General features: G+C 44.5%; 4 protein-coding genes and 1 pseudogene across 5 annotated transcripts in view; 4 read left to right on the top strand and 1 right to left on the bottom strand.

Annotated features, from left to right (window-relative positions):
* LOC146209207 (sulfotransferase ssu-1-like) overlaps positions 1-1,297 on the top strand; it is a 6,050-nt gene extending 4,753 nt beyond the window's left edge. The window contains exon 3 of the mRNA XM_084597023.1: positions 635-1,297. Coding sequence (XP_084453149.1) covers positions 635-1,079 — 445 coding nt within the window. The 3' untranslated portion in view covers positions 1,080-1,297. The remainder of the gene's footprint in view (positions 1-634) is intronic.
* Positions 1,298-9,124: 7,827 nt separating this feature from the next.
* LOC146209206 (amine sulfotransferase-like) lies at positions 9,125-10,751 on the top strand (annotated as a pseudogene).
* Positions 10,752-18,126: 7,375 nt separating this feature from the next.
* On the top strand, positions 18,127-22,102 carry LOC146209205 (sulfotransferase ssu-1-like). Its single transcript, XM_084597012.1, has 2 exons — positions 18,127-18,251; positions 20,884-22,102. The coding sequence occupies exon 2, from the start codon at positions 20,911-20,913 to the stop codon at positions 21,754-21,756; it is 846 nt and encodes a 281-aa protein (XP_084453138.1). The 5' UTR covers positions 18,127-18,251; positions 20,884-20,910; the 3' UTR covers positions 21,757-22,102.
* On the top strand, positions 18,139-31,653 carry LOC146209204 (sulfotransferase ssu-1-like). 2 transcript variants are annotated; one of them, XM_084596995.1, is made up of 4 exons: positions 18,139-18,251; positions 25,071-25,441; positions 28,371-28,676; positions 29,925-31,653. In XM_084596995.1, exons 2-4 carry the CDS (start codon positions 25,101-25,103, stop codon positions 30,226-30,228), a joined length of 951 nt encoding a protein of 316 aa, XP_084453121.1. In that variant the 5' UTR covers positions 18,139-18,251; positions 25,071-25,100; the 3' UTR covers positions 30,229-31,653. The 2 variants fall into 2 exon arrangements, with proteins under 2 accessions (XP_084453121.1, XP_084453127.1); XM_084597001.1 differs by lacking the exon at positions 18,139-18,251 and adding an exon at positions 18,256-18,345.
* Positions 31,654-32,016: 363 nt separating this feature from the next.
* On the bottom strand, positions 32,017-56,345 carry LOC146209203 (sulfotransferase ssu-1-like). The gene is made up of 3 exons (XM_084596974.1): positions 56,219-56,345; positions 35,904-36,577; positions 32,017-35,378 (listed from the first exon to the last, which is right to left on the bottom strand). The coding sequence occupies exons 2-3, from the start codon at positions 36,575-36,577 to the stop codon at positions 35,096-35,098; spliced, it is 957 nt and encodes a 318-aa protein (XP_084453100.1). The 5' UTR covers positions 56,219-56,345; the 3' UTR covers positions 32,017-35,095.
* Positions 56,346-71,769: the final 15,424 nt, after the last annotated feature.

The raw sequence follows: 71,769 nt of genomic DNA, 5'->3' as shown, positions 1-71,769 counted from the left end.
GAAGTAGAACAAACCATGGAAGTTTTTTCTATTACAGACGCTATACAGTACAAAAAGTAGGTAATAATTATGACGACTGTGATGCTAGCAGTGATCCGTGGCGATAGCGAATGACTGTGATTTATCTTTAAATTTCTCACCTGCACTTTGGTCGCATGCAGGTAATGATAGTCAATAAGCCACTTGGTAATAAGCTTCGACCTTCAGCTTGGTGAATTTCATTACGAGGGCAAGCAGCTTTTGAGTTTTTCTGCTTCATAGTCGGCCTCTACTTCTCAAATTCATTGCGCGCGCAATGCTTCTTCCCTTCCATTTCTTCGGGCTAGTGGCGCTTTTGTCTTTCGCTTGCTCGCGGCCTCCTCGTCCCCTTGGTTCTTGCAGTCTGTGCCTTCATTCTGCTTGTTCGTAGCGTTTCTGGCTTTCAACCTTCTCTCTTCGTCTTTTTTTTTCTTCCTGTTTGTGCTCGCTGCGTTCCCGCCCGCTTAATCATCTTCCACTTTTTCCCCTGTTTATTTTTCTCTCTTGAATATCCAGTGCTAACGGAAGGCATCCGCCGACTTAACGCTAGACGGAAATTCATAGACATTAATTTAATTCTGCATGATTCAAATGTTCAATTGTTACCTCACCGCAGGTTCCAGGACGGTACCTTCGACGAGTACTTCGAGATCTTCTTGGATGGCCGTACCGACTTCGGCAGTTACTACGAGAGCCTGCGGTCGTGGTACGCTAAGAGGAACGAGCCCAACGTGCTCTTCCTCACCTACGAAGGCATGCATGCCGACGTAAGGGGATCAGTGCTCAAGATAACGCGCTTTGTGGATGCTGACATCGCCGACACTCTTTCCAAAGATGAGGACAAGATGGAGACCGTCTTGGAGAACTCGAGCGTTGGCTCCATGAAGAAAGAGTTTGAAGTGCAGTTCGTTAGGAAAGGCGTTGTGGGTGACTGGAGGAATTACTTTTCGCCGGAGCAATCGAGCCGGTTGGAGGAGAGATTCTTTCGCGAAATGGAAGGCACGGATATACCGAAACTATGGGACGGAACCGACTGGCTCCATGATCCATCCAAGAGCTAACTTCTGTCACCGGTGTCCGAGGCTTATCGGCTACTTCACGCCACCTTGTGGCTACGTTTTGCAGAACTCGACATGGGAATTAGCTGCTTCATTAAATGCAGTTTAACATAAATGCCGACTTCCTTGTCGTTTACATCCCGCTTTTGCGGTGTTAAGTCTTTGTGCTCATTCAGGAAGAGAAAAATGGAGCCATTTATAAGCCCACAAAAAAATTCTAGGGGTGAAATTGAGTGTGCTTAGATGCAGTAACGCAAAACTATTTCACTGACTGCTGCTGATTTTGCTGCTGCATGTTCGTTCCTTTATGCCTTGGGCGCTTCTAACCCATGTTTCGCACTATACATCAATGCTAATTCGAGGGTCATTTGCTGCTCCCTGGCGAGACCCGCATGAGACTGCTCTGCTGGGGTGTTATTCATTAACCTCACTAAATATCATAACACATCAGACTAGTCGGAGATTCACTGTCCTTATTGAGAATTTTACATCCGTGTTTTTCGGAATAATTTTGTTGCCCTCCATGTCCTCTACCCACCAACTTTTCAACAGTCTGTTCATTTTTATCTTTTTTTTTTCTTACTGTTGTTCTGGTCATGCCCCTCAGCGCCCTGCGACGTTATTACGCAAGACAAGGATGATATTACCTGCTCGTTTCCTGGAAATTTACAGACTATTTCTTTCATTTCTACAAGGTCATGTATTATCTCTGTTCTCGTGAGCTGCAGCCTGAATCATTTTTCTGTTTGGCAATTTTTACCATATTCTGCAAATTATGTTCACATGTGTCGCTTAAACGTTCAAAGGATGCACCGCGTGCTTGCTTTCTTTATCTGGCATTCCAGTTGGGAGCTAATTAGTCGCACAAATTGAGTTTGCTGAGTTCGCGAGGGAGGGCTTGGGCTCTTACACAATTAATTGTAAGGTAGATTTCATCTTGCTCTTTCTTCCTGTCGGATGAAAGGAAATAATTTCTCCGTTCAGTCATTCATTCAAGAATGCCAAAAGCACTGGCGGAATGTGACGTATCTACATCCAATGTTACAAGTAGGAATTACTGGGCAGTCGAGAAGTTGTTGCGTCCTTCAGAATACTGTGACCATATTTTTCCCTCGAGTATTTGTTCTTTTTAAGAAAAAACAAAATACGCTTAGGCTTAGTCGAGAACATGCTGTCTATACCTCTGTATAGGATAGTGGGCTGTGAAGGCCTGGGTAAGGATGTAGCGCAACGAGCCAAAATGATGTCTGTAAGATTTACGGCTAAAACATTTATTTCAGCTGCATTCTAACGCCCTTCTTCTTAGGACATGGCTGGGAAGAAAGGAGACTTCGTACCGTGGACGACTGACTGCTTGTTCTGTAATAACCCGAAGTCTTCGTTGATCGTTGGTAGGCCATCTTTGATCGAGATATTCTACAGTTAACTAAAAAAATTTTCCCATAACCCGGTATTGACAGGTCTTCATTCGATGATTACCGCGTATACGTTGTTGCACATGTTGTTAATGTCAGTCAAGCCGCTTGTGGAGTACTTTGCGCTTCTCAGTGCTGCCATCTCTTCGTAGTTCTAGATCACAGGACGCCTAAAGCTCGGTCATTTTCTCTGTATAAAGAATGCTAGTAAATGCTCTCAGGTTCTTTAATTTTCAACGATTGCTCTCAGCTATTGGTTCAGCTTGCGTGTTTTTATGTGAGAAATTTCTTCTTAAACATCTTGCTTTCCGTAATGACTTTTGCAATTTGGTGGAGTTTCAGCTCTTTACACAGCTATTTTCTGCCCTGTGCTGTGTAGATTGGCTTCGCTTGCACACCTGTCTCCTTAAGTTTCCTGCGCAGAAAACTATCTGGAAAAGCGAAGAGCTAAGACTGAAGCTCTTTCTTAATCAAAACGTATATCGCGACCAACTTTCAGAAAACGCTTCATATCCAAGCATACCACGCTCCGTTCGCGAAAAGCACCGATTGATTCGCGCCTCTGTTATCTATCTTTAGGATTACACATACGCCAAAATACGTGTGCGCGGCGTCACTGCGAAAGGGCCTCAACCGTGGTGATTGATGGTTGCCATCATCTGCTAAGAACAAACGATGGAGAAAGCTTGCAAGGTCATGTGACAATCACGCTACTTCCTGTCATAGAGGAAGCCGATACCTATCAGCAAGCAGTCCGGGACTGGAAAATCGAATGTGCCCACTGTCGTCTGCGCCGCCGTCTTTTGCAGTGGACCATTCTCTTCCGTTTCCTTGTCATGCCGTTTGAGAAGTGCTTTTCGAATGCAGTTTTCTCTAGGTAGTGCACCATGAACGACCTTTATCAGTAAGCAAATTCAGTACATATGGCAGCTTATCAGAAAACAAGAGAAGCTTTGGGGATTAGGAGAAACACTAAGCGGATAACGAGCCTGTCGGCGGTATGTACGGCTTCACAACACATAGTTTTAGTGGCGCTTTATTTAAATATAGAGTGCCTCCGGAAGACATAGCATACTTTGTCACACATTTCTTCAAAACTCTCGCCAACGCTTAACGACCGATCATCTGTTCTGGTGCTCTGCGAAACCAGAAAAATGTTGCGGTAAGTTGTGTTTACAATTATTCCTACGAGTCGCCCTCCCAACTGCACCCTCATACATTTCACGGTGATTTAAATATACTGCACTTCTGAAATGACATTTAATGCTTCCTTGATCGGTTCTAGAATGGTCATGGTTGCTCTGTGCCAAACAACATCGCAGGTGCCCCGTGAAATCAGAAAACTGCTTTGAAAATTTTCACCTCCATGTATTAGTATGGGCGTTAAGGCTACTTTTCACCCCCAAGTCTGCTGCGGCGTCGCGAGCGCCCTCTTTGTTTGTAAACACGGAGTTCGTCTATATAGAAGTGAAGGATGACGCATTTTTTAAGCACAAATGACGAGCGGTACTTGAAAACGCTAAAACACGAAGGCATGGATTATCAGAAATATGGAGATAATGTTTTACTATCTGTAGTGGTCTGGTTTGACTTACATGTCTTTGTATTTCTGAAGGGACTAATGCTATGAAAGACGCTGTAATGGAGGGCTCTGGAAATTTCGATCACCTGGTTATTTCTAATGTGCTGTGACATCGCCCAGGACGCAGGCGCCTAGATTTTCACCTTCATCAAAAAGCGACCCCCTTTCGGGAATTCATATCACTAAATTTGGTTCAGTAGCCCAGCGCCCTAACCAATGAGCTACCATGGCGGGGATCAAGTTACTGGCATTACTATCTGTAATAATATTAATCATTTTAGTGAAATAAGACAACCCGTAGTAAACATTAAACTCCAGTAGTATGGAATGCTACGAGATATTATGCTTGTAGCTCATAGACAACTTTTAGCAATATTACACTACAGGTCATAAGGTAGGGTTAGTGAGCAAATTTAGCTCGTCTTCACATAGTATGAGCCTTGAAGTTGCTTACGAAATGTCGTCACCTGCCACCTTGGGCATGTAGCAGGCGAAGTCGAGAGTTGAGAAGCTTTTGCACAATTCATGTCTTTCGACGAAACCTCGTTACCCCTCCCCGATAACAGAATCACATTTCTTGCATTATCGAACAAGCGCTGCTATTCGCTGTGAGGTCGACCTAAAGGTGGAGACACCGTCGCTCCGATAGTGGAGATCGGCAGCCGGCGGCACTCGCAGAAACGCACGCGGCGTATGCCTGCTTCCGAGTTTACGGCGGGTATGTTGGCGATGAAAACGTGTCTTAAGCAATGCATTAGCAATTTACTGTCTAGAGTGTTCCAATATTGCAGAAAGCATAAAAATATACCTGGATTTCGCCAGTGCGGCAAAAAAAAAAAAAAAAAAAACGCGGATTTTAGGAAAACAAGGCACGCAACCACTGGTCTTTTAGGTTTACCGGCATCGCTTTGCATGCTTTTTGCGTTTTACGGCACTCACAGGCCTGATACTTGGGCCTGAACATGAGATATCTTATCACCTCTTCAACAATTTGAGCGTGTCGTATGCGAGTGAGACAGGCAAATTTAGTGTCAAGCCCACGAAGATCAAGGTTCGTGCTCTGACCTGCAGTGCTTTAGATTGAATCGATGAAGCATGGTTCATTATATCGTACTTGAGTCCAGGATTAGGCAGATGAAATGCTGCACTGACAGCGTACTGCTCGTCGGGTTGCCGAAGACTGAGTGGACACCAACTCTGGCTAGACAACCAGGCACAAGTATTCCCCAAAAATGAGATTACGCCGACACTGTACAGGAAACCTCGCCGCACAGGAAAGCTGATTGTTCACGTGTAGAGCAGTGAGTGGACTGAGTTTGCCGAGCTCACAACAAGGCGGATGCTTCTTGCGGCAGATAATCTGGTGTTGCACTGTGAAATGACTCTAAATGATTTCCTGAAACTGAGGGAACTATGAGGAAGTATAAGGATGTTTATAAATGGTAAATTAGTAGTGCAACTTTTTTTCCAATGACAACGAATTTCACCATGCGACAGAGCTTTTACACGCTTGACAAAATTTAGGACTATCAGCGATTAATTTTCAGTTACGTTAAAGTGCAAGCTACGAATGAGTAGCTGCGAAGACATCGTAAAAACTGTTCTTGGTCGCCGTCATGTTCTGGCAAGAAATTTTGAAGGCTGAAGATTTCTTTATCATTGTAATTATTTTTGAGCAGTCACTTGGGAGGGGGGTGGGGGGGGGGGGGGGCGATTCGGTAGTTTACATCCAAAAAAGGTGCCGGATATAAAACTATCCTGAAAGAAATTGAGTTCATCTTATCATGAGACTATAAATATGTATTTATTCCCGACTAAACACCGATGGTTAAGCCCGTATGAAGCTATTTTAGTCCCCTTGTCAGAAGCAACCAGTTTGCTCGAAAGATAGCACAAATGAAAAGTGGTTTTAATATGATGCCAATGGGCTACGAGTGTGCATTGATCTATGAGTATTATGTAATATTTAGTGTAACAGGTGCTGCGAAGATTTGTTTCTCAAACGTTCGAACATTTCTCTAAAGCGAAATGTGCTCATTACCACTGTTACGGATGCGCAGAATCCTTCAACCGAAAAAAAAAAGAAGAAATGAAATGCATATATGGGTTTAAAGTGCGACATCAGGTATATGACGGATGATGTAGGGGCCAGCCTCGGTGTCGTTGACCACTTGGGATTGTTTAACGTGCTTGCAGTCAAATTCTAACCCGAGCGCGGCGGCTGCGTTTCGATGGAGGCGAAACGAAGAGGTGTCCGTGTGCTGTGCAGTGTCAGTGCACGTTAAAGAACCCCAGGTGGTCGAAATTTCCGGAGTCCTCCACTACGGCGTCTCTCATAGCCTGAGTCGCTTTGGGACGGTAAACCCCACAAACCAACCAACCAAATCAAATTCCACAGCTGAGGAGCGCTCTTCGAAACAGCCGAGATCGAACCCCCCGATCTCAAAATCAGTAGTCGAGCGCTTTACCACTGAGACAACGCGACAGAGGTTTAACAGAAAAAAAAAAGAGAGAAAGAAAAAGCACTCAGACAACTCTATCGAATACCGAAGGCACAGGGTGGCTTGTTCAAACTGGATTTTGCTATGCAGCAGTCTGCCGTCGCATGTTCAAGCAGTTGCGTTATTCCAAACAGAAACGGGAATATACGATTGTTGAGCGTTTGCATTAGGTTGTATTGACGGCAGCAACCTTTTTTGCTTTGACTGGGCGCCTAACAAAAGCAGCGCTTCGTTTTGAGACAACCGCTTGTTAAAGAACCGCTAGCGCTGAAGACCGTGACTGATGATATGTCCTTTCCAGCGTGACATACTCGATATGGACAAGTATTTTTTCTTTTAATGGAGTGGGGGTTAATAGCCTATTCATATTTCTTTTGCAAGAGCAAAAAGCACTCTTCTACACGCCGCACGCGCGCACGTAAATTCCTGCGGGCTGGCACGCTACGCGAACATGCATCCACACTGGGTAGGGTTCGCCACTATGACGCTAGGTGGCGACTCTGCTCGATCTCGTGAACTTCAGAACGGCTTTAGAAATGGTAGGCGCTTAGATGATAGCCTGTTCGTGCTTACCCAATGCATCGAAATATCTAGAGTGGAAATTAGACCTTTGTATTTGGCCTTCCTGGACATAAACGGGGCGTACGACAACGTAAGCAGGGAACTCCTGTGGAACATATTAAAAGAAGAAGGTATCGGTTATGAGATAATAGAGTTTCTACAGGAAATATACCGGGATAACAAAGTAGAAATTACGTGGGAAGGGATAAGAAGTACGGAGGATGTCAAAGTATGCAAAGGATTAAGACAAGGCTGTCCTCTATCACCGGTGCTGTTCATGCTTTAGATGATAAACCTGGAACGGAGGATACAAGACAGTAACTTAGGTTTTAACCTGTCATATAGATTAGGTGGAAAGGCGGTAGAGCAGCGCCTCCCCGGTTTGATGTATGCAGACGATATTGTGCTCCTAGCTGAGAGTCTGGAAGAATTGCAAACTCTAGTTAAGTATTGCGGAGACAAAGGGGACGCTCTAGGCTTCAGTTTCAGCGCAGTTAAGTCGGGTCTGATGATTTTCAATGGCTCAACTCATCAGGGTCTTCAAATACGAGACGATGAAATACCTAGAGTAGCTGAATATAAATATCTGGGGGTATGGGTAAAAGAAGGATTGGCATACATTGGAAAGCATGAACAATCACTTAAGGCCAAAGGGCGAAGGAATGCCGGGATAATGAAGCATAAGGCATTGTGGGGATACAATAGGTATGAGGTTTTGAGGGGTATTTGGAAAGGAATTATGGTGCCCGGACTTACTTTCACAAATGCGGTTTTGTGCCTAAAATCAGAGGTACAGTCGACATTAGAAATAAATCAGAGATCCGTTGGACGATTAGCACTAGGTGCCCACGGCAAAACTACAAATGAGGCGGTACGGGGAGATATGGGCTGAGCATCTTTCGAAGTACGGGAAGCTCAGAGCAAAATATTATATGAGGAACGCCTGGGGAAATTGGACAGTAACAGATGGGCAGCTAAAGTATTTAAATACCTGTACTTAAAAGCGTTGACTCACAATGGAGGAAAAGAACTAGAAAACTAACTAGTAAGTATGCTAGTCACAAGTACGGAGAAATAAAGAGCATTAAGCAACAGGTGAAGAACACAGAAGGTAAAAATTGGATAAATTCGATGGAAAAGAAACAGAGTGTGGAATTATACCGAAAGTGGAAAATGCAGATCAGGAAGCAAGATTTCTTTGATAACTCAAGAGGCAGTTCCCTACTTTTTGAAGCTAGATCAGGGTGCCTTAGAACACGCAGCTACAAAAAGAAATTTAACAATGAAGATGACGCATGTGCTGTATGTGGAAACTCCAGTGAAACAATTGACCATATTATACTCGAATGTAATGGTATCCATCCGGAAGTTGATGCAGGCGCAATCACTGTTCCTGAAGCTCTGGGGTTTAGAGATAACAGTGGCCGGGTGAATAAACCGGCGGTGGAAACTAGCAAAAAACGACTGGACGATTGGTGGCTTAAAAGCAGGGAAGTGACATAATGTTAGTAATGTAGGAACAAAAATTTAATAAATAGAATGATGGTTTAGTTAACCATTCTAAATCAATAATTAAGATATATGGAGAAAAATGAGCATGATAGCTACTGCTACCACCCCGTTTCAAAGGGGACGCTCCTATATTCCATCCATCCATCCATCGTGGCCAATAGCTGAGCATTGGATATAGTAATATGCACTTCCACAACCTTCTTTTGTGAGGCGTGAATCAGCATTAAAGGAAAGAAGACGTTGCCGAATATGTGCTCTGTGTGGTCATTTTGTACAGACGGTACTGAGATGGGACGGCTCGTGTGGTGCACTTACTACTTTCGCTGTCATTTAGACCCAAAGAAAGGCTGAAAATATAACAGTTCCTTTGACCGCAGCTTTTGAACATACCCCTGATCTCATTTGTTAGTAGGCGCCAGGGAAAAATGACTCGGTCCCCATATTCATTGCTTAATTTTTGTCATAAAGTGTTAATAATAGACCCCACTCCAATTATGCTGCTGGAAAAAACTTGTGTTTTTCTTCATGATATAAAGTTTTAACACTGATTTTCTTACCACAGAAATTTGAGCTGCATCAAAGAGACCTCTGATATGCTCTTTTTCCTCAAAAGGTCCTTTTGCTTTGTTCACCAACTAACGCCATGATAGAACGTGACCGTCCGTTCTCACAGAGTGTGGGCGGCCGCTGGATCTCGGGCTTCTTGTCCCAAGACGTCTACCGCAGTGGACTCCTGTACAGGCCCGAAGTTGGAGACGTTCCCAAAGTGGGGCAGGAACTGGTTTCTGAAGTTTGTGCAGGACGCCTACAAAGCCTGTCAGGATGTGGCTCCAGGAACTGCCTTCCTGGAAAAGATGGGCCTCGATGCGATAGAAAAGTGCACCAGGCCTCGCATCGTGTTCGCACATCTCCATTTCTCGCTGATGCCTTTTTCGTCGAAAGCAAAGAACATTTATGTGACCAGAAACCCCAAAGGCGTGTCCTTCTACCACCACATCAAAACCGTCGGAGCGTACAAGTAAGAGGCCGCATTGAGAGTTGTTTATAAATGTTACTTTTTAGCCTAAAAAAAAAATAAATAAAAGCGACAAATGTTATTTCTGGTGCCTTTATGAAGCATCCATATTAAATCGATGTTCTGCCTCGATGCACAGCTTATATCTCATTACGGGTACAGGAGAGGGTAGAAGTGTTCGACTAGGATTCCCCTTGTATCGCAGCTTGGAATCTGTGGTACAGCCGGAGACGGTCGCAATGAATTTAAACGGCATTTGGTTCGGGGATTCAAGTGCATCGAAGTTGAATCAGTTGCACGCCAACAAGAATACTCGGCACCATTTTCTGCACTCTTCTCCTTTCGCTTATCAGGAACTTGAATCAAACTCGCAAGAGCTCTTTGTGCCTCAATATTGCAGTATATGCGTTCTCATTTATTCTATCCCCACGAGCCGGTGCTGACGCATTCATCACTAAAGAAACTCAAATAGCTGGCGCAAGTGAAAACAGAACAAATGTAGAGTGAAAAAAGCAACGCACTCTTTATTAAAGCGCGCGAGTGCCGCAGTTGCTAGGTGTAGGCGGCGTTTTATAGGGAAACCGGATTCGTGTACTCTTTGAAGCTGTGTATTTAGCATGCTAAGATGTATTTTACAACAGCAAAAATTGGCAACTTTGTCGCTAAAAGACAAATTTGAATTCATTTCAACTTTCAGGGCGGTTCTTTCGATGACTTTTTTGAAATCGTTTTGGATGGCAGGATAGTTTCGGCAGCCATTGCGAGAGTGTGAGGTCATGGTATGCCGAGAAGAGTGATCGAAACGTGCTCTTTCTCGCCTACGAAGATATTCATGCAGACCTCAGAGCATCTGAGCTGAATATAACACGCTTCGTGAACAAGGCAGTTTCGGACGACCTGTCCAGCGGTGATCACAAGATGCAGGCCGTTCGACAAACGTCGAACTTTGCTGCAATGAAGAGGAAACTTGATGCGCAGTTTGTCAGGAAATGAACTGTGAAGGAATGAAAGAACTAGTTGTCTCCGGAGCAGCCGCGCAGACTGGAGCAGATGTTCCTCCATGAGGCAGAAGGGACACGCATGTGGTAAAGTGCTGATTGGCTACTGGATGACGCCAACCAAAGACAGTAGCTGTCGGCGCCATGAATATCCATGACAAGAAAAATCTATTCGATGTCACAATGTTGTCAGTGGTGTTTGCAGTGGGCTTTGTGATATTTTCGTGCCAGACTGTACATTTATGGTGATGTGGTATAGGGGCTCATTCAAAAGTCCTGAAAGCATTCTACAATAATAAGGAGCTGGGTGCTGGGATCCACTCCATAGCAAATACTGTGTGTTGACTTGTGTTGACCCTTTACAGCTTCGTTTCACGTGACATCCGTGACATCCATTTAGCGGTACCTTGTAATCTGGGGAGATAAACTGTCAGACGCGATGGAAAGTGTAAAGGAGATGAACTAAATATAGGCGCTCATCACGATAGCTTTTTCCTGCAGAATATACGCTTTCTTCTGCACGTGTGTATTGTACCGCTTAACACCTTGGTGTCTTCTCAATTGTTGAATTTACAACATTTGTGTATATACAATTGTGTATACAACAGTTGCATCTTAACGGTACTCACCTATGGGGCTGACACGTGGAGGCTAAAGAAAAAGGTTCTACTTGAGTTGAGGACAACGCAGTGGGCTCTGGAACAAAAAATGTTGCGTGTAACGTTAAGCGATAGGAAGCGTCCCCCCCAGAGTAGGTAAGATAAATAACTCAGTTTACTGACATTCTAGTGGAAATCAAGAAGAAATGGGCATGGGCAGGGCATTTAGTGAGAAGGAAGAAAAGCCGATGGTCGCTTAGGGTAACAAATTGGATTCCGAAGGAGGGAAAGCGTAGCAGGCGGTGGCAGAAAGTTAGGGGGGCGGGGCAGTTAAGAAGTTCACAGGGGTGAGCTGGATGCAGCTAGCAAAGTACTGGGAGAGTTAGAGGAATATGGAAGAGGCCTTCGCGCAGCACTGGGTATGTTCCGGCTGCTGCTGCTGCTGCTGTCGATGACGATGATGATGCCTTCTCAAAACCCGTGGTGCACAAAAAAATAGCATGATGACACTTCCCTGCGTGCAAGACACTGTACATACTTGCACAGCCCATTAATTTTCACTGCTTTGTACCTTATCTTAGTCTTTTTCCCCTGTTCGCCTAACAACCGTCATTTATGTCTTTGTGTAGTGGCTTGAATAAAACGTTCTGGATTAACTGGAAGCAATATAAACCATGGTAAAAGTATCGACTAGAGCCATATTTGATCAATAATTATATCGGTAGTTCGGTAAATTTACTGAAGAGCGCAATTTATTTGTTTTCGTTCGACTTTCCACTCTATACGCAGTGCTATTACTTTTTGTGGTTCGACCTAAATCTCTTGGGTGCCGGTAACGCGATGAGAAGAAGAAACCGCTTCTTCTTTCATCTGACATGGAGGTGTAATATAATCTTAGGCTAAGGGAGCTTGTTCATGTAATAAGCAGCTGGCAAACAGTGCATGAACAAGAAGAGATTTCCTAAAAACAGGCGCTAGTTTCGTATGAATTGAAGCACGAGGCGGAAGATCGAGGCTTACATAAAAGGTACCGTACGAGAAACTTCATCCGCTTGCGAAAGCAAATGTTCTCACGAAATGACCAAAGATACTGTTTGAAGACGCTGCAGCTTTTTTACAGCAAACGATTCATCGGCATCTTCCTTCGAAAGCAGCGAGCGTCATCAGCTTCAGGCAGGGTACCTCGAGCAATGTGGTACTTTCGTTAATTATAGGGCAGGAAGCACAGTCGATGCTCTCAAACGCTTACAGATACTTGTTAAGCGCTCTTGTGCAACTGTGTAGGAGCTAAAGAGTGGGGCGAGTGGTCATTAGTGACCGCTAAACGATTAAAAATGATCATGTTTCATGGGACGCCTCTGTACATACCAGGTTTCGCAGCCTAATGTGACCAAGGTTAAAAACAAAAAGATACTGAACGCCCTAGCCCAGTGAAACGAGCGGATGATTATTTATATGTATGGAGCCTAATCTTCATTTGTTTTTGTTTTTGTGCGAAAGGACATTTAGCCTAGCACGAAGGATTTCGCTGGTTGGCGTCCGCCGAACCAAATGTTGTTATGACGGAAGCCAAGCCTAGCTTTGCTATACATAATTTTTCTATAACTTACTATGAGTGACTATATTACTGCCTTTAGTGCCATGCCCACGACTATGAGCAAGGACAAGACAAAGGCTCATCTGACCTAATTAACGGTAATCAAACCTCTGAGAAACAGATGCTAGGAAATGAAGTCTTAAGGTATCTGAACGCAGACTGACGTAGTTACACCCCTCTAAGACTAATTAAGCTGGTTAGGCTTAGTTATTCTAGTAGACATAGCTCAGTCCAAATGTAGGTAAAACACATTAGAGCCGCACTCTGTTGTCTGAACACTCTCGCCGTAGTTACGCATTCAAAATGAAATTAAGGTTTATTAGGCTTACTTAGGCATAATGGCCAAACTAAGCCTCTACAAAGAGAAATCACTTTTTGCTTTCAAACATAAAATTTATAGGTTTGCTATGGCTGAAGTAGTGTCGTTTCTTATTTATTTCGTAAATTAAAATAATTAGTAACGTCTAATTAGACACTTTTTTATACATTCAGGAACGAAGTGCTAATTAAGATGTATATCGCTTTGAAAAAAAAGCTGGTTACCATGTTTGGACCAAGGTACGATTTACAAAGGTATATTTACCCAAAGAGTCTCTCACTATTACCTACACAGAGAGAAAGAGAGAGGTACTTCAGCCATCATTAGTGTTACCGAATATAGGAGCATCATACACTACGGGAGCATGCATATAGAGGAACACTAGCCATCATGGACGATCTAAGCATCATGGACCTGTGCACTGCCTGGTGGCTCGCGACAGTTGTCGTCTGTCGGGCGCACAGACACGTGGCATTCGAGATGCCTGTTTCCTAAAACACAGCTTATGTTTGAGGATTTCTGTACCCCAGATGCCGTTTATGCGAAATAGAAGGCATAGGAGCTGCTCATGGATATTCATGTACGAACTATTCTAGTTATAGTTAAGGGGGGAAGGAGATGGTAAGTGCGTTTGCGGTTGATTTTCTGAACATTTGTTGCTCATTTCAGTCTGGAGCAGAAAAGGTTGCATGCGTCAATTGCGTGCTTGCGCATGCAACACATGTGCAGGTGCATAGATAAATGACAGTTAGGTCAAAGGAGCAGGCTAAGGGCACGAGAACTACCCCGCGAGCTAGACACAAAATTTGTGACTTGATGTAGCATGTCTGTTATCAGTGTTATGAGACTGTACTAACTTCAACTATCCCTCTCTCACAACTTTTATATCCACTCATCCCCTTCCCCCAGTGCAGGGTAGCAAACTGGTTGCTTTTACTGGTTAACCTCCCTGCCTTTCCTCCTCATCTTCCTCCTCTCCTCCTTTGGTTCCATTTGTCTTCTTGTTAATGACATGGAAAACATTACATTAACTACCACGTGGTTTCCGCCTAGAAGCGTTAAATAATTGATAATTGAATTTTTTTTTATCAGCATCGGTTTTCCTTCATGGTCATGGCGTCAAAGTGGAGCCCAGGTAACGTGAGGGATATAAAAATGAGGTATAATAGCGGCTTCTTCGGTGATTTCTGTTCCAGAGGCAGACTGGTTGTAGCGTTGTGGTGAACTAAAACGGCGAAGGAGGGATTATACGGCAGGTTTTGCACCCCTGACGTCTTACGTCGACTCCATGCACTTTGACCTTACTGTCACCCTCCTTCCCCAACGTGAAGGGCTTGGTTCGCCTCTGACCCGCTGAAAGACCAGTTGGCCTTGGTGACCATGGCCCAAGAGATTATTGACGCTTAATACTGCGTAGCATACAAGATGTTTCCTCTTCCTCCTCCTCCTCCTGCATCACTCGCCTGTTGAAACAGAAACAGGTGAGAGCAGAACATCGATTATAAACTATTTAGTTGTCGTAGGCTAATAGCTGGTGAAGTCTGGTGTATTGTAACATCTTACGCATCACTACAAATAAACATTAAAAATTTAGGTGTCTATATTTTTTTAACCACAGATTTCGAAACTAGGCGGCGGCCGCTTATTGTTGTGAATGTAGTTCGCGTAAGAAGGTTTTCCTCGCTGGGGCTGCTTGGACCACCTTCCCACTTTTTCTGTCACTCGGTTTACTGGGCCTTGTTGTGACCGTGCATGGTCTGCGCTTGCGCGCACTATTGTGCGCCTGTGGGCATGGTATTGATATGTGCTGTTTGTGCAAGGGCTCTAAGTGAGCCTGTTCATATGAATCTTTTTGTGTGAGCATGCTTTTCATTGTCGTGACCCTACAACTGCCAAGTTGGCCTTGTCAAGGGAACGTCAAGAAAAATACAAAGAAACGTCGCCTTGTGAGAAATAGCCGGAAGTGCTTTTGTTCAACTGTTCACCCTTCTCGTCGAGAGGCGCTATGGTCAAGTGAGGAATGCCTATTGTTCAAAGGAGACGATCGGAGTGACACGTCCGCTGGCGTACAGGAGAAGAAAGGAGCATGAGGATCACGGCCATTAGAGGATTTCTCGTGAATGCAGGAAAGAGTTGCAATTGCCGGAAAGGGACAATGCTGGGAGCAGCATTCGTGGCGCGCACGTACACTTGGGTTTCTGAGAAGGAAATCCACTTGCCGGAACCAACGTAGCGAATCTTTGCAGAAGAATCAAAATTTACCTCCTCGCCGTTCCCACGCTCTACCCGCCAACAAGTGACCACGCCTGACAAAACAATACTGGACCAGTCAGTGCATCAGGCCATCAGTGCAGTGATGTGATCGATTGGTTGCCGATATCTGAGGGTGTGCCCTGGAACTGATTGGTCAGCATCTTCAGAGAGGGGCTGGACATAGGGGAATTTAAGGACCCTGCAGAGCACGAAATGACGCTCTGAGTCCTGGGTAAACAGCTCATCCAGACGCTTCTCGCTATGAACTCTTAACGCTTGCCATTTTGCTGATATACTTTCTTTTTATGTAAATAAGTTTTCTCAAAGTGCCATTAAACCTGCTTGTATATATTTTAACAACTTCGAAGATTCAATCCTTCATCAACCCGGAGTCTCTGCACGCTACCAAGTGAAGGCCGGGTCGACGTAGTCCCAGCGTCACGACAGCCTTCTGGGACTTTCTGGGCACTTCGAGGAGGACGCCGCTCGACCCACTGGGCCACGCCAGCCGCTCCAGGTTTCCTGGAAAACCCCGCCAAATGCCGGAGCCTCGAGTGGCGACGAGGGAGCGGTCTGCGGGCGTGGACGGAGGGAGCAAGGGGATAACAAAGAAGGTGACAGTCGGACTAAGTCACAAAACGAACCTTGCGCGAATCGAGTGTCTGTTTTAAGTGCCCTCTTTCTGAGCAGTAAATTCAGTTATTATTTGTTCTTTGTGTTACTTATACTTCCACGACGACAACGTATTCACGACACTTATTACACGCAGAAGCAGATTCATGAATTCATTCACGGGAAGTCTCTGCGTTAGCTCTTGTAAACATGAACACGAAGACCACTTTCTTGTGGTAGGGCAGGCTGCCGTCTCTTATTTTATGTTTTCTTTGCACAGTCCGCACGCACGGCACCAGGGCATCGTGAAAACCAGTGTATACCAGTGCCCGGCACTCGCAGGTCTCCCCTAGGGAGCGGACTTGGCGTGCAAAAACCTTAGTGACAAAGCGCAAAAGCAGTCAACACGTATCGAATATTCTTTTTTCTTAAAATTCCAATAACAAAACTATTTAAATATTTGAGCGATAATACATTTTGCGAAGAAATATTTACTCTCAAAACCAAGACCGAAAACCGAAAAGCACGTAAGGGCTTTTCGGTTCGTTCGTTGCAATTTATTGAGTGTTAGGAAAATCGTTAATTTTATACAACCCAGAGTTCGTACTTACTCTGGCTTGCCAACTGTTGGATTTTCTTTCATCAAACTCTAGAATTCATTACCAAATGACATCAAACGTGCGTCGTGTTTGTTGTGTTTTAAACGGCAATAAATATGCATATTTTAATTGTTTATACTTGACCCTTATGCAAAATGCTTTTCATCTTTGTTTTTCAAAATATGTTCTGATTTTGGCAAATTATATCTTTTTCCTTTAGCCTAGGTGCTGTCTAGCTTGTTGCGTTGTCGGTAAAAATTATTATCAATTTGTTCATGTTTTAAGAGGCCACCCTACACTCTTCGTAATCTGCGACCTCTTTCTGTAATATGAAATGCATTTGTTTTCTGTGTATTTTTCAAAAAAACGTCGAACTCTCATTTTGGCATTTTTCTTTCGTTCAAAAGTTGTGATTCTGCCCTCGGAGAGCGCACTCCATATGATGCTCAGAGCACCCATGTTGGCCGAAATGGTCTTTAAGGGACCCGCATTGACGGTGGCGCCAGCTTTTCCTCTAATTATTGGCAAGAGAATTTACGATTTACTGGCTTTAAAGGAAAACTACCGTGTGACTGGCTGCTGGCGCACATCTCTTAGCCAATGCCCGCGTAAAGGCCCATGTGGTGAAAAAGAAGATTTTGCTCTCTGAACTCGATAAAAAATTTGGATAAAAAAAAAAGGGTAAACAAGACGTTTGTAAACTGTGAAATGCCAGTGCACGTTAAGCAACCCCAAGTGATTGAAATTCCGGAACCCTCCATTACCGCTTCCCTTTTTGGAGTGGATTGAAGCAAGTTTATTACCGGGCGTTGCTCATACACTGAGTCGCTTTGGGACCTTGTTAAATCCCATAAAGACAAAATAAGAAGGTCCTCCGGTGCAACTTTTCTCGTTGCATTTTTGCGCCTATAATCAGCTCGTATCTAATTACAGCAACGAATGTCGCCGATGCAATGAAGCCAGCACGTCTCTTGTTTAAAACGCTTTCTATAGCTCGTAAGAAAGTACTTCCGGGTTCTTTTTCAGCCGGGAAGTGTGGATTCCTGGAATCCCTAATGAAGTTAATGGGTGTGTTAGAGTCTAGTGGTTGACTTCCAACTTGGCACTCGGCCCGTAGGAACCGTCACCGCCTCAGGCTCTGTGCGCAATACAGCCAGAACACTTTCTCTCTCGCATAGTATTGAAGACAAAACATGCCCGGCGACAGGCAATCCACGTGTGCGTACCACTACACGGCGGACTGCGGAAGTGCGTTAATGTTGGAATCGAGCGTTGCCAAGTGCAAAGACAGCGCGCGCCAGCGCGATTGCTGGCATCGGCCGAGCGTCGAACGATTATCTAAGCAGCAGTAAATGAGCAGATGCCGCTGCCGTTTTCTCCTCTCTCTGGGCGCGTATTTTGTGCCAAGAGATACACACGAGACAGTGAGGGAAAGGGAGAGCGGTTTCAAAGGCCTTCAAAACCGGAAAAGGAGGAAGTCGTCGAGGGTTGATTTGCAGGTAGAACTCGACGACCACTGCGGTCGTCTCTCGCTCTCTCTGGGTCACCGTCGCTGTACTGTCATTGCTGATACGGCGTCCCGATCAGGAGGACATCGCAGTGTTTGCTTGCGGTAAGTCGATACTGTTATCTCGGAAAGGTTCACGTGAAGAGGTCAGCAGAGGACATTTTTGACGTGGAATCTCTTGGTGAGCGAGACCGCCAAGGTATGAGAACATTTTTAGAATCACCGTGTAATTTGTTTGCTGTGTATGAAAATATATAGTTGTTGATTGACAACCTCGTCCGTACCGTCCTGTACAGGCGCTACCTGATTAATAAGAAATTCTGAATCTTCCAATTAGAGTGAAGTAGCAAAAGGAGCGCCAGGTTGCTATATATACGAAGCTTGTGCATCTGGCATTCAGAACAGCTCATTCACTGGTGCCCGGTCTTGAAATTTTGTGTGCACAGAGCAGCGCTCATGTGAGAAGGTGATCTAGCGGGTCAAATGGTGCGAAGTACTATTTGTAAGTGACTGCGGTATATATCCGCTAAAACGGACAGAACGCGAAGAGAAAACAAACACACGCTACACCAGTAGGGCTCCTTTCTCGAGTGTTTTTTATATCCTGTCTTGGTGGCTTCTATGTCCATTTGGGCAGCTTTATGGGGAATGAACAGGAAAATAGTGGCCATAAATAACTGGTTGTATCATAAAGTTTCTTATTCCATGTACCGGGTACTGTGTTTTGAACTCTCAGTTGGCCAAAGACTTAGGCCAAAAAGTGAAGAAATTCTTTGAATTACCCAAAAGTGTGTGCCGAGTAGACACTATGTGAGAAATGAAAGATAATTGCTTTTTTTGGAGCTTTTTAAGGTCTGTCTGCCCGTTACTGTAGGTGGAGAAAGGCTCGATTTCTGCTGCTCATTGTTATATCAGCACTGCTTGGAGCCGTTGTAGGGAAGGTGTGGTCAGGGGGGACAAGTAGCCGTTGAAGGCGTAGTTCATACCTCCCCCTCCCCTTGCCCCTGTTTTTCATTTTTTCGTCTGTACTGCTTCTAGTCTGTACGGAATATATAGGATAAGCAACAGCCCCTAAACTGCTCGTTACGAAGCCTTTCTTGCTATTTCTGTATCATATTCTCATTCGAATTTTAGGATACACGTACTTGAGCCTTTCTTTCCGCGCAAGAACATTTCTTTGCTTCCGACCTGGCATTTATACTTACCGTTAATTTAAGAGTACATTTTGAGTAAAATTCTAAATCGTTCCATTCCTTTCAAAGAGCGAGGGACAGCCGTAATAAATAAGCCCATAGTACTGTCGTACCAGAAGACACCCTTAGGTTCAGCCTTTTTTTTAATGAGAGCATAAGTTTTATCGGCTGCATCGATGATTTCATCAACCGCTGTTCTTTGTGCATAGACTAAGAAACAGATTTATCTGCCTCTAACTCGACTGCCATCGACTTCTCGCTGCATACACAGTGCAGTGGTCTTTTTATCAAGATACAAAGCTGTGACAATGGGGCGGCACCCCAATGACGACACGTGTCCATGAGCTGGCTGTTTTCTTATCAGCCAAACACTACAATTAGCCTCGTGCAGGCCATTTAGCTGTGCGATAGCCACCTAGTGGTAAATTTTGAGCATAGCACGCTTCTTATTTCCGTTCCTTTATTTTCACAGCGTCATAAAGAATCATTGGCTCTTGCTGGAGTCAGATAGAATTTGCAGTGAAGCGACATTCTACTCTAGGCAAACGTATCAGCAAGCATCTGGGCGTCTCACCGGAGTATGCTGAAAGCAGAGCAACAATGATATACTACTGGTTTTTCACAGCCGGTTGAAAAATAGGCTTCACTATGCATCGAGCGTACCTTCTTATGACATAACTGCAATCTCAGTGAGCTCATATCATTTTAATTAGAAAAAGCCTATGCAAGTTCGCGATTCGTGTTTTGCAAGAAGTATCCCGAGAACTTGAGTGGAAAGAATTAGCGATAAATGTTAACGAAGGATACCTCAATGATATGCGACTCACTGATTACGTTTCTTTGCTAATTAAGTTTGGAAACAACCGGCAGAATAATTCTAGGGTGGAGTGCATTTGACGTGCACTCTCAGCTGACGGATTGAAGTTTACTAGTATTGCTCTTGAGAAAAGATTATAATAGCTGTCCTTACTGGCACTCGCCTATAGTTCAAAAACATAAAGGCTAAAGAGATGAGTTAAACTTAAAATGACGACAAGGCAGAGAGGTATAGAACAGAAAACGGTCGGGGTAACGTTAGAAGATAGGAAGCGTGCAGAGTGGGTGAGACATAACTCGAGTTAATGATATTCTAGTCAAAATTAAAAATAAGAAATGGGCATGAACAGGTCATGTAGTGCGAAGAGAGGTGAACCGATGGTCCGTTATGGTAACGGAACACACTGACAGAAAAAGCGAGCATATCAATGAGCGGCAGACGGTCAGATGGGCTAGCGAGGTTACGAACATGGTAGGCATTAGTTGGACGCAGCTAGTAAAGGGCACTGTTAATTGAGGAGTAGGGCAGACGTCTTTTGCATGCAGAGTATGTAGCTAGCCTGATAATGATGATTATGCTCATGAAAATATCACTGCAAATAAATTTGTCAGCCAAATTGCGTTACCACAGCAGGACCCACGAATGGACACGTGCAGGATGAGCAACGACATAATTTATTGTGAGGAACTGGAGTCGCCAACTGACGAGCACTTCCTTTATCTCGCAGTGCCACAACCTGTGAATCGGTGCAGCCATGAAAGACAGACAAAGACCATTTTATAAAATAGCCAACGGTCACCGCATACCCGGAGCTTTTTCAGAAGAAACGCTTCTAGACATCCTAAATTACGAGCCGACAGATGACGACATATTTGTGGTGACCTTCCCCAAATGCGGCACTCACTGGGCGCACATGATCATCTCGACGACTCTGCAAGTGTGTCGGGGCCTTCCTCCGAGACCGTTCATCCTTGCCGAGAGGGAAGGCGTGGGCGCCATCTTGGCAGCTCCGCGGCCGCGCATCGTCTGCATCCATTTGCCCTTCAACCTCGCACCCCGCAACGAGCGGACAAAATACGTATACGTCGCGAGAAACCCCAAGGACTGCTGCGTCTCCTTCTTCAAGCACACGAAAGCGCTTCCCAGCTATGGCTTCACGGACGGAAGCTTCGCAGAGTACTTCGAAATATTTCTCGAGGGCTTGACGGATTTTGGAAACTACTACGACAATCTCAGATCATGGTACGCTCGCAAGGATGATCCCAACGTTTTGTTCATAACATACGAGTCTATTAAGTCCGACACTGAAGGTTCGGTTACTAAGATGGCCAAGTTTATTGACCCAGAGCTTGCCGTTGCCCTTGAACAAGACAGCAACAAGATGCGCGCCGTGCTGGAGGCGTCCAGCTTGGATCACATGAAGAAACACGTTCAGGGCCCGTTTGTAAGAAAGGGAATTGTAGGCGACTGGAAGAACTATTTTTCGCGAGAACAGTCTCGGAGGCTGGAAGAGAGGTTCCTACAGGAGATGGAAGGAACGGACATACCTGACCTCTGGAAGGATGTTGACTGGATGCAGACTGACTCGAATGGTGCCTAAGTTTCAGAAACTCTAGTTTAGGGAAAAGCGAATGAAACGGAGAAGAGACAAGATAGTGCCGTAAATTAAAAAAGTACGCTGCCCTTAGTGCAGGCGACTATACGTCTGGATATAAGCGCCGAGGTTACGACAAATGCGACGCAACGGCCTAAACAAGGTTTAGGGGGTAATACTTCAGACGTGCGTATGCGGCACGCAGAGTGCACAGTCATTTTGTTTTCGCCTTGCTGGGCAGGTGCACTTGTTTCCTTTATATTATTTTGCTCGCACACAAATGCCTACCTCCGTTTCTCTTGAAGCATAAAGGTCGCTTTCTTTTTGTATTTTATGAGACAATAAATAGGCTATTTTTGTTTCCATGTGAGAAGACGTGTCCACTTTTCTGTTCCTATTTAATCCAGAAAAATTGCCTACTTTCGTCTGAGTCTAATTATTCTGACAGTGTTGGAATTCCCAGCATGCTTAACGGGAATCGTTATTCGTCATTGTGATCTCTATGACAGAGTTTGTGGGTTTTACAATTTGAGCTTAGTGGATCGAAGCAGACACCATGAGAGCAGCTGTAGGATGGAAGAAAATTACTTAATTGATAACGTCTGTCAATCAGGTGTAAAAGCTGTGAGGGATTTACTTGATGGCGCCAGACGGCAAAGTGCCATATAATCAGCCGCGGCCCTAGAATTTTTGTATGAGGTCCTGATGAATACAGGGCTGTACCATCCTCATCCCCTTTCCAAAAACGCGTGCCCTAACGGCCTCCTTGCCAATGTTCTTCATTTCCAGAAAGGCTCCTCGCTCAGCTTTGCTCCTGATCGTCTAACTTCTGTTATCAGCGCTATGCAGAGTTTTATCCCATATATTTGATAGGATACATGTGATACATTTCCTTTCAATTATTTAAGCATTCCTCTTTTATACCTTCCCCGGGCTTGCCGGCGTGTAGCGGACTAGTTCTTTTATCGGCTGCAAATAGTGAAAACGCCTTAGTTAGTTTGCCTCAGAGGTGGTTTTATTATAGCCATTAATAGCAGACCATGCATATAACAGCTGGACGGAATATTACTGATGATACCTATGCGAAGTTTCGAGCTCGTATCAGACATTCATTTTTAGATGGTTAGTCCGGCTTTGGTTCAACGGACACGAGGATAATGCTAGGTGTACTGAGCGCTGTTATGTGACCTTGATGCATGTGCTGTCAAGTTGAAGTAAGACTGCAACATCGACTAGTGCATTACTTCTCGCTTTTTTTTATCTCGCTCATATAGGGTGAGCAGCTGGCGTCAATTACGCCTTCATCAGTGAAATGTATTAATCACCAAGCGAGAACACTTCGACTTAATGATGCATGTTCCAATAATAAACACATGATGCTATTCCAGTCTAAATCCAACACAGCATTTCTTGTTGTCATCCGCCGAAGCTGCCTGCTACCTTTTTTATTTAAGAGCTACGCCCCTTACTGCTTCATAAGTTAGAAATTTCATTTAGTTCCATTAAAGAACTGAAATGATCAAAAGAAAAATGCATGTGGGGCGTTCACGCTATGTTACTGTAGTTTAGAGTCAGGGTTCATATATTCCGAAGGACCTTATGTAAGACGTTCACTTCATGCCCCTTTCGATCACGTCATCTTTGTAGCAGAGGGTGTAGATAAACAGCTCACGGTGCAGAACTTTCAGTGGCTACAAAAATATAAGACAACCTAAGCTAATGCATCTCAAAACTGCACTATCGACAAAGGTGGTTTCAGTCGCGATAGAATTTGCCTTTCTTGTTAGTGTCTCTCTGAGACTCTTGCGTTGCTAATTTGCTCTTCAGTAGTGAATTAATGTCGTGAAAATGTTTAAAGAAAGTATACCACCGAGCTGAATTGTTTTTCAGTTTTAGAAAGGATAAAGGCCTGTCGCTACATGTGCATACGCAAACGAATGAGATGAGTAGACGGACAGGCGCCAACTCCCAACTTCTTATTGCGAAATAGAAGCAGGTGTATTTATAGCACTGAGCTACTCCCAATATCAATATTTTTGTGCCTGGCCCTATCGTCTATTCATAGAAAGTCGAACTTTGGAGCGTACAGATTGGTCGACGCCTCACTTGCACACAGGGCAGACTCCTTCTCTGTAATAACCTTGCAAAATAACCGTCGCCCACTTGTTCTTGCTCCTGCCTGGAATCCTCGTTTTTTCCAGTTAAGGTTTGCACATGCATGCTCTAGTATGCATGTGCTAAACTGACGTATTTAGATTAATTCTTACTTTTTGCAATGTTTCCCGAGAAGCTCGTTGATATATCTCTCCGTTTGCTCAAGAATAATCCGCAGGACAGGCCCTGGTATCTCGTATACCACTCCTTCCACGTAGCGAAAAAGACAGTATAACGTTTAGAATTTAGAATAAAAACAGCGCGGAACCAGCGCTCGTGTCTATGCTTCCTTTCTGTCGTCCCGTAGGGTTTCGCGCTGTTATTATTCTAAACCATAAACCAACTAGCCCACAATATTCTCTTTTGCAGTATAACGTTTATTTTTCAGTTGAGGGCTTCAATGCTACAGATCCGGGGCACAGGTTCGGACGAGTTTGAAGCTGTAACAATTAACAACCAGTGGTACTTGGTGCCGATTAGCGACTGCACATTAGGAGACAGTGCACACAGGGTATAAGGTCAGGCTTCACCGCGTGAGATTATCACATAAAGAAAAATGCAGCCTTGTGTGTAAGCACTTAGTCGACCAACTTGTCCGCGGTAGAGTTAGACTTTCTATGTAGATACGATAGTGCGATATGAGTGGCAGCAACGATAAGACACAGGAAATGTGAAAGGGGGCTTAGCCGACACCACGGAGATCTTGACAAGGCCTGCACACCCCAGCAGCCTACGTCACGGCAGGCGGATGGCGATAAAGTACCAGCAAATGAAGGTGCGAGCGCGAATCTGAGTCTAGTCACATGATGTCATCTCGCCCCTTTACCCAAGCCTGTACGCGCAGATTCAGTGGCTGACACCTTATCGCTCATCCGCTTGTCGTGACGTTCGCTGATGGGAGAGAAGGTGATGCAAAGGCCTTGTTAGAATCTCGGTAGTGACGGCTTAGCCCTATGTTTTAAATTTTCTCTCTTTCGTAATATACAGCTAGAAGGTGACACCTTTCTGTCGTCTCCTCCTATATTCCTTTTGTGATATTTGCATACGTGGCGCTAGGTTTTTTTCCTTTTTAAAAATTTCTATCTTTAAATGTGCCTATGAACTGCGCAGAGAAGTGCCGGCTTTCTGCCCTGAAATTTGTAAAACAATAGTGTTGTGTTGTGCAGGCGCTCCTGGAACCCGTACCAACCGGCACAATGACCACAGCCATCAAGCTCCAACCCATTTTTCAACTGGTTGACGGCATCAAGATACCGCTTGGATTCGATGGAGACAAGTTACGCTCGGCATTAAAATACCAGGCATCAAGTGGCGACATCTTCATCGACACATTTCCGAAGTGCGGAACTAACTGGACCAAGCGCATCGTGGAACTGCTCCTTGATAGCGACGACAGCGCTTCTAACAAAGACACATACGCCCTGGCGACATCATTCCTCGAGATGGTCGGCAAGGACACCATAGCAGCTCTGCCTGAACCTAGGATCATCACTACACATTTGGCCTACGAGCTGGTGCCAAAGCATCCGGATGCGAAGTAAGCAATCTGAGAAAGTATAAAAAAGGGCGTTAATGGCGGATCCAGGACTAGAACTAATTTTGTCGAAATATTTCCTTATTCGGAAATATTTATTTTATTATAGGCAGATGAAGAACCGTTTTTAATACCGGCGATAGAAAGTGGCATCCGCACTGCGCAGCATGATTCCGCCGCTCAGCAACACTCAGCGGAGAAATATTCCAGGGGAGCAATTAACTCTGCTTAGGTTCACTAATGCAAATGCATTGCTAGAGTGATTTTATGCACCCTAGGCATTGCGAGCTTGTCACGCCGCCTGGTGGATTCGCCCGACACTACGCTAGTGGACGTCGGGCGCACTCGGCCCGATGGCGTTTGTGTATGGCGTATTTACTTATATCGAATGAAGGAGCCGCACAGATGGAACTTGATGAATACGATGATGCTCACTGCTCAGCGGGAGATTGGGTTGCAGTTTTACACGAGGCGTGATTGGCTGTGGCGTTCGTATATAGTGCTATCGTTCGTGGGACAGGGAAGCTGATCTATTTGTTCTGGCGTGGGTTCGAAACACAGCCACGGCAATGCTTTTCTCCACTGAAATTTTGTGCAGACAGGCTTCGTCCACAATTCCTCTCCACGCTATTCGTGAGCCAAGAATGTTTTGCATCGAGACCTTAATGTGTCTGGCATAGAACGCTGTAGTCGGGTATAACTCAATAACAAAGTGATGCTACGCCCTTCCATGGAAGCCCTCCGGCCATTTGGCGTCCTAGTTGGTACCCTAAGACCTGCTAGCGTGGCAGTGCCACGTGCGGTAGATGAAAGGGGATTCATCACGGCTTAATCAGACTAAATGTGGTCATAGAAATTGGTTGGCGCCATTGGCTGAACAGCTCTTTTCGATGGCACCTATTTCTTGAGTTGTTTCTGACTCGTCATAAAACCTCTAAGAAACACGCTGCGACAGTGAGAAATGTCACCTCCCAATGCGCATGCCTATTGTGAACCAGGTTTAAGCAATGAACTTGATTCTAGGCACGAATCAAGCCCTTCATTATCTGAAAACTTAGCCGCTTCTGTCATGGATAATCAACAGCCATTCTATAAAACGAATTTAAAGCCGGAATGCTAACCAGGAAAAAAGCGCCCAAAAACGAAACACAGACTCCGGCGCACCGACCAAGCTCTGGCTGGTAACACAGCGGTTTGATCAGCCTGGGAAGCTTAATTGTAGTACTCAGAACGTGCCTTTATGTTGTGTGTTTTTTCTTGGTTACAATACAGACAATCACCAAACATTATGTTTTGAGTTGAACACCGACATGACAGTGTTTTGAGTCTCAATACAATTTGAGAGAAGAGCTTATGGTTATAATGAGGTTTTGATGAAACATGCGTTTCAGCTTAGTATGTTCCTTTTTTCAAATATACATCTCTAGTGACACCCACCGTGGCAGTATTGCTTCTCTATGTTACCCGAATTTGCTGAAAACTGCCCTAGTACCTAAGATGTCGCATGAACTTACACATCAATCTAAAAGTATTACTGTGACGCCTGTGCTCCGATACTGTCATGTATACGGAAATGCACGTATTTTATTTGTTATAGCAGATGGGCAGCGTTGTTCTTTTCCCCAGGACCAGGGTCTTGTTGCTCAAGGCGTGTCTTCCGTCTGATAGTAGTGACTACTGAGTCCCATTGGCACGTCTGCCAAATTATCGAACAAGGCTTGGCGTTGACCACTCCCATATACTACTGTTTACAACCACGCTGCCTCCTTTTTTTCGCGCAAATTCATTATAAAGAACAGAAACCGCAAGAAATATTCTCTGTGTTCATTACTAATGCCTTTAGGCAAAAGTTATTAGGTAACTTTCGAATGTAAGATGGGCACTAAAGAATATGGGTAAGATGTCATGAAGGGCACAGGGTGAGCTTCTATAAACTGAAGTTGTTGAAGGTACATAAGAATTGCGCTACATGCGCGCTCTACACCTTGCTTTTGTCACGTTGTGTGGCTGCTGCTCTGGGCGAGTTCGTAGTCTCACATTTGTGCACACCATTTGAAGGCCAATGGCTTGCCGTCGTTCGGTTAAAGCACGTTACGCCCTAAAGATGTACACAAACATCCCTGCATTTCAGTAAAGTTAGTTGTTGGGCTAGTTGGTATTCTAGATTTAAGGACATAGTTTACAGCGCAAATGCACGCGGCCAAAAGAAGAAGAAGAAAGCCTATAGGGACGAACACAGCGAAGGCACGCGGCCAAAAGAAAGAAGAAGAAGGAAGACTATAGGGACGAACACAGCGCTGTGTCCCCATAGTCTTTCTTCTTCTTCTTCTTTCTTTTGGCCGCGTGCCTTTGCGCTGTAAACTATGTCCTTAAATCTAGAATACCAACTAGCCCAGTTCGTCCCTATAGTCTTCCTTTTTCTTTTTTCCTTTGGCCGCGTGCCTTTGCGCTGAAAACTATGTCCTTTAATCCCTGCATTGTGGGTCTAAAACATTCTTACATTTAAGAAGTTTAGCAAACTCGCATTAACATTTCTTTAAATATAAGCGAACGCTGCTGGATTTGTCTAACTTATTGTTTTATGATTTCCTATAAAGAAACATTGAAAAGCAGCCAGAGGCGATTTCTATGGTTAACAACCGGTTCCTTCACGCCTGTAAAGAGATTACAGAAAGCACGGCCACTTGATATTGTCTGCACAAAATTGTTGCAGCAATTTGTTTTAGTCGAAGCGCCTTCATGGTGAACTAGGGCTTAACAGGAAGCTTCACTTTGTTATATTTTGTACGCATAACAACAGAGTGAAACTGCTTATAAAGTTCAAAACAGGTCGCAGTTCTCGTCGCGTTTTATCGCAACGCAAATAATAAGCGATCCGTAAGGCAATTCAACTGAGCTGCTTGTAAGTGCTCATAGAAACTGACATGTCCAGGTACATCTACGTTGTGAGGAACCCCAAGGACTGCTGTGTGTCCTTCTTCCATCACACGAAGAAAACTAAAGCGTACAATTTCGAGCACGGCACGTTCGAGGACTACCTGCAGCTGTTCATAAAAGGCGAGACCAGCTTCGGAGACTACTTCGAGCACCTGGTTTCGTGGTATCCTCACATTGGCGAACCCAATGTCCTGTACCTCACATACGAGGCCATGAAGAAAGACCCCGAAGGTGCCGTGCTGAGGATAGCAAAGTTCCTAGACATCCGTGAACCTGAGCTGCTCGACGCGGATTCCAACAGGTAAATGAGATACAGAGGAGCGTTTTTCGTGCTCTTCGAATTGATGATTCGCGTTGTCATTGAGCTATTTAAGATATCAACCCTCGATTTATTTGGTTTTGTGTGATTTGTTTCAGGATGTATTAAACTGCTCGCTAAAATGGGGGAATGTGCACAGAACGAATGTGACTGCTTTGAAATAGAAAATTTATGGGGATGTACCTTTGCCATAAATAAGAAAACTTGAAATACACGTGATATAAATTCATACGCTATATTGGAGGCATTTGTAGTGGGAGCAAACAAAAGCACGTAAGAATAAAAGGAAACTGTCGAACAACCAAGGAGAAGCGGGCCGAAAGAGCAGGTAATCGAATTGTTATCACTGCACGTAACACCAAATAATGTCTAGGCTTCAGAGAATAAAAATGGGCCAAGCGAATTTAACCGTTTTGAATGATGAGCGAATATTTAGGAGAATTCCCCAACGTGTAGTAGGTTTGTAATAAGGAGTTATAATGTAATAAGGAAGTAACTACTCATCGACATTGTTTCCGCTTCTTTCACACACCCTTCAAAATTTTTCAAATCTGTTTCTATTTTTAACTGACTTGCTGTTGTTGTACTGCACCGGTGTACTTTTGGTGCGTGACTTAGTTTGCGATTCCATTTTCCGGGAACCTTCTCCGTATCATTGTGCATAGCGTTTAGCACAGTTAACGCAAGTGTTGAAAAATAATTACGCGAGAGCATCGACTGCCTCGCTCTCAACAGACACCTAAAGGGAACCCTGACAGAAAGGGCAAGCTCCGAACGAAGAGAAAAAAAGAGATGGACAAGATGTTGATGAAAGCCACTCATGACTTAAAGAGTGGTTAGGCAGAATTACCCCTTCGTGATTAGGACCATGGCGCTCCAAGAGTGCAAGCGTCTGCCCTAGACAGGTGCCCTTAAAAGTTGCGTGTCTTGAAATGGAACACCCGATACATTGCAAGCCTTAGAAAAGTTATTTTGTTTCTTATGCACAGTTGCCAGGCGAACTCTTTAGGTGTTTTCTCATGCCTAATTTTTTTAACGTTCTTTGTTACATGCCGTAAAGCTACACAGCTAAAGCCAAATATGAATTATTTCCAGCTTTTAAATAGCACTAATGAGCTCGGCCTCTTCTCTGCATGGCTGTAGTTCGAAGGACATGACGCGACTAACTGCGGTAGTAGACGGACCATGCTCAATGCTATCACAAATAAAGGACGTGCATATTTGTTGCAGGTTCAAGGAAATTGTGCGAGACAGCAGCATCGATGCCATGAAAGAGAAGTTCAACGCGAGCTACCAGAAGGCGCTCGGTGGGAACGGCGTCGACCAGTGGACCGAGAAGAAGGATTATCCGCTAAGCCGGGCCCCTCCACCTCCGGAGGTGATGGTGCGCAAAGGCATCATTGGGGACTGGCGCAACCACTTCACTCCGGAGCAGTCGCTGCGTATAGAACGCGCTTTCGTCCAGAAGTGCGGACATGTTGTCGACCATACGAAGATATGGAACCCCGAAGACTGGATGGAGAAGGTTGCCTAATCCAGTTCGTCCGTGTCCTATAAAAGGACACTGGATCAGCATTTTCGGGTTAAGACAGAAGCTTAACAGTGAATAGAAGTAGACATCTAGTATTACGCAAGGCGACTGCAAGTTAACTCGATGTTTGGTGTGTGTTTTTTACTCTCTGAATGAAAAGGATTGGGATAGAAAGGAGGAATTCTCTGCGATGCTTAAAATGCATATTTGATGTTTTGGAAACAATCACTCATGAAAAGCTCCCCACAGGATAAGGCACTAGAAGTCTTTCGACGTGGAAACTTGATTTCGCTCCGTGCAATCCCCATCTCCGTGCTCTGAATGGGGAGCGTCGGAGGCATTGTCGTGGCGCCAAGCGCCCACTCGGGAGAAAAGTCACCAATACCCTTCTAAATGTCATTATTTGAAGGTTGCTCTGAGCTGAAAATTTCAGTTTAAAACGTGTGATATTGTGAGTATTAATGGCATGCATTTATTTTCTGTCGCATTTCTCAGGTCACCGTGATTGTGCCCACTCTACAAACTAAGGAATCTCGAAACGATATTTTTTGGCGACAATGAAGTGTGCTTGCACATAAACACTGTCATATTTGGCACAATTGCATAAAAATACTTTCTGTTATAAGTCCCAAGTTCGCAGCAGGAGATAAGCGCTTTTGTTACCTGTAATAAGTGCTGTTCTATGTTCGTTAACTGATGTTTGCGTTTTTCAACGCTATTATATATTTATGCAATACATCGCTTAGTCCAGTATACGCTTCCTGGCTAAAGCTACATCATATAATTAAATAAAATCTCACCTATACTCACGGACGGTAATGAAAGCAAGCGAAAAGTGCACCTGAAAATGAAACATCGGCACTTTTAAATATATCGGACAAATTGCTACCCAGGAATGAACTTTTATTTTTGCCTGAAAGACTCCAGCCATCTCTGAGCTAAATTGCAAAAAAAAAAAAAAAAAACAATCGAAATTCTCTTGTAGTGCTTCCACTGGTGCCCAGCACAAGATAATCTGCACGTAAATAAGAAAGAAAGGAAAGTGCTCTTAAGGAAAGAATCTTGAAAACCTTAATCATGACACCTAGTTCAGCTCTCTTTTTTTTTGCAAATGGTCGTATAATGTACTGGCGGAATAAGAAAAAGTAAGCTAACTGAATTCACTTTGTTTACGACACTAGTAAAGCACTTACGCAATATAGCGGTCTTTATAATATGTATAGTCCATCTGTATTCTGGGATTATTGAGAACTGCGCAATCTGTATACGGCATTACACCTAGTTAGTTTTATAGTTGCATAATACTTCATATCGCTTCATCAACATTTTTCTTTTTTCAGTATGCCCAGTCGCTTGTTTGTGGCTCATTGGTTCCCCGATCTAGTTTTGAAACTCTCTTGAGAACGAAGATAATAAAATGCGTATTTACACATTCGAAACAAATTGAACTGTTTCATGTTTATTATTAAATAACTTCTCGCCTAACGTTTCTTCATATTTTCTTGCAATTTATTATACCTCGAGCATTCCAGATACTTTCCCCATTGATGAAGGAACCTGTGTGCACACTATCAAAAAGTCACGTAAAAAGTAGACATCGGTGAAATCGGTGAGTAGACATCGGTGTTTAGTGCAATGTTTAGCAGATTTAACTTTAAGCTGTTCACAGAATACCTTTATTTCTCTACTATCTATGTCTGGAGAGTAATTTAAGAATACTAATTCAACACGACGACGTCCGAGAGGCACTAGAACCCATGCGCGCTTCAAGGAAATGTTTACACCGTTTTTATTTCCAGAACAACATTTTCAGCCCTTTTCGATGCAGCCAAATGCCAGCACCAGCGACACAAAATATGCCTAGTACATTTAGCGTGATATGGGTGTATATGCTACATCGTAATTAAAGGCGTCGGTCAATACGAGCTCAAAATGACAAATATGATGTGGCTTAAGCTCGCCAAACATTTCTTCGATTTGACACAGTGAACACATATAATCAACACAGTGGTCCCAAAGTAGCTGCACCAAACTGCATACACGCATTATGATAACCTGTAGCACGGAGCGCACGTAACAAGATATCAGGCAGTCAATGTGAGCCACTTAGCACACGATAAAGGAAGTAAACGACATCTTTATCCAAAGCAGTCGAATTATCTCTAATATTTGTGAGACATAATTGTGTTAGAATGTATAGTACCAAGCGTTTCACACACAATTTGCCTGAAAATTTTTCTACTTACGTACAACAGTGCGTCTCATGTGGTTTTGAAAGAGCCGGAACTCCTAACTACATTAAGGCACAAACGTATTAAAAAATATGACACATAGTACCTGCTATACATTGAGCTGGAAATTCAGAAATAGTATGAAAATACCACCGCATGAACAAACCTGTAATGACATGTGCTTATCTTCCCCATTTTTAAATATGCGATCTACCCTGTTGACAGCTTCGAGACCTTGATGTTCACGAAGAAACGCCTGTTCCACACTGTACAAGAACGTTTGGCAGATTGAGCATATAATTCGCGAGAGGTTCCATACCGAGTCCTATTTTTACTGCGCGCTGAAGGCTCGAATTTGATATCAGACCATTTTGTGGCTTTAAGAGATTACAAAACTAAAAGGCCTTATCACAAGTGAAGCACCCACTAGCGTTTGGCTATTTAATACTTGTTCGAAGCCAAATACTTAATCTATGTAGCCACCTTAAAAAAAAAAAAAAACCATGTTTTGCATCTTTACATCTTAAAATTGTTTGTTTTTTCAAAAATGTTTAGGAAAAAGTATGGTTTTAATTAAAACTGTCGAAAAGTTATTGGCATTTTTCAACCCCTCCGATAGGCATCCAAAACAGAAACTGGATTTATGACTTCCAAATTTCTCCAATTTCGTCCCCAAAATTGTTTCGTATGCAAAACCGTGCGCAGCGACCTGTGTTTCGATAAACGTTTGAACAAGTTGGCTACACGGAGAAACTCGAAACGATAATGAGTGCTTGAATGGGGTGGCTTGGCAGAGGGACCCGAAAGATGTATATGTGAGCCTGCCCATTCTTTTGTTTGGATTCTACAATGTTGTAGCCCAGTTCAATGACGGAAACGGGGGAAGTTTGGACGCATTGAAGCAAGCAGGTATATGAAACCTGGCTACCACAGTGAAGATGGCATGACGCACCAGTGACCGCGACAGTGAGCGCAAAGGTGCACGTCAGTCCGCTTTTTCATCTAGCGCAAAAGAAGACAGTTCTGCCTCTAAGCCCTATCTATGAGCTGGTGCTTTTTAGGCATATTGCATTATTTTGTTACCTAGAAACTTGATTAAAATCTTTAAATTCATTTTTCTCTAAATATGATTTTTTTTTTGCTACATACAGTTACGCTGGCATGAATAGATTGGCATAAATCTTTCTATGCTCTTTCTTTATACTTTTATTCATGCAATGAAGCAGAATGACTGAAAACTGCCATTAAATATTTATGTTATGGACAATTGTATGAAAACTATTCTGCCAACTGTAATTTTTGTAGGCAGCTTGAAGGAATGACAGTTATTGTAGTTGATTACACAGAGTATTGACCGCTGCATGAAGCTGCCAAGCTGATTTTGAATCGCACCTCCCGTTTCGGAGTTATGACTCTTGGTGCAATACCAACGTTTCAACAAATTTTTAATAATAAAAAAATTTATTTTCAAATTTATTTTTTCACAGAACACACCATTCACCTAAGCTTTTTAAGCCATGCAACACCTCTATGTTTTAGACTAAAATTGTGGATTTTTTACTCGAAGGTGGTGACATACCATAAATCAGCTAATACTGAAATCGGTCGGACGAAGACATGCGCCTGTCTTGTCATTTGTTTGAGAACAATCACGTTATAACGCTCAAGGTACCATCACTTTTTAAAATGTTAGCCGAGTAATTATATAGAATTGCATCATTTTTGTGGGGCATTAATCTCCTTCTGTGTGCTATAGCGCTGACTGACAGAACGCTTTTTTGATGCGTCTAATGTAAATGGCTTGAGAATGAATAGCAAAAGCGCAAAGACGCGCGAACCGTTCGCAGTGGTCAAGCTACAATAGCGCCAGTTATTTGAAGAGCTCATCCGACCATAATTCGACAACGCTTAAAATAGCAGAAATAGTTGCGTATTTAGAGCAGTACGAAAAAAAAAAAAAAGAGAAACCATCGCCACCGTAAGCCGCGTCCAATGCTCCGATTTCTCTAATTCATTCGCCGCCGCCGAACACACCAGGTTTCTTGATGCGACATCCTAAATTCTCTCCCCTATCCAAGCAACATTCCCTTCCTTTAGTAAACTCTTACATTGAGATACTGCGAATAACACACGCTGGCACAATAGCAATACTGGAGGTGTAGTACCCGTTAATGGCTGTAGTGCACGAGTACCATTCCGCAAAGCTGCTCCTGATGTCCTCCAACAGCAGTCTAGCGAAATATTAGCTGTTGCGTGTACGTCGACAGAAGACAAGCATAAATGAATATACACGACAGAATATGAAACTTTTGTAAACTCATGACTTCCGAGGGGAAAGAAAATCTAGAGTATGTACCCGTTTCAATAATACACACAGGGCTTAAATGTCTTCCCACCCCCTTCGAAAGCAATGCAAGCACCTGTATCTACTTCAAATCTTCTTCTCTGCCATACCATGATACCAAAGGACAAATATATCGATAAGCCTTCATCAATCGCGTTTACTGCAACAATGCGACAGCTTTGAAGGGGCCTTAAAAATACGGTTGGCCGCTCGTGCACAATAATTTCCTTACTACGTTGCCTTCCTGCTCGAAAACAGCGGAAAGCGTTGGAGGAGCCACAAATAGTGAAACAGTTCACATGACGCCATGCCGCTTCCAGACGTCCAGAAACTCGGTCCCCGCGAGTCTCTCGTTGATCTTCCTGTCGAGCCTTTCGTTCATCTCCGGAGTGAGGTGCGACTTCCAATCACCTACGATTCCTTTGCGCACCAACTTAGCCTCAGATGGGTTGCCATGGGTGACCTTGTGGAAGAGCTGCAGACCCTCCGGAACCTCTTCGCCAGCCTGCAGAGGCTTCGAGAAGAACTGGACCAGAGAGTCATTGGTGTACTGCTTCATTGCCGACACGTCGCTGTATCTGCACGTCAACACAGAATAGCACAGGCCCACAAGTATTTTATAAGAGCGGCCTGAACATCTTCGTAAAAATTGCTTTTTACAATCTGCTTAAAATACTCCGTTTATACACTACTGGCATGTGACCAGAAATAGGATGGACAGTTGGGCGAGTTGGTACAATTGCATAGTGGGCGGAACAGCGCGAAAAGACGAAACACACAAGAAGAGACGCACTACAGGCGAGCGCTGACTCGCAACCATATATATATAGGGCTATACCTAGTTTTCTGAGCTCCCCCCCCCCCTCCCCCTTATGAGTGCTTTTGGCACAAGGAATTCCAATACGAAATATGCTACCCTTGACTTACATCTGGAGTACCATAGTAAATCATCGTGGTAACTAGTAATACCAGTAATAGTAAGTTACGAATAATCTTAGGAACTCGTATACTATTTCATAGTGACTTCCTATGCAGTAGCATACGCTTTGTGAAGAAAAACTGGGTGCGTAATTACAAGTTGGCTGCGTAGGCTGCGTACCTACCTGAGCACGTTTTCCAGGTAGGATGCGTCCTCCAGTAACCTGTCATGGTAATGCTGGCCAAGGAATTCAGCGATCTTAAGAACGTTTTCTCGTGGCTCCGCTTTCATGTCTTCGTAATGGAGGAAGAGAATGTTAGGCTCGTGTCGATGCTCGTACCACCCTAGCAAATGGTCGAAGTAGTCGCCGAAGTCTGTCTGCCCCTCGCAGAAGATGTCAAAGAAAGTTGAGAAGGTGCCCCGTGTGAACTGGTAACCAGGAAATCCCTTGGTATGATAGAAAAAAGATGTCACGCAGTCTTTGGGGTTGCGACTGACGTAGATGTACTTGGCCTCGGAAGACATAGGCATCATGGAGTACGGAAAGTGACATTTGATAATTCCGGGGCGCTTCATGGACGGCAGGCAACCCGCTCCGGTCATCTCCAGGAATGGGCTATTCTTCAGAAAATCCAGACCATCTTTTGGTTTTTGACCGTCGTTGTAGATAAGGTAGGCAATGTGTTGGACCCAGGTAGTGCCACATTTGGGAAAAGTCACAACGAAGACGTCGTCGGGTCGGGGCCTGTACTCGAGAGCAGACCTGAGAAGATCGGCGTTGAAGGCGCAAGACAGGCGGTAGCCGTCAAAGTCTACGTAATAGGGCCGTTGGTTTGGGTCCTCTTCGGTAGTCGCCATCTGCGGACAAGAAGACTAACATGTGACTACTCATGCAGCCTGTCTGCATCAACGCTAATTGATTGTATTGTTGTCTGACAATGGGAGAGCTTTCGGGCCACCCATTATTACTCTCGAAGCCGCCTATGAACTGGTATACCAAGGGCAGTTGTGGAAGGATGGGGATGCAGTATTTTTTTCTAATGACATTTCTTGAAGCTCCTTCCACGAAACAAAACTGAGGCAGATGTGGTTTCTGCAGATACAATTTCTAGCTTTTAGGAGTAACGCCCATTCTACATCATTTGCTTCATGGATTAATTTCGTTTACTGACGCTTATGCGAAACCAGATTGACTATTTTAAAGTTGATAGTAAACAGTAAGGCGTTGCTTCAATTTCAGGGTATTGGGGCGCGAATCGGCGCATGAGAGTCATCGCAAACAAGGGGTGAAATGACGGTCAAAATAAAAATCTGTATTATTTTTGCAGAGGTCCAGTTCTGTATTTTTATTCACTCCTCCCCACTCCCCCTCTTTTTTACCTAAAACACAATCGTAATTTTTACTGAAGTTGCCAGTAATGTCTCGTTGCTCACAATGATTTGACGACAGCGAACCAACGCGAGATATCAATTCATAAATAAATTTCTAGCTGTATGGTGCCAAGCCGCCATAAATATATTTATGGGGATGTAGCCGTATACGTTGCATCATCATAAATAAACTTAGGGCGGCTTGCTTCACGTTCTGTTGACGGAGTACCATTTTAATCAGTCTTCGTTTTACCGGTTACGGAGTGCTTGCTAGCCGTAACAGCACGTTAAAATAAATAAATTTTTCCTATGTCTTTAAAGACTTTACTTTCATCTCTGCACATCTGACGCTTTGAACGGTACACTGTCCAAGTCTACAGTAGAGAAAAAAACACAACAGCCTGAAATATTCTTACCATCCCTGTATTTTCCCAATGCTACCTTCTCGAAAGATTGCTGTGGTTACAGAATAAGTTACCTCGGTGTTTCCATCAATCTTTGGTAAAGTATTAAATGAACTGGCGCAGCAGCTTCAGGTTATGAAATTGCAAATAAAATAAAGGAACAATGGGCCACTTTGTGTAGCACAAAGCGAGCTTCAGCTCACGAGCTTCACGGGGACGTGAAGCTCACGAGGACATAAATGTCAGCATGTGCTCGGCACAACTGCCATTTATAGTGCTGCGGCTGTATGCAGCCCAGTATAGCGGAGAGGAGAACACGGTAGTCAGGCATTGTCTGTGCCGATTGCAAAAAGGGAGGAAAACGCAAGTCACTTAGAGACTGCTATTAGCGGAACATGCTGCTGACCCTTTATCGCTAAAGTTGAACTCCCGGCTTTACCTTTAGACTGAGAGTGCTTGCTGTTGGCTTTTGTTATCTTTTACTAAGGCTCGTGTCGATGTTTTCTTCCATGCACTATAGTTCACCTTAGCGGCTGATCTTTTTCACCCTGCGCATAATGTAAGGGCACACCACCACAACTTCCAATGGCATCTCACGGTTTTCTGAAAGGCACTTCTTTTTCTTTTTTACCGCCTTCATGTGCTTAGGTTCATCTCACAGTGTAGCCTAAAAGGTAAGACAAACACAAAGGGGGCTTGTGAATAACTTACACTCAGCTGCTATGCGTGCAGAAACCTAAAACTTAAAAGAGATACAAAGTATAGGAATCAAGCAGGAGGATCTCGTGGCACAAAACGCAATACAGTGAAGGCTAAGAAAGTATCGCTCAGAAACTGAGGGTACGCAGTATACGCCAGTTGTTCCACTTCGTTTATTACTACTGCAGCATTATTATCGATTCAAGAGAGACTCATTCTGAGACTACACCAGTGGCTGCATTCTACAAACACACATTTGAAATGGCTAGCATTTTCCATTTCAATTGGTTTGGCGATATGTTGGTAGCATTAGGAGAAAGCATTCGAAGAAATCACAAGGTCCCGCCGTCAGCGATTCGATGCTCTTCGCACTCGCCGGCTAACCACTGGGTGCGTTAAGTTACTAATGCTGACGTCAGGTGCACATGAGACAATGCTCCGATCACATCTCATGGACGCTTGAAAGCCGAGGCTTCCGTGAGCCTTGGTCACCTAACAAAAATGACCCACGCAAGAAGACTAAATGGATTCGGAATTGAAAATGGATAATGGTTCTTGTCGAACACGGCCCTGGTTGACATTGAACGTGGCAATGCAGAAGTGAGCGCAAGGAAGAACTTAGCATGTATACGGATACGATAATGTATCCTCGGCAGAACCTGTGTAGAAAGCAAGCCATAGAACTCAAAGCTATACGCGCTCAGATATCGAATAGGCTGTTTGGCGGTTTTCCATAAGCTCTAGGTTGCAGGGATAATGAAAGGAAAATTAACACATCAGCCGCGGTAGATGCCATGTGGCAGAGTAGTTTTCATAGAAGCCATATCATAAAATAATGGCGAATGGTGATGGGCAGCCAGCGTCACCTTAGCATCGAGCAAACAAGTAATCAATGATGTCTTGATTAAAAAATAGCAACAATCATGACGTCCATTTATGTGTCGTTTCGGGGAAAATAAATGGTATGGAACGCATTCGTTCAGTACACCTAGGACAAAGTAAGACAAAAATGCTGCACCACCAGCACAACTTCGATATAATCAAGGCTCTTTGTGCCTTCCTGCATACCCACCGCTTGGGCCACGCTGAATTTCAATGTGGTGACGTACATATTATGCCAGGCTATACATCTGCCTTAATCCTCGAGCGACAAGTTCTCGTGTCCCTGCCTGAGATCCGTTTTCGAGCTCTAGAGAGTAGTGGACTGGGACAGAACTGTGTTGGTATAGTTTTCTGACATGAAATAAAAAAATAAAGAGCACACACACATTAAATGTGCTAAATTTCATCCTAGATCAAGAACCCTCAAATAAGATTCAGATATCGGCAGTAAGCGATTGCTAAACTGGTCCACGAGGCAAGATTTAAAATTATACGGCAAGAGAATGATGAGTACGTTATTTGTAGCATGCATACAAACAGCATCATAATGCTGTGTTTTTTCCTACCCTGAAATGAAATTTCTATCTTTAAAACACACAGAGAACCAAAATATTGAATAGCATTATTTTTAGGCTACACACACCAAATGAAAACTACAAACAGACGATCACACAGCAATGAAGCAAGAAAATATAGGGAGAAGAATTAATTAGGCCTAATGTGCCCGCAGGTTAAAAAAAACAAAAAAAAAAACATTCATGGAAGCATTTGGCCCTAAGCATTACTCAGGAAGCCTGCAAAGGAACAACTGACCTTATTAAAAACTACTCTGTTCTTGCGGCACCAATAGAAACAGTACGTATCTGAGTATCGAGATACTGCAAAGCAGGCGCACCATGACGCATGATATGTACACATACACTTCTCTGATCATCGATAATTATAGAACGCAAAATTCCAGCAAGATCAACAATCTACAAAGCATTACTGTGAATAAAAATATTTTCATCCAGTGTCTCCAGTGCTAGTAACCTGCCAGTATTGTAAACATTCCGGGCAGTGTTCATAACGCGTTTGCGAGAGTTGGGTCTATACATATCTCAGTAGAATTCCACAACATTTAGAGATAGAAGATAGATATGCAGGCTTCATATTCTCGAAATGAAAAACCACGCGAGCTCTGCGCGCCATCTTTCAGACATCAAAGAGTCGCCAAGTTTGTGTGCATAGTGGGGTTGCTGCACTGCAAACAATGGATTTTCATGCATTATTTTCCCCAGTACTGCCAAAACAGCTCACAATCCCCTACTGCAGGTGCCAGGAAATAAACGAATTGGGAATTAGACACGCATTTTCGCAAATATTATACCGAACGATCATCTCAAGGTCGCAGGTTGTACCTCCCAAACCATTATAACAGCTTTTTGAGGCCGGCGGCCGCATAGAAGTAATAAAAAGTTATAATACTCTACCATCGCAATGTGGTGTCAGCGGAGTCGTTCTCACGCTCCCTCGGATCACCACTTCTTTGCTTATTGTGCGCTCTCGTCTCGAATGAAACGACCTTTATGAGACGAGCAGTGTTGAAACAATGGCTGATGTGGCAGAAAAGCTTCGAGCACACAACGCCAACGAAAGCTCAGCACGTGAACAAACGAACTGGCTAAACTACACAGTGGGCTAGTTAAACAGTCAGCGTCGGCAACTGCAGCTGCTTCGCGCTGAAGCTTCGTAACGCTCCTTACGCACACGCCGTAGCACCGCCCTCCGGGCGCTAACTTCGAAACAGACAGCAGTTTTTAAGGTTGAAGGTCCACGCTTTGTGCGTTGTCGCCGGCGCCGTTCTCACTGTCGCAAGGCTATACGTCGCACGCCAAGCCTCCCTCTTTCTCCGAAAATAACTCGCTCTTTCAGAGCGGGAAGCTCTACTATTTTATGCCTGCCAAGGTTATGTTTGGCGAGCATTTGACCTTGACCGCAGGTGCGTCGCGCTGAGCTGGCGGTGCTGTTTCTTCTTCGCTGCTTCTTCTAAGAGAGGGTAGAACAGTAGACTCGATTTGCGCTCCCCGGCTCCTTCGCTGTAATACCACGTGGCTAGGAGAGAGAGTAGCAGTTGCTTCTTTACATTTAAGTTTAGAAGAGTTAAACTTCAAAGTTTTCTATGCCGGCGTCCAGCCTCCTGGTGGCTGAAGGCCGGGGTTTTGTAGACTAATCATGGGAGGTCATCCTCTGCCTGCCTCCTGCCTGCTTTTTACCTACCTTGGCATTGAAGTCACCCATTAGTACAGCATACTGCGTCTTTCCTTTCTTTTATTATGACGATGAGATTATGACTAGCAGCTTACCGGTATCGCTCAAGAGGAAAATGTACATTTGCATCTTACCTGTACTCACCTATGGCTCTGAAACACGGAGGCTAACGAAGAGGGTTTCACTTAAGTTGAGGACAACGCAGAGGGCTATGGAAAGACAAATGGTAGGGCTATTATAGCGTTAGGAGATAGTTTCAATCCATACGAGGTAAATGTTTTTAAAACCAATTTGCTCTCCCACAAAGGCGTATTTTTGCGGCCGGACAAAATCTAACAATGCCGGGAAGACCTATAGAATGCCAGTGAAAATGACAGTTGGATGGTCCTTTGTGTCCCTTGTTGGTTACGTTCAGTAGTACATTTATGGAGCGGCAGGTGATAAGTGATTAATAAGTAAGGTATAGGAGGCCGAATGCGGCATATACTGTACTGAAGGACGGGCTTGTACTGTGTTATCGAGGTTTACCGGAGAAGCGACAACTAGGGGTAAGTTTCCTTGTCAATACGTATATAGCTGGTAGTGGTGAATTCTATAGCATTAATGAGAGGGTGGCAGGCCTCGTAATTAAGCTTAATAAGCGGTATAAACTGATGATTGTACAGGTCTAAGCACCTACATGTAGTCATGATGACCAGGCAGCTGAAAACTTTTATCAAGATGTAGAATTGGCGATGCGGAACGGAAAGACGCAATATATACTGTACTAATGGGTGACTTCAAAGCCAAGGCAGAGAAAAAGCAGGCAGGAGACAAGGCAGTGGGTGACTATGGCATTGGTTCTTGGAATAGTAGGGGGGGGGGGGGGGGGAGTTACTGGTTGAGTTTGCAGAGCGCGATAAATTAAGAATCATGAATATATTCTTCAGAAAACGAAAGAATCGGAAGTGGACATGGAAAAGTCCTAACTGGGAGACTAAAATGAAATTGACTGCATAATGTGTTCTAACCCCGCCATTATGCAGGACGTAGAGGTAATCGGGAAAGTGTGATGCAGTGACCACAGGATGGTAAGGTCTCTAATTAGTCTAAAACTTTGAAAAGGGAACAATACAGATTAGTAAGAAAGAAGTTCAACAAATTAGCGGTGAGGGGGAAGGCAGAAGAGTTCAGAATCTCGCTGCAGACTAGATAATCAGCTCTAACCGAGGATGACGACATTAGCGTAGTAGATATTAACAATAATTTCAGAGATACCATTACTGAGTGCGCTGTAGAAGTAGGCGTTAGGATAGTTAGAGAGAATACCAGTAAGCTGTCTAAGGAGACAAAAGATTTGATTAAGAAACGCCAAAGTATGGAAGTTTCCAATCCAGCAGACCAGACAGAACTGGCAGAGATATCAAGACTAATCAATAAGCGCAAAGTGGCCAATATAAGGAAGTATAACATGGTGAAAATAGAGTATGCTCTAAGGAACGGAGAAAGCCATAAAGCGACGAAGAAATTGGGCATAGGCAAAAATCAGATGTATGCGCTAAGGGACAAGGCGGGCCATATCAACACGAATATTGACAATGATAATCAAAGTAGCCGAGGAGTTCTACTGATCTCTACAGTAGCCAAAGAAGTCAGGACAATAATGAGATAGTAGCAGGGAAATGCAGTCGGACGTTCCGCCTGTGACGACGCACGAAAAAGGAATTTGAAACTATGAAAAGGGGAAAAGCAGCTGGAGAGGTTCAGGTAACTATAGATTTGTTGAAGGACGAGGGAAGGGGGGGGGGGGGTGATATCGTGCTAGAAAAACTGACCACCCTGTATACGAAGTGCCTGGCGTCCTCAACGGTACCGGAAGCATGTAAGAACGCAAACATCTTAATTCATAAAGGAGCGGACGCCAAGGGCTTGAAATATTACAGACAAATCAGCTTACTGTCTGTTACGTATACAGTATTTACCGGGGTAATCGCTAAAGAGTCAAGACAACTTTAGACTGCAACCAATCCTTTACGTCACCCTAATTAACTGCCTTAATTTAACCACTTTAGTTTTTGGTACTTTCAAATTGCGCGCCAATCCCTTCCTATGCACTTTTGTGGCTCGACTTTAGGTTGAATTACGTCACATATTTGATGCCACCATAACTGACCGATTTTTAAAACTATTTTAGCACTTGATACATTCAAATGTGGCGCGAAGCCATTCGCTAATGAGACCATTTTTGCCTTTACTTTTTAATTTCTTGCCACTAATTATTTACCTAATTAGCATACCTAACTAATTATTTTTTCGCGCTTATTACTTCACCCTCTATCGATTGACACCACTCATTAACCTCTAAGTCTTCTCGATTACTGACAACTGCTGCGGACGCGATTTTGCAAATTGAGCGCCAATCTGTTCCTATGCCCTTTTCCGGTTCTACTTCTGGTTGCGTGACGTCACATAACCTAATCACGTTAATTCACTTCTTGTTTATTCATTTTAGTCTTTGGTACTTTCAAATTGCGCGCCAATGCCTTCCTATGTCCTTTTTCGGCTCTACTTCCGGTTGCGTGACGTCACACCCTTGACGTGACCCTAATTGACTGCCTTAATTAACTACTCTAGTCCTTGGTACTATAAAATCGCGCGCCAATCCTTTCCTATGCCTTTTTTTGGATTTGACTTCAGGTTGCGTGACATCACATCCTTGACGCAACCTTAATTGACTGATTTCATTACCTATTTTAGTATTTGATACATTCAAATGTGGCGCCAAGCCATCCGCTAAAGGGGCCATTTTGGTGTTTACTGTTTAATTTTTGCCTCTAATTAATTACCCAATTATCTTATGGTCCTAATTATTTTGGACACCCATCATTACCCCCATCGTCTTCTCGAATACAACTGCTGCGGACTTTTACATTTTCACCTGTAATTATTACTTAATTACCTTATTGGTCTAATTATTTTTTCGGCAGCAACATTACGTCCGCGTCTATCGACTGACACCACTCATTCACCTCTACCACTTCTCAATTACTCGCACCTGCTGCGGACGCGATTTTGTGGACGATTTTACGGACAGAAATCCGTGAACATAGCGAAGTAACGCTTTGCCGTTGATAACTGAAGCCATTGACATTCTAGTGGAAATAAAGAAGAGTGAAGAAAGTATAACCGATGGTCGCTTAGGGTAACAAACTGGATTGTAAGGGAAGGAAAGCGTAACAGGGGGCGGCAGAAAGTTAGGTGGGCTGGCGAGGTTAAGACGTTCGCATAGGCCAAGACGCCGTCGTCCTGCAGTGGGAATAGTCAGGCTGATTATGATGATGATGATGAGGGGGTATTCACTGCCACACTGTGTGCGGTGAATTGTGGGTAACTGAGGCGCAGTGTCACATTTTTGTGTCCACCGAACGAACAGGGCGAACGTACTAGTGCCCTCAGAATAAAACGGAGCACGGACTTGTGGAAGAAAGTTCTCTCCTTCGTCCGGGCTGGTGCTGAGGCAAACACCAAGAGTGTCAAGGTGAACGTCCGGTTGTCCCACACGTACCCAAGCTGTACACATGCGCATCAGCTTGCAAGGCGTGCTATGAAACGGAAATTTTTTTGTTTTGTTCGTGGTGCTCCGTTTTATTTTGAGGGCACTAGTACGCATCAAATGTTTTGCGGATGCTACAAGAAGTAGCATCCGCAGGCAGTTATAGTTTATTAAGCTATCGTAGACTGCAATGACGGTGTACAGTGCAAACAATGGAAACTGAAGAGTAGCGCTAACGACCTCAGCATTTTAAGGTTCCGGAAGTATACACAAATAAGTCAGCCCGAACGAAACAACTCACCGAGATGCGACGTTGCGTACGGCTGGCACGGCTCAACTGCGCGAGTATCATGGAAGGTGCGAAACCAATGTCAAAATGGGCTGGGCTGTAATTTTCCGGATGTTTTCTGGCAGCCAGCTGTTGCCACGATCCGTGCACGGCTGTTTTTCATGCATTCGCAAGCAATAGTTCCGGAAAAAGAGCAGCGCGGCAATGTGACAACATTCATTATCGTTTCCAGCCATGCGCATGTAGCGCGCCGCTTACACTTCCTCGTCGTGTTTTGCTTCAATTCAAGCCTTAAAAGAGGGCTCGAAAAACATTGCTTGCCGTACTTGCATTATTCGATCATAAGAAGTCAGATGCTCGCATCGTCTGTGTCGGCTGCGAAGCAAAGCAGGCCGCTGTCTCAGCGATGGACATGCAGGTTCGGCGATGGAACGTAGGCGGACAGAGTTGTTTTGATGAGTTTGAAGAACCTAATAAACTTAGCTATTTCTAATAACAAGCTAATTTTAGTGCGGTCAAAACTGCCCTGTATTTCAAAAGTTTTGTTGCGAACAATTATTTAGAGCCCGCAACGCGACGAGGTGGCGCCACCGGTGTCATCGCTCTGGTAGCGGTTTGTTTGCTTCGTTACCGTCACAGGTGATGTAAACATCCGACTTCTTGTGGTCGAATAAAACAAGCACACCAAAAGTTTCGCATAAAATATACCAAATTCAATTTCTATACAAAATATGCGCTACAAGAACTCAACGGCTTAGCTGGGATAAACATTTTACGAGCGAGTTCGTCGGCTTTTCTCCGCGGTTCTTAAACCCTGCCGCTTGTAACGAAGTTGTGTCCTTCGAGTGGCCTCGTATGCTTGCAGTTGGTTTCTTGTGACAAAGCTCATGCGTAGTACAAGGAACTCATGAATGCCGCACTTATTTATGCGCGGCGACATGTCGACGCTTAGCGTGCAGTTTGGCACATCGACTGCAGACGGGTTGGTGCCAAAGTTTTTTTTTTTTGTACAGGTCTCTGTCCGCATCGCGCCGACTTTTTCAGATAAATCGAACTGTCCCTCATGATACCGATTCAGTTTTCATTACAGCGCTGCTGGCGTGAGGTAGAGTGACTGGGCAAACGGACGCACGTTATTAGCTAAGCTAAGCCGCCGACCGCGCTAGTCAGGACAGGACTCAAAGATGGCGTCGGCCGCATACTGACGTGAGCTCTGACGTCACGTGAATACCCCTATATCAATGAGCTCCACTGCAATGACGAAGCGGTTTGGGCGCTCGACTGCTGTATCCAAGGGTGCAGGATTGAATCCCGGCCGCGGCGGAAGCTTTTCGATGGAGGCGCGAAAAGCAAGGCGTCCGTGTGCTGTGCGATGTCCGTGTACGTTAAAGAACCCCAGGCAGTCGTCATTTACGGAGCCCTCAATACGGCGTCTCCTATATCCTGAGCCGCTTTGCGATATTAAACCATAAACTAAACCAATTTATTTACCGCACACTTAGGACGGACTTATGCGCCGAAGTGATCCGTACATCAGGTAAAGAACTAAAATAACCAGCTGCTTGAAATAAAAATGGCAAAAGGCGAGCAGCCGCACGCAACCACGTAATGAGATGGCGAGACAGACCGGCCAAAGCCGACCGCTGGAGGCATGACTTCGACACACTGTGTGCCTTGGCGCAACTATCACCACTAAGTGGCGATACTCTGTTTCACAAGCTATTTTCAGCTTTAAAAGAGGTAAAGACGATCTGGTTCAATCAGGGCGGCATGTACTAAGTGATTGTAAACTCCCACGATCCTGTCACCGACAACGGCATAAGAGTGTACGAGCATAGTCATGTAGTACGCGTCACTCTGGTTGCTCCAGATTGCCCTTACCTACAGTAATGATGCAAACAGCCTGTCAGACGTGGTACGGTCCTGCGGTCGCGCATCTCGGAGTGAGCGCGAATGTAGCCGCTGTAATCGGCTACATTCGCGCCGTCGGCTAGCTTGTCCCGAAATTCGGGCATCTGCTGCACATTTTAATGCGAAATCTCTGCCTTTCAATCTTTATCTCTTAGATTTTGTTGCTATTTTCGTGTAATATATGCAGTATATGTCGTTGCGTGACAGCAATCCAATGAATATTAAACATGATGGATGGTGGCTGCAGAATTTAACGGCCGTAAGACTGGCGTGAATGCTCTTTCCAACGCCACCGCCCTCTTCATCATATTTATTTCTATACCATAATTAAAAATTAAGAAATCTGAATCAAATAAACGCAGGTATCGCTCAGAGAATGCAGAAGGTTTAGAAAAGCCGATGAAACTATAGCCATGGATGTTGGGTCTTGACACAGTAAAGCTGTACAGTACGTATACATTTTACAGGCTAGGTTCTTGCTTTACAACTGTGAAGTTGCATTAGTGGAATTACTAATGCGACCTTACAACAAAAATGCGTGCACCAACTGAAGTCTTTTCGCGTCGATGACGCGCGATAGTGTCCTTTCCATTATGGCATCGTTTTCCTACCGGATTTTGTTTTTACCTAATTGCATAACGTATTCGCAGGTTTACAAAGCGGCTCCTGGAAGAGTACGCACAGTTATTTTCGGGCGAGTTGTCAGCAGATCTAGATGTGCGCAAAGCGAGATGCACTTTATGAAAAAAAAAAAAATGATCCGTCTGTAATTTACAGCGACGCAGCTCTAATAGGTCCAGTCTGCGGCTCCAATTGGAAATGCTCGTTAACGTAGATGCACTTCGCTACCCGCTTAATCCGTGAACCTTTAATTTGTGCCTCTACTATCTCACACATCTCAATAGCATACAATTTAATGTTACCAAAATATGTGAGAGAGGGCGTGACATAGATACTAAGCCCCGCATTGACCAAACAGTATGAATGGACATGCAAGACCTATAGGAGTAGCAAGCTGCGGTTTGGATTGAAGAGCTCCGGTTATTTCGATTTTCATCTCAAACCAGCTGCACTATTTGGCATCTCCTGAAATGCTATCTTTTGAGACACCGGGCAAGTACCAACTTCCAGAACAATACTCGTTATCTTTCTCTCATACAGAACTTCCACAACGCTAATTGTTTATAACTGGCCTTTACTTTATGAAGCTAAAATATCATTCAGATATTGTGCTTTACTTGATACAAAATAATGCAGTTCCCGGCACGCTCCGTTGGAGAAACAGTGCTCAGTCGTCTGCAGGCGCTCATGCGGACCAGAACTCGGCGTGACGTAGTAAGCAGGTTCGATCGAATCACAATTCGGATAAATGGTCACTGCAGAGTGGACTGCCCGAAGAAGGTCGCTTCTTCTTTTTATGAACAATATGTAGTGCCGCAGGGCATCAGAGGGCTATGTAAAGAAGGATGATGAAATTATTAAAATAATGAAAATAAATTTGCCGATTTTATGGTCCAGAAGTGGGCGACAATGTGGTCCCTGCTTCCAGGCAATATAAGCAGCAGGACTCCGAGTTGAAAGACCCGCTATCGTCAGGTACCTGGTTCTCGTCGGTTTCACCCGCTACATATTCCGAATTATGTTCATCTCCCGTTGATGGTATGACTTGGGCGTAGTGCTCAGGTCACACTAAACTCAGCGTTACGAAGGCTAGCCTGCAGCAAGACACTGAAACTAGAAGCATCAGGTAAAATACCCCAAACTTGGAACACTTAGCAAAGCTAGCTACACGCAGCTTAGGTTTTTTTAGTTTGTGTTCTCAAAGGCACATTCAGTCGCAACGAGGCGGCGCAGAGACGACCACAAAGAATGCTCTGTCCGTGTTGCGTGTAATGGTATAGTAATGTCCCCTGCTAGCGTCGTCCCTCCAGGAGGCAGCGAATGACCCTTAATCCTAAAGCGTCTTTTCTAATGGTCTTCTCGTGCAATGACAGCGCGTCAGGAAGGCATCGTCGAGAACGACAAAGATACGAAGTGCGAAGTGAGTGAGGCGAAAATAGAACTAAACTCATGGATAACGTCTTTTTAACGCGTTTCCAAAGGCTGACTATCGGGACAAGGCCGGTTACTGCCGATGGCCTTGCGTTTGGTCGCCCTTCGCACCATCGAGCCCCGTAGTGGAGTTAAGTGAGCATAACCATCCCTGCTTATGACGTCAGGAAAATAAAAGAGCTTTCATCATAAGAAAAACGTTATTCTTTGCCAGACAGTGTACGTATAGCTATAAAAAAAAAAAAAACGGTTTTAGAGCGTGCGCGTTCGAGGGTAGAGCCGCACCTCTGTTGGCGTCGTTGCTGGTTCAATTGAGAGCAAGAGATCCACGAAAGAGTCCCGAGCTACGGAGGTATTCTCACAAGAAGAAAAAAAATTGCCTACGATTACGTTACTTCCTAATGCGAAATTTGAGCGCAGGTCAGCAGCTGTTTCACCTTTTCGATAAATTGAGGCAAAGATTTCGATCAAGACAGGTATGTGCAATTACAGACAACTTTTTTTTTTTAATTTTTCACACGTATTCCTTCAAGAAACACTCCACTAACAGTTCTTAGCTGTCATGAAAGAAGCTTTGTGGTCGGAGAGGTGCGCTCAAAATTCACATTAGGGGGTATTGTCATCATCCTTACAACACCACCAAAGCAATAACAAGGGTTGAAGTTGTGAACCAAAAGTATATGCTGAAATAATATCTTCAATTATAATGCTTCCCCTTCTCCTCACTTTGGTGCTTCGGTACCCCAGCCGGTAAATGATATCGCTTGGACTTAGTTTGTGGCGCGGGCCTGCGTCGTATGGGATGTTGATGGTCCTAGGCACACCTGCTGACGTCCTCCCCCCTTTCACTTTTAACTCTAGACAGCATTCGAGCTGGCGTTTCTGAACTATCATCGCTTCCCTTTGCATAAGCCTTAGAGGAGTTCAAGGGAAGACTGGATACTGGTGGCCTAAAAGGTGATTGAAAATATTTCATCAACGTCCACCAAATAATATTGCTTAGAAACTAGGGAACGATAGGCTATAATTGCGAAGAACCTGATTAAGATTGAAAGCAAAAGTGAAAAAAAGAAAAAAACTGGGAAATTTATTTTACTTGTCAAGGGGTGCTCGTCGCCGCAGTGGGATGTCACTTGCATAATCTCTACATGTGCATATCTACACAGTGATGTGGATACATAGAGAGATTGGAATTAGGCTGAATGTGTAATGGCGTCAGTATTTATAACAACTAAAACTAGCTTCATATGATGACTTCGGCGATAATTTTTCCCTATAACTGATAAATAGTATAAACTTTATAATTACGTAAATAAGTAAATATTGACACCTGAGCGAGCAGTGAAGAATAGAGACGAGAGGGAAAATGCATTAGCATCGACCAAGAAAAATACTGCATAGGGCACGTATATATGTGCCATTGTTTCCACTGTGTCTTTGATTTCACGTTTCTCCTTTCCGTGTCTTTCTCGGTGCAGAAGTCAAAGCCGCCATAGGACACACACACTTTACCCTTCTTTGATACATATTCGGTAAGGCATGAGAGGAGATGAATAGCGTATAGTGTGTTTACTGTAGCCTTCTTCTGACATACCTTGCGCTCACCTCATGATGTAAATCAAATGGCGTCTTACGGGCTCCTTCTCCGGACAGCTTCTTAAAGTGCCACCATTTTCGCTCAGTGGACACTACGATAGTGTCTTCCTCGGTGCTAATGTAGTGTTTCGTTGACCAGAAAGGAGATTTGAAGCCCTGACTATCACATTTTTCTTTCCCCTTTCAAAGGCATTTTTGGTTTCGATCAAAAATAAATATTCTAAAGCGTATCTAGGCTTTAAGACGTCAGTTTGTTAGTTGTCTATAGCGCGAAATAGTGGCGGCTATATTTTTGCGTGGATAAGGAAATATCGGTACGGAGTGTGAATAATGATGAAAACAGCAATATTAAAATGTCATGCATTAGCAAGTAATTCGAACACGCACTTTAAGCTTCAAATTTCAAAATGAAATTTGATATTTCCTTTGGTAACAAAATTCTGTAAAGAGAATTACGAGCGACGCGGTATACCAGCGAACTGTCTCGAGAAATATGTTTAACTCAGCAGCTATATGAGGGACAGCGAGAGAGAGAGAAGCTCAATCACAACATTTTGTGCAAAAATGTTCACTAGCTTCAGTAGGAGTTAAGATCTGAATACGAGGTTCACTGTTAGTTGTCACAAAATGTAGTAGCGCTTTGCATTGCTTCCGGAAAGAAAGCTTCTCGGTGTTAACCTTATCTGCCGCTGCCCTGAGTGCACAGCAGCAACCTTTAGAGCTGAACCCTTATCAGGTCTGCTCGGAATCGCTATCACTCGTGCGTTTCCTGCAAGGCTGAGCGAGTCACTTTCTTCGTTTTCCTTTTCCAGAACCATGTTGCCGCCCTGCAGTAAAGAGGCACGCCACGTCAGAAAATATGCAGCAGTACAAATTAAGATTATAAACGATAATGCTATCGGAAGAATTTGAGGTCCTCTGGCCTCAACATAGAGATTTTAGACAGGGTAGGATTCCTGGAGGTACTCTTTAAGTATAACGGAAAGTGTAGCTAGTTAGTCTTTGGAAGCAAATGACGAAAGGAGTAGACAAAACAGAAGCGGCTACTCCGTTCAACGTTTATCGCTGCGCTGTTCACCTTAAAAAGCGATCTATAAAATTATCACAAAGATGTGGCTTTGTTTAGCACGTAAGAGGAGCGTGAAAATGTTGTAAAGGACTGAAACAGCATAAGCCTGACATCGAAACAAGCGCGAAACGCATTAGCCGAACATGCTAATTCAACTTAGTCACTGCATCGCCACTACTGTGGCCAGGGACATAAACGTGACAAAGCGCGTTCCTCACGAGTCACTGCTTTTAGAGACGATACCCAACTGTGACCGTATAAGATGAAGATAGCCATCTAAGCAAGCGTAGTTCCCTATATCTTGCACATTTAAGTACTGGACTAACTGTCTGTTCATTTCATAAGAATTAAAAGTACAGTAAGGGTCAAAAACGTCGGTTCCATTTTCTTTCACCTGGTTGGCGACTGCATTCGTCTTTTTTATTTGGAAAGAAACCGGCTCTCCACCGAGATCTTGCCAAATATAGAGTGGGAAGTGGCCTTCCTTATAGGGGCTAGCTCCACGACATAAGCCGGAGACAGGACAATTGAGCCGATCGTCAAGCCATTTCCGGGTCTACAGGTCTACATATGGCTGGAGCGACTACATAAAGCTATCAGGGTGCACCCAACAATCGCATGAAATACGACCTCTACATAGAAAAATGCTGGTCGGCTTGAGCAAGAGTGTACGCGAGCATGTTTGCTTGATGGATTTCTCTCATTGTTCTCGTCTCAAGCCTTGACTCTGGTATTTAGAGATCACACGAAATTTCGGGCAGCTTTCTCACCGCATTTGAGGCATGTATATCACTCTATGCCTTAGCAACAGTATCCAAAAGTCAACGTCTAACTGTATCCAGATTTTGTGAGCTTGTGTAGCTCCAGTATCAAACATATCATTATGCGTCATGCTGCTGCTGCACCGAGCCGATCGTGACTCCATAGTATGACGGAAGGCGTATTTTTGGAACACGCTACTGTAAATGTCATCGCATTACAACAAAACTTGCAAAACTGCGAAGGGCAGTTTTTCTCCACCCGTGAGGAAGGGTGCATTTCGGGAGCTGCATTCTCTAGGGGTGAATGAATGTACAAAGCGGTTCTTTACGGTTCACGCAGCGGCAATTGTGCTGTCAGTTATGGCGTTGGAATGACAAATTTTTTTACCGCAGCATATGTGGGGACTGCTGTCGATCCGTACATTTGCCCCTTGTAACAGCCGCCTGTTGTACGAACGGCTGACAGAGGACAGCAAACCGAAGGGACAGCTGGCGCGTTACGAAAAAATGCGCTAGGGAGACTTCAGTCTCTTTTCCTCAGCTGAGTATAGACATATCGAAAACTGCTTGTTTGGTGCTTACGCGTACCTTTCTTGCTGCCAGCACAATTTACTATTGTTAGAGAAACCGAAGCAGTAGGGCATTCATAGTATTTCACACCACCTTATTCGGTCCCGTTAAGGGGTCGGTGCCGGTATGTCGAGATAATGCGAAATAAATCAGAATTTAACGAAATTAGATCCTTTTTGCCCACAATGGAGCATTTCAGGAACCATAGTTCTTTTTTATATCAATGATACTGCAGCTTTGTACAAAAATTATAAATTCTCAATTTATGCTGATGACTGCACATCATTTATTGCAAGAAAGAAATTTGAAAAACATAAAAGCAGAAGCAGGTTTATTTTGTCGTAGACTGCAAGAAGGGGTACTGAAAAGCACCTTGACGCCAAATGTATCTACAGTTGTTTTCTTTTTCGTACACAGTAAATATAATCAGTCATACATTCCGTAATTGCTTTCGAACCTATAAGCATTTTAACTAGAAAAATACGTGAAAATCCTCGACGTTTTAGTTTGCGACCATGGAGTGCAATGAGAATGTTAATGCTCAACAGCAACTGAACTCGGCCGTTTCCAATCTCTTACTAATCACTGTAAAACGTGCACAGTGCACTTCTTCATTCACAGCTAAAGAACTGCACAATACTGTGGGGTTATGCAGCCGAGTCCAACATAAACGAACTAACAATTAAAGAAACCCCATCAGCGTAGCGGAAAGAATTTAATTTCTAAGAGGTACAGGGCAACTTTTTTATTGAGCTTAAGATACTCAAAGTAGATGACATGTATAGTTATACCTTTCTAAGAAGTAACAAGGGTGCAGAACAAGTAGAATCTGACCAGTTTGTGAGTTTACATATTGGATAACACACGTATCCATTTACATATCCGTAAACATGGCTTACTCCATTTCTCCGTACAACGTGCTGAAAACAAAGACTGAAACATATGTAATGAAGAAGATGATAAAGCGCCGACACAAGCGACGATGAAGACTGCTGGGTTCCTGGCCGATCAGTTGGACTGAAAACTCAGGCTGTCTTGTTCGGACGAGATTGTGCTTCGCTCTACGATCGTCGTGCGTCAGCGGTCGCCGTCTCCAGTCCTCCGAACAACCTCCAATAAACACCTCTTCATTGTGTCGGCGCTGTATCACCTCCTTTCTTACACATACAATACCCTACACAGTTACTTCAATTGAAAGTAAACATGCACCCTGGCAGTGCCATACAAAAGGGGTAAAAAGCAAAGTCCTTGATCGATCGATTTCTATTTTACACCAATTATCGCATTAACCAAAGTTCCTGCCGATGGCGCGCACACCATCCGAAAATAACTACAAAACATCTTGTGTTGTTACGAAGAACTTCTGCGCAGTTTTTAACATCAAATATGCTGTGACAACAAAATTTTCCGCAGTAACAGACTTTCGGGTAATGGCAGCAAGAAAGTAATGCAGAAATATAGAAAAAATGGGAAGGTTTCAAAGCTGCTCAACCGAATATGAAGCGAAAGCATCATGGACACGGCACGCAGCTACGAGCTGTTAGACCTTGCATAGTATTGCTTTCGCAATAAAAGAGCACTCCTACAGATACAAAACCTAAGAAAATTACTACAGAACTACACAAACGTATGGGGCTTACGTCAGAGCTACAGAATATTTTATTGTATTTTTGATGTTTTTATGGTGTGCCTTTTTTTCTTTTTTTGGTGGCATGCTGTGCAACTAATGGGCGTAGTCGCCATCATTTAAGCACAAGAAAAAAGTACATCTGGCCAGCCAGAAAGCATTTCTCGAGCTGTCGATAACTTTCAGCTCGTTGAATGTTCTTTCTATTTTTTGCTTTCAAGTCAGCGGAGTACATAAGCAAAGTTTCTGGGCACACAATGTTTTTTTAATAGTCTATAAGTATACTGTTTGCAGTCACCACTCGAAGCGGAAATACCGATATGGGCATATTATGGGAGCTGTCCTTGCACAAGTTCGTCTCGCTTCCAGACTTAACTTCACGGTGCGAACGCCGACAGCAATACCACTAGCCGCCGCCCAGCAAAATTTGCGCTTTCACACTTACCCTTGCGCCTAAACCCTTGCGCCTAATAAGTATGCCACGAATAGCTCGAACGCCGGAGGCACACATTGACATTGACCAAGGCATTAGACCGGAAAGCGCCCGGCCTTATTTTAGAAGAACCAGTTCGTCCTGCTTCCACCGTGGCGAAGGATAGCCAAGACATTGGGTCTGCCCAGCGTAGTAGAAACAGAGGGAAATCACTGCATGAACAACAACGTTCTATTGCTCTAGGCTGCTAGAAATGTCGCATGGATTAGCTCTGAGGAAACGCGGAAACTGTATAGGAGGGCGCATACGCCTCAACGTTCCGTTCTTCATTTTTTTCGTTTTCTGTACGACTGAGCCCAGAAAGTGTTTCTCCCGAAGACAAATTTCCCGCCGCCATGCTCCGCCAGCGCCGTCATTCGTCGAGGCCGTCTCCATGGTTTCTACTCGAAGACTCTCTCACTCCTAACGTTGCGAACGCGTGGCTCTGAGAGGTCGAGAAGTGGGCGTGTCTTTAACGCTCGATCTTGGCCCGGTACATCTCTGTACCTCTACCTAAATCCGCTTGGTAAAGCAAGCGGCGCGCCACGTAGCGTTGAGTTCTCGAGCCGATGCGAATGAGGACGCGGTAGTGCGACGATCGATTAACCGAGGGTTGTAAACAGCAGCACCCCAAAACCCGCGAAGCTCGCCGACAGAAACACGTGCCTTTGGGAACACGTTACATGCTGGATGCAGGTGGACCATTGGACCCGGTTAATCCGGGTCCGGGCGAGCTCGTGCGTCCCCGAGAGCGTTGTATTTGAAGCAAGGTCCAGAACCAATCTCTACATCTTTTGAGCTCCGCATAATGTGACATTACCTGGCGAATAAGCTACATATTCTTGTTACAGTAGAGGATCATTCTTCCGTACAGTCATGTTGCTGACCGCTGCGAAAGAATAAACGTGGCGGAATTGTAATTAGGAGCAACCTTCTAGGAGAGGTCAGGGCACGAAATGAATGTGCAATAAATAGAAAAGCAGGGGAAAGCGATAGCGATAAGAAAGTGCTCACCACAGGAAACAGACTTGCGCCTTGCTTAAGCGCACAGTGATGGCCAGTGGGAACGACCTTCCGAGGAGATAGAGGCTGAGCGTATCGCTGGCAGCTCGCTTGGCGCGCGTCCAAGGCGCCGATGGGAACAGCTTGGGTGGAGGCAGAGAGGGAGTGTCGCCTGGTGCCGCCGTCAACAGGCTCGAAGGCCTCCCGGGCTCTGCATTTTTTTCTAGGTTCCTTTTATTCATGTTCAACTTATCGAGCGAACACTAACTTCCAGCGCGGCCACTAGATGGCGGCGACAATACAGCAGCGCAGAGCGCGAAGGAAAGGAAAGCTTAGGCCGCACTGCGGTCATTTTCGCACGTAATTCAAACGGACAAGCGCATTATTAATTCTCGCTGTCATCGCTTATAACGTATGTTCGGCCAAATGGCAATAAGGGGCAGTCCCCTTAAAAGGCTTTTTTTTCCTTGCTTTTTACTATGTCACCTCCTAAAGCAAATTTCCATTCTTGTGCTTTGTCCCAGGAAAGCTTTGTAAGCATAACAAACCTAAAGGATGTTTACTTCGGTTATTTAGGGCATAAATTGAAAAGGGCCACATGCATTGACGCTTTCTTTTAAATGTTTGTTCTGCGTTTAGTAAAACCTAACTTACGGAAAGTTACGGAAGTTACGGAACACACTTTAGAACACGCTGCCAGGCTTCCTATTACCAAGGGGAAAGTTGGCGCCGCCGACCATGGGAGCGTGTTAAAGACAAAGTTAGTCACCGTGGACATTCTAATTACAAGCATCATAGGTCGATATTCAGTATTATAAATTATGACAAATATATTGGCAAACGAACATGCTTTTACAACCAAGAATCTCTTGATATTTATCTGGACCTATATTGCGACAAACGAGGAATTTAGGCAACGAATTTATGTGTAAAGAAGCATAAAACTTGCCCATAATGAGATATAATGTTCTGTCTAATTAGCTAAATTTACTACCACCGAAAGCTTTGTTTTTTTGTTTTGGATTTTAATAGGCCTCTTTTCAGCGCAAGTATTTGTTTTTTTAAACGTGTCATCGATCGAACATTTTGAGAGGTTCCTCGCTGGCTCTGTGGAAAAAAGAAATGTTACATTGGCGTCCTCTGCAACGGCGCCAATGTGGTTTCCGCACACAATGGGGGCTAGGAAAAGCTGGCTGCCTGCACGTCATCCGCCAGCTTTCACTATGTTCCGGAGCTGCATGTACAGACTTGCAGATTTCGCAAACAGAAACATGAATAAGTGGAACTTTCTTACCACAAGGGAGTGATGGTCATGCTCGTGATAATGCGCGCGCCATGTAAATATTTCGTGAATTAATTCACAAGGTCGTGTCCGTGTGCAATGCGCGGCAAATCTCTATTCTTTTTTGCTCGTGGAAACTTATGCGCCCAATTGCGATTCATATGAAACTACCACAATATGTAATCATTTTTTGGTTTACCTTGTGTCATGCCTATATATTGTTTCATCCACTGCTCTACCATTTCTCTATTGCCAAGTGAGGGTTCCAGTGTCCACTTAAAGCTGCCCAGAGCAGCTTTTAGCCCTGAAAATCTGCCAAATTTTCTGGTACATAAGCTGAATCGAACTGAACTTCTTAGCTTCGAAATTGGCGGATAACAAAATCGTCCCTCGTAGAAGTACGTTGTGTTTCTAAAAACGTAGTTTGCGTCATGTACCCTCAAAGACCATAGACGAATGCAACTTTTTCTGATCCTGCCTAGAATTAAACGTGCGGATAACATGCAGTCTTAGCATCCATCCCCCTTTTCCTGTAAATCACAACTGGGGCATTTACTAAATGGATCTCTAAGAACAGCTCATGTACCCGCTTTTCGCTAACACCAAACACACTCTAGAAGAAGCACTATTTTGAGAAGGAAGCAAATTATATTGAGAATCTATGCTCTCGAAAAAGTCAGCCGGTCCCGCCACACGACTCCTAAAGTGTCTTAGGAGGCTGATTTAAGGCATGCAGTGCTCCCTCTGCTCCCTACTTTTCCCGTGAGTAGGAATGAAAAGTTGTATGCCGAAGTAAAAAAGGACTTATCCGTTATTTTTTCTATATTTTTCCTAACTATATACCTAACCATCTTATGACACCATATATTTAAGAAAAAATTCTAGGGGGCACTTCGCACCACTAAAGGGCGATGGGGCGAAAGCCCTTGTTTGAAACGCCACTGATTCATGCTTTACTACGTCTGATTCTGTATGTTGTGTGGTGCGAAGTTCAAGGAAGTGCCAAATGAAAGGCGCATCACGGGCGCCTAGATCCATAGAGTTTCTTACTCTTACCTAGAGGGAAAGCTGTGCTGCCGTCTATGGGCGTTTACATGGAGTTTCCAGATGGCCAATTCAGCCACCATGGGCGCTCAAAGCATCATGGGCCGGTGAGCTACCGAGTGCAGAACTACAACGTTTGGCCAAAACTAATCCAAAGATAAACGTTGTTCTACCGTAAATAATCTCCTAAGATTGAATATTGTGACTATAAATTACAAAAAGAGAGAGAAACAGATTGCCAGTGTGAGATTTATCCAATATAAGCGATGGCCCTTTCTCCTATTGGCTTAATTTTGAGCAGCACAGATACCAATATTTCGCACTTAATAGGAAAACTTTGAAATAAAAAAATGTTATGAAAATATTTATCGTTGTGCCATCACTTAAGGAAGTTTTTAGTGACATTTCGGGAAACAGAAACCATTTATTGGAGACGTCTGCTTTTGCGCCTTCGCTACTATGGCTTTCGCGGTCTATGTACGCACCTTCAAATGATGATGATAACAAAAAAAAAAACATTGCAGTAACGCCACTCCACGTACTCGAGGAAAACCGACTGTCCCGCAACAAGTAGCACACCGGCCCATGATTCTTAGCGCGCCCATGGTGGCTGAAGTGCAGCGCCCTCAGCTTTCCCTCTAGTTAGTGTAAGGAACTCTATGCCTGGATCGGACGCCCGGCGGGGTCTGCTTCGTATATGCGTGAATCGTCTTTTTACGTCATCAAATGGCGACTAGAAATGACGTCATGACCGGATGTGACGTCATCATGAAGTCGCATCTGGTAATGGCGTCATTTTAGTCACCAGCTGATGACGTCACAATTTCACGATATCCCGCGGGCGTAATTCCGGCTCATCATTGGTAGGGTCCCGCAACTTATTTATCCTCACTGGTTGCCTGTGAGCGGATATTCACTCACTGAAGGCAGGAAATGGTTAAGGTGAAGCTGATTGAATAGTGCTGCCGTTGTGATGCCGTCACCTCGTGGTTCTGTTCATGGCTGGTTTTTGCGGCTATTAAGAATTGAAAACATCACATAATGTAACCTAAAGGGAAACAGTGCGAATGGTCATTGTTGATGAAATACATGAAAACGATAAATACTGTTTAGAGCTGATAACTGCTGGCGCGGCATAGTCCATTGCTTACACAAGAGATAACACTGAAAGACGACCACACCAGTGATGCGCGCACTGACGGAAGAAACAACTGTGTGAAGCTTTGCCAGGCCAGATTCGGGGGGACAAGTGTCCTAGCAAGATTCAATGATACTCTGAAAATATATCAGGATGACTTCAGGTAAGGACACTTAAAGAGTATGAGCGTGCCGTCGCTAGCCCTTAGCAGGAAGGAGATGGAGATGCTTCTTCGGAACAATAGATGAAGATCCTTTCTTTTTGCAAACATAGTTCATGCTTTTTTTTCTGCCTCCTAGTCGCTATACTTTCCACATCTGCTTATCCGCATGCCATGATTCAGTAGATTTGTTTTCTTTTGATCCATGGCTCACATGACGACATTTGATGACACACACTTCTGATGATACAAGACTCGTTGATGATACACACTTCTTTTTATCCTCACTTACTAATCTCATCCGGTCATTGCCTGATGAAGTAACTTGGTGGTGACGTCATGAAGGGATCAAATTTTTAAGGACGCTTGCGGCGCCAACATAGCCTTCTAATTCTTTTGCATTAATAAAGTAGATGATAAATATGTCTGGATTTTCTTTGCAAACTTGTTGCTTTCTTGGGCAATCACATAATCACAGCGTTAGCGAGTTGTTAATTGTTAACAGAATATTAGCTAAAGCGCTGTAAAATATTAGAGGATGAATGCGATACAAGTAGTCGGCAAAACAGATGTCCCCAGAAAATGCTGTGTGATTTTTAAATGTTTCCTGTAACCTTCGAGCGCCGGCCCTGAAAGGCATTATCGCGATGATGAAAAATGATGCAGTGGCTATTTCATCATCATCATCATCATCATCATCATCATCATCATCATCATCATCATCATCATCATCATCATCATCATCAGCCTGATTATACCCACTGCAGGGCGAAGGCCTCTACCATATTTCTCCAATTAACCCGGTTCTGTGCTAGCTGAATCCATTTGACCCCGGCGAACTTCTATTTTGTTGCTGCGCAAACCTCCTGCTAGTTAAGGAGACGCCGATTCCTCTAAAACAGCGTTTTTCTTTTTTTCATTAAGCTTCTCAAAATGACGGACTCTGATGGGTGTGGAAACTACCAGAAGCTCGCGTGCTGCAGGGCTATGCGCGCGCCATCTCTCCCCTCCTCTCTTAGTACTCGACGGCTCCAGCGCCATAAAGCTTCTGCAGGCACACACGCCATTTCTGCGAGCTAAAAGCCTCGCATCGCGAGAGGCCACGACTTTTCGCGCCATCGGATAGGATGAACCCATGAAAGCTCAATATTTGTATGATGTTTTATTGTCATGCTTATTTTTGTTCGAGAATCCGTCCTTCTTTATTGAAGTAAAAAGGGCAAGGCTTCTGACTTCATAGCATACCATAGCCTATTTTCGCTTTTAGGGACCGCTAAAATTTAAAACGTAAATGAAAAACAGCTAGAAGGCTCTTGTATAGGCAAAGCTTTGTCTGCCCTATGGTCATCCGAGGGAACGCGGCTTTTGTGAAGGCTTGTTGTTCTCTTACTTTCCCCGAGTGAAATGGCAGTATGGCCTTCATGAAAACGGGGAAGATGCACCATGACAGCGTGTCGTGCTAAGTCACCATGCAGAGGAAGCGAGAAAAGCAATTCAAGTTCCGCGGTGAATGTAAACAGCGGCTTTTCTCCTGCGCTACGCGCTCGCTATATATTGCCATCTCCCCCGGATAACAAAGCACATTGCACTCAAGATGGGGGTGGCTGGCCCTCCATAGCACTGGGACTGGCGCCACCGCCTCGCCAGACTTAATGATGTACTTGTAAACAGTGGCATGTCTGCTCTGTGAGATCTCTAGAAATGCGGCGCGCCATCATCGTATTCATGTAAACATAGCTTATACAAGGAGTAATTTGTGGTTGGTGTGGTCACACAGACCGAACCTCAAATCTCAAGCACTACCGAATTAAACAATGAAGATATGACCGGTTCAGGGGTCAGTTGCTCTGTGTTATGCTCGTACGCTTTTTTGTTTTTCTTTTCTTTTACTGCACAGTGTCGTCTCCTGATACTCAGGTGTTTTTGACCAACAAATGAGCTTCCCGTGCACAAGGAGAGGCCACCTATTTGGAATGTACTCTCAGTAAAATTTAACAGAAAGCAAAGGAGGGCGTGGCCGCCTTCATGCCACGCGCTGGCATCTCCAACAACGGGAATAGAAAGACACTTGTTGACTCATGCGCTGTTGTAGCGGCCGCGTAGCATGTATACACCATTGGGTAGCCCACGTTTAGGTTCACTTTCGTGTTGACCTCCACTATGGCACCAATGTCACTGGCGGCGGGCCGACAACAAGAACTAAAAGCATTTCATGTTAGAAAAAATCGCGAATACCAAGGCTTACTATCACTCTGAACTTGTGATAGCTTAACTGCTTGGCTAAGCTTCGTGACATCACATGCCTGATAAAATGCAAACTTTTTGCATTGATTAATCGAATTAAAATACACAATGCAAAGAAATGGTGCACATTTATCCTCCTTTTATATCTGCCATGAACAATTGCCACTGCCATGTCTACACTGAAGGATGATAAAGGCGTGGTCCCGTGTGCGTGTTCATCGATGGCAGTTTTCACAGCCACGAGGCACCATGAAGGGAAACAAGAGCACGAGTTCCAAAAGAGCACGGTACCGAAAGGAGTAACGATGATAATGTTGAAACACATGCGGCTCAGGGCTTGGCCTAATGCGACATATCGCAGACGATAAAAAGCACGTATTATTGCCCGGGGGTTGTGTACACTGTAGTGAACTACACGAGGATATACGAAGACAAGGATGAAGTAGGCGAGAATACCACGAAGACGAGGATAAAGACGACAAAGTGCCGCTGCGCTGCTCGAGCTCGCTTGTGGAAGGCCTAGACTGGCTGTGCTCTTGATCACGCGACGCTCTTCCTTCCACCTACCGGACTCAGCTTGTGGCCCTTTTACAGACATTTCGCTTCGCCTTCGACGCCGCCCACACACCTCTCGGCCGTACTTCCACAGTCGCGCATCACATTCAGACCGGCTCTAACTCGCCTTTTCGACAGCGCCCCTATCGTGTGTCAGCGGCAGAGCGTCGCGTGATCAATGAGCAAGTTGAGGACATGCTACAACGTGGTGTAATCCGTCCATCACAAAGCCCCTGGTCTTCACCAGTGGTGCTAGTGAAAAAGAAAGATGGCTCGTTTCGCTTTTGTATCGACTACCGGCGCCTCAACAAGATTACCCACAAGGACAATTACCCCCTTCCGCGTATAGACGACGCTCTTGATTGCCTCCAAGGTGCCGAGTACTTTTCATCTCTTGATTTACGTTCAGGTTACTGGCAAGTACCAATGGCCGCCTGTGACAGAGAGAAGACCGCATTTGTGACGCCGGATGGCCTCTATGAATTTAATGTGATGCCCTTCGGTCTGTGCAATGCGCCCGCCACATTCGAAAGGATGATGGATAACATCTTGCGGAAGTTCAAGTGGCACATCTGCTCTGCTACTTGGACGACATTGTTGTCTTTTCCACCGACTTCGCTACGCACCTAGAGCGCTTGCGGCAAGTTTTGGTTTGCCTTACTGACGCCGGCCTGCAACTGAATCTCAAGAAGTGCCACTTCGGTGCCAGGGAGTTGACTATTTTGGGGCACATCGTCTCTAAGGAAGGTGTTCGCCCTGATCCGGCCAAGCTGCGCGCAGTGGCGGAGTTTCCTAAGCCGGTTTCGCTCAAGCAACTTCGAAGCTTCATAGGTCTATGCTCCTATTTTCGGCGCTTCGTGCAGAATTTTGCTTCAATAATTGCACCCCTGACGAAACTACTCGGAGGAAACAATGACTTAACTGCGTGGTCGGTCGAGTGCGACGAAGCGTTCAACGCATTGCGCCGTCTTTTGACTTCGCCACCAATCCTTCGCCACTACGACCCGACAGCACCCACCGAGGTCCATACTGATGCGAGTGGCGTTGGCCTCGGAGCTGTCTTGGCACAACGGAAAAACGGTTTTCACGAATACGTCGTCGCGTACGCGAGTCGTGTCCTCTCTAAAGCCGAATGCAACTACTCAGTTACGGAAAAGGAGCGTTTGGCAATTGTGTGGGCATTGACGAAATTCCGACCCTACCTTTATGGTCGCCAGTTTGACGTCGTCACGGACCACCACGCGTTATGTTGGCTGTCCTCTCTTAAAGACCCGTCCGGCCGCCTCGCACGATGGGCTCTCCGCCTACAGGAATTTGACATCCGCGTTATATATCGCTCTGGCCGTAAACACATGGACGCCGACGCACTGTCTCGTTCTCCCCTCTCCAACGAACCTGCTTGCTCTACGGCGGCTGATCCCGTCCTCTCCTCTCTAACCATCGCTGACATGCCTGCGGAGCAGCGCAAAGACCCGTGGCTCGCCTCTCTTATCGACGTCGTGTCCACTTCTAACGCTGCTGCACCTTCTCGGGCTTTACGCCGTCAAGCACCACACTTTGCCCTACGAGATGGTCTTCTCTACCGCCGCAATTATATGACTGATGGTCGACGATGGCTTCTCGTCATTCCTCGCCATTTACGACATGAAATTTGCGCCTCTTTCCATGCCGACCCTTAGTGTGCCCATCCTGGTGTCGTCAAGACGTTTCAAAGAATCTCTCAACGCTACTATTGGCGCGGCATGTACGGTTATATTCGCAAATACGTCCGCTCCTGCATCGCCTGTCAGCGCCGGAAGTCATCCACACCTCGTGCTTCTGGCCCCTTACAACCACTTCCATGCCCGGCCCGGCCTTTTGACCGCATTGGCGTTGACCTTTACGGGCCACTTCCCTGCACGGTTTCTGGGAACCGGTGGATTATCGTCGGCATCGACCACCTCACCCGGTATGCCGAGACCGCCGCTTTACCCGCCGCTACTGCCCGTGAAGTTGCCCTGTTCTTACTCCATCATTTTGTTCTTCGCCACGGCGCACCGCGAGAGCTGCTAAGTGACCGAGGACGCGTCTTCCTATCCAACGTCGTTGAAGCTCTACTGGCCGAATGTCGCGTCATACATCGGACCACTACGGCCTACCACCCTCAAACTAACGGGCTGACTGAGCGCTTCAATCGTACTCTCGGAAATATGCTGACGATGTACGTTGCCGCCGATCAGACGAACTGGGACGCTGTTCTTCCTTTCGTGACATACGCTTACAACACCGCCACGCAGTCAACTACTGGATTTAGCCCTTTTTTCCTCCTTTATGGGCGTGAGGCGTCGTCCACGATGGACACTATTTTACCATATCGTCCTGACTCCTCCGAGTGTACTCTCCTTTCAGACGTTGCCAAACATGCGGAGGAATGTCGCCAGTTGGCCCGGTGTTTTACATCGGAATCTCAAGGCCGCCAAAAGCATCACCACGACAAAGATGAGACGCCACACGTTTTTCCTGCAGGATCCCTTGTTTGGCTTTGGGTTCCCGGCACCCCACCGGGACTGTCATCAAAATTTCGAACCGAGTATCACGGCCCCTACCGCATTATCCGTCAAACATCGCCTGTGAATTACATCGTGGAGCCACTCACTACCTCTTCGGACATGCGTCATCGCGGCCGCGAAACTGTGCACTTGAGCCGCCTTAAAACGTACTACGATCCGCTCCTCTTGCCCTCACCATAGGTCGCCAGGATGGCTCCACCTCGCCCCGGGGGAAATTGTAGTGAACTACACGAGGATATACGAAGACAAGGATGAAGTAGGCGAGAATACCACGAAGACGAGGATAAAGACGACAAAGTGCCGCTGCGCTGCTCGAGCTCGCTTGTGGAAGGCCTAGACTGGCTGTGCTCTTGTGTGGTTCTTTGTGCAACTTGGAGAGGGCTATTATCCCTGTTAAAGGACAGAAACACCCCCTTTCAACACAAAAGGGCACAATAAGCTAATTTCATTAAATTTTATTACCCTCAAGAGAATGCGCATTACACAGGGAGTGGTATATTGTGTGTAGTGAGAAATCATAGAACAGGACATTAACAAATCACAGCAAGACTAGGCGAAACAAGGAAGTACAGAACACCGAATATAGGCGCAAAAATAAAAATGAAGGTAGAATAAACTGAAAAAAAAAAGTCATAATGAAGAGAAAACAAGATTGTACAGTCAAATGAACAACGACACGTTGAGCAAACATGCACAGTACACGAGGAACTGAAAACAAGGCAACCGGGTAGAAGAAACAAAAAATTAAATGATCAGCTTCAAGTGATGAGTGATGAGTGAAATTTGTCTTAAGCTGGTATTAATGCGATTTCGAGCGGAAGGCCGTTCCGCTCTACCGACGTACGAGGTAGAAACGGAGGTAGAAACGAATGGAAAAGAACATTGGTTTTGCAAGTGAAGACGTTTACGTTGTAATTAAGGATGGCCGACGCGGGGCGAGCGATAGAGATGCCTGCGCAATGAATGCGCGGTACAATTTGTCATGACGAAATATTTTGTGCAAAGAGGCCGAGACGTGATATATTCTTTCGAAGATGGAGAGGTGGCCTATTGAAGTTATGCTGCTAGTGCGGCTGTAATTGGAAAGATTGAAACGTGCCAAATTATTGTGAACCATCTCGAGTGAGCATGCGGAATTCGTGAAACCGGGATCCCAAATTGCAGAAGCATATTTAAGCTTTGAATATATTCAGGCATATTCAAGTCCTTGCAAACAAGGTGGCTTTGAAATCTTTCAGTGCAAGTACCCGAACGTCTAATAAACTTTTGTTGATGAATCAATTGATATGTTGCTTCCAGCTGAGGTCGTAGTGATATTCACACCCAAGTATCTGTAAGTATCAACAGGATCTAGAAGAGTATTATTTTATATAGGTAATTTAATACATAGCACGCAGGGGAGGGGGAGGGGCGGGATTTGTGAGTGATACTCGATCGCATAGCTTTAAACTTTTAAGGTTTGGTTCGGTTTGGTTTGTGAGGTTTAAGGTCCCAAAGCAATTCAAGCTATGAGAGACGCCGTAGTGGAGGTCTCCGTAAATTTCGACCACCTGGGGTTCTTTAACGTGCTCTGACACCGCATGGCACACGGGCGCCTTGCTTTTCGCTCAATCGAAAAGTGGCTGCCGAGGCCGGGATTCGATCCCGCGCCCTAGGCAACAGTAGTCGAGCGCCATGACCCCTGTGCCACGGCGGCGGGATAAATCTTTCAAGCATTTGCATCCCTTGGAACAGTAGTTGAGCGCCCTAACAACTGCGCCACCAGACGTAGTACATGGGTCATGGACTTAAACCTTGTAAGAATTTAGCTCGAACGTTTTTAGGGGATAGCTCGAAAGGAGATAGCTTGTAGGGGATAGCTCGAAAGTTTTGAGTGAGTTTAAGGTTGAGTGAGGGCGTCATTGCGTGAGGTCGAACCTGTGAGGTCCAGGCTTTTTGCTGTTATTGCGGCTTACTCTGAATAGCGCCCCTTCTGACGCGGAATTCGAGCGCACCGCAGCTGTGTGCATGCGAAGAATCGTGGTGTCCGGTTATCCCCCTTTCGGACGACCAGATGATCTAGCCTCTTCCCAGCTGTCGGTATACCATCGTAATGCTTTCATTCGCACAGCCTGAGGGCGCTTCCCTCTGGTTTTCTTGGAAGGAGTGCTTTTTTTTCCACTGCATCAATTCTTCAGGCCCCACCCCCTTCTCCCTTTCCTGGTGGCGCAGATGCTTGCCGCTGGCTGAAGCATCTAAAAGTACGCCAAACACAAACACTAAACTCGGAGCGATCCGCGGTACCTGTGCTGATGCCGCAAACAAGCTTCTATGGCTCCTTTACACAGGTCCATATCTCAATCCTACTTTTTCCACCTACCAGCATGGCCGTTTAGTTATTCCTATCTTTGTTTGCAGCAAGCAGTGCAAAGCGCTACGTAGTGTCTGAAAGCGGAGCTAATGCACTGACGCCGCTGCTTTTGGTATGTATTGGTGGCTGTGTGGCATTCATCACATGAGCGAAACCAGATGCCTAGAGAAGAACTGCGAAGGGAGGACATTGTGCACAGCAGGGAGCGCGGCCCCTCCGGGCTGCGTGCTCGTCTGATTTATGTTGTTCTTGTTTTCTTTTTTCTTTCTTTCTTTTTTTTTTTTTTTTTTTTTTTTTTTTACGTTTATGTCCTGTAAGTATACAGCCGTAACGGGGAAACGTCTTCTCTGCATGAACGTGGGGTGCCTGCGGCGAAGCAGCTTCTCAGACATCAGCGTGCGATTCATTTGTTCAGTCTTTGGAGGAAAACAAGTGAATACCCCAAATGAGCTCGTCTCAAACTGGTTGGGCAAATAGCATCCAGGACTCTGTTCGGACGTACCGGTATTTATATCGTCTTTTTGTTTTGGACATGGGTGGGAGTTTGACAGATTTTAAATTCAACGGGCCAGCTCGTGTTCGTGACTGGCAATGTAGACACCTCTTGTTCAGGTAATCTGACACCTGTATTTTTTTAAAATGAAGGCGCGGTGTTCAAAGACGAAATTTAGCCAAATATTGCAATTCGCTATGGGATGACAAAGAGAGAGAGAGAGAGAGAGAGAGGCAGATAGAAGAATAGAAACGCAGACAGGTTCACTATGAGATCACAGGGTTACCAACAAACCTAGGATATTGAAGTCATCATCCCAGCAGCGAAAAGCTGAGGGAATTGAGTGGTTGCCAGGGCTGGGTAAAATACTTTTTTTTTGCGATGTTTATTGCCTCAGAGCATAAAAAGAATGCTATGACGAATGAAGGGTGTTGTCAAATAAATGAAAAAAGGTTGGATGTGCAATAAAGCTGAGGAGTGAACGATGATGCGGTCCCTGCGTCTAAACGGTAAATGACTGCGGATTATGGGGGGAGAGGCCAGCTGCCACTAGGTGCCGGATCCGCATCGGCTTCAAAGCTGGACATTTCCACAGCAAGTGAGGGATGTCAGCTTCTATAATTCTACACCTGCAGACGGGGCACCCAGGTTGTGGATACAAAAACCGCAATTGTGGCCACTTTCGAATCACTGCCGGTGTAGGGCCACCCAACTCTAATCCTCCGAAGCGCCACCTCCTCTGCACGGGTTAAACCGCGGGGGAGGCTTACTGTACACGGAGGTATAAGAGCACGTGTACGGCGTCGGAAGTACTCCTTTCTTCTGCGACCCGCCTTTCCAACTCATCTTCGACATTGCCAAACCTCATAAAATTCGACAACGCTACCCTACTTTTAACAAGAAAGGGTAAAATACTTCAAAAGCTATCTTCAATATCGATAGCCGATACCCTAAAAATTTGTACTTTCGATACCGATACAATATACAGAACCTCAATCGATTTTTGATTTAGATACTCGATAATGTATCGTTCATACTTCGATACTTCACTGAGATACCGAATTTAACGAAAACAGTATTATGTTTCGCGAACTTTAAATCACGGGATTCCCACCGTAATAGAGGTGGTAATATAATTAGGGACCCCACGAAATTTTATCGCGCTTTCTGGAACCTTTAATGCATTCATGTAGAACAGTTATCCTGAAGAGGATAACGGATTTATTGAAGCTCCACCTTCTGGTAGCTACAAGTTCACATTGTATTTAAGTCATGGTTATAAATTAAATGATCGCCTCTACAAGCTGCTAAGCGAAAAATTTCTTTAATTATTGTTCTTTATACCAACCGACCTAGGAACAGTTGGCTACACAGAAATAAATGTGAAACTTTTTGTTGCTTTTCATTTCATACTTTACTTACCTGGTGGCCAGTGTGTTTTCTCTGTGCTGAAAGATGGAATCTCCATCTCGTTGGTCAACCGAGCAGTCACTTTGCCATTAGTGCAAAACAGGCTTTTTTTTCTCGCAAAAGCTAGACGGAAAACAACAAAAATAAAATGTCTAAAAGTTATTTATTAGATCAGAAAGAGTAGGCGTGCTAATAGCGAGGCGAATGAGAAAAGCCTCTCTATATAAGAAGACGAGCCTGCCGCAGTGTAGCATTTGATGAAGGATCCGTTTATCAGCTTGCAAGAGTGTAGCATATCCGCGTAAACTCAAGGATAATGGAGGTAGTTCAGAAATTCAAATTGTGCTAGCGTCGCTTGAGAACTGCGGCTGGCTGCAGATTACAGATATAACTTTTTTTTTAAACAGAGAGTTGCTAATATTACGCCAAATATTTTGATGTTTCAAATAAATGATCAATTTTTCTTTGAGGATATTAATATATTTTTACAAGTTTTATTCATGTTTTGCTCAAATATTTTTGGCAGAAATCTGCGTTACAATGCATAATTTGTTATTCAAGCATATGAGCTTGAAAACAGCATTTACATAGCTTTCATGTCGGGCATTTTAATCAATTGTAGACGTATTAGTTTTTACAGGCAAAGATCTACTGGAAGCCTGTCCCCGCCGCAGTTACGAAGGATGGGTGTGTCTTGAATCGAAAGATGTAAACGACAACTCCAGTTAGTTTACTGCACAGTGGCTGACTAAGCCTTTAGAAGCCCGTGTTCTTGCCACCAAGTAGAGGCGACATTCGGAGCCCAGTGGTTTGGAGAAGGTGCTGCATAATTTACTGTGGTGAAAAACACTGGAGAATCAGATGACTCAGAGACAGCACGAGGTGGATGACAAATGGTGGGAGAGCGGTTAGGGCTACTGCAGTGCAAGTGGTCCCTACTGCGTGTTCGCCTTGTTGCATTTTCTTTGTTGTTTTTGTTCTTTTGTTTGTGTGTCTGATAACGGCTTAACGGATTCGTCGTACTCACTTGATGCTCAGAGGTAAACTACCTCGTGAGCACCTACTTGCCATTTTCTCCTTCAGTTTTAATGAAAGGGAATCTAGGTAGGTTGGGGAGGCTGAGAATACGGGGCATTTGGCGGAAACTCCGAGCAGGAGGAAACCCAGGTGCTATTAATAGCCGAGCTGCTACCCGCCTTGCACTTATATTTGCAGTTTTTTAGGGTATCGAATCATTAAAATACAGGACACAATAAAAATGTATCTCCGATGCTGAAGCTCACATACTTTAATTTACAGCACTCGATACCTAATAACGATGCGCGAAATTTGGTAGGACACTTAAGCTCCGCCTATAAAATTGATACGCGATAGCATTACAGACCCGTCTCTAATTGCTCTCATTCATTTCTCTTGCCCTTAAGGCACATAGTGGCCTACTACCTCTATTGAAAAAAACCAATTTGCGATTTTAATAGGTCTTGTATGAAATAATATGGGAGTATGTAAGAGCCGAAATGGGGCATAAAGGACCCATATAGACGCATGCAGGACTAGTAGGAGGATGTTCAGATATGCATATAGGTCATATTTCTCGTTTACAGACTCCTTTAACTCCTGTATATCGCATGAGGGATATATATTAGGAGTTATCGGAGTTATGAATAGGTGTGTACCATGATACAGGAGCTGAATGTGCTCTTTAATCAGGATATGTTTATGCAAGGTTGCAAATGGAAAGTTTCTTATACGCTTGCGGTGTCCCAGCTAAATTAAGTGAAGATTTAAAAGCAACCAAGTCTCTTTCAAATTTGAATGAAATGAACATTATTGAAAGTTTATTTTGCATTATCGATCTCTGCATGTGCTCTAGCTGTGAGCGAATGCGGTAAATGCAATCAACATTCACTGCGTATCTTCTGACCTTATGTGGTGCGTTCATATCTGCAACTGATGAAGAGTCTGCAATGCGAAAGTGCTGGGAATAAATTCGCCTTTCCACATGAAGTTTGCTCGAGCATAACTCAAAACACGTCGCGCCGCCCCCCCCCCCCCCCCCCCCCCCCGAACTATTCACTGATAGCTGCATATCAAGAGTGATGCTTATTTAATGATTTGCATGTGCAAAAGGATAATGAGAAGTGAAATACTGCTTTCACTTCTCCGCTGGCAGCATGTGAAGCTGAAAGTGATCTATGATAAGCCGCAATGCAGAAGATACCACTGTAGTAGAAAGAAAAGTGCGCTCTAACACGGCGAAAAACTAGCCAGCACATACATATTCGCATATTCTGAGATATATGTGCAAAAAACTGATACGTTTGAATGATTGATGAGA

This window comes from Amblyomma maculatum, chromosome 1 (genome assembly GCF_055883805.1).
Source record: "Amblyomma maculatum isolate TAMU_Amacu chromosome 1, ASM5588380v1, whole genome shotgun sequence".
Classification (NCBI taxonomy): domain Eukaryota; kingdom Metazoa; phylum Arthropoda; class Arachnida; order Ixodida; family Ixodidae; genus Amblyomma; species Amblyomma maculatum.
Note: the sequence above shows the minus strand (reverse complement) of the source record. Positions and strands in the feature narration are given on the sequence as shown.

Bases quoted from the DNA above. Each gene is read 5' to 3' on its own strand.
- LOC146209205 (XM_084597012.1), top strand. From the start codon at position 20,911: ATGAAAGACAGACAAAGACCATTTTATAAAATAGCCAACGGTCACCGC.
- LOC146209204 (XM_084596995.1), top strand. From the start codon at position 25,101: ATGACCACAGCCATCAAGCTCCAACCCATTTTTCAACTGGTTGACGGC. The intron at 25,442-28,370 runs GTAAGCAATCTG...TGACATGTCCAG, and splicing joins CCAAAGCATCCGGATGCGAA to GTACATCTACGTTGTGAGGA. The intron at 28,677-29,924 runs GTAAATGAGATA...TATTTGTTGCAG, and splicing joins CTCGACGCGGATTCCAACAG to GTTCAAGGAAATTGTGCGAG.
- LOC146209203 (XM_084596974.1), bottom strand. From the start codon at position 36,577: ATGGCGACTACCGAAGAGGACCCAAACCAACGGCCCTATTACGTAGAC. The intron at 35,379-35,903 runs GTAGGTACGCAG...GTTGACGTGCAG, and splicing joins TACCTGGAAAACGTGCTCAG to ATACAGCGACGTGTCGGCAA.